General features: G+C 39.7%; 4 protein-coding genes across 5 annotated transcripts; 3 read left to right on the plus strand and 1 right to left on the minus strand.

Moving 5' to 3' along the window:
• Positions 1-12188: 12188 nt before the first annotated feature.
• LOC109049120 (lymphocyte antigen 86-like) lies at positions 12189-13993 on the minus strand. Of its 2 annotated transcripts, XM_019066812.2 has the most exons (5): positions 13776-13991; positions 13202-13288; positions 12980-13114; positions 12848-12900; positions 12189-12766 (listed from the first exon to the last, which is right to left on the minus strand). In XM_019066812.2, the coding sequence occupies exons 1-5, from the start codon at positions 13918-13920 to the stop codon at positions 12683-12685; spliced, it is 504 nt and encodes a 167-aa protein (XP_018922357.1). In that variant the 5' UTR covers positions 13921-13991; the 3' UTR covers positions 12189-12682. The 2 variants fall into 2 exon arrangements, with proteins under 2 accessions (XP_018922357.1, XP_042625612.1); XM_042769678.1 differs by lacking the exon at positions 12848-12900 and having other exon boundaries at positions 13776-13993.
• A 2016-nt stretch (positions 13994-16009) lies between these two features.
• LOC109049126 (coagulation factor XIII A chain-like) lies at positions 16010-23559 on the plus strand. The gene is made up of 15 exons (XM_019066819.2): positions 16010-16113; positions 16761-16918; positions 17035-17211; positions 17342-17593; positions 17755-17873; positions 18946-19053; positions 19134-19311; positions 19440-19578; positions 20413-20516; positions 20608-20696; positions 20811-20964; positions 21588-21866; positions 21992-22152; positions 22430-22566; positions 22846-23559. Exons 2-15 carry the CDS (start codon positions 16789-16791, stop codon positions 23027-23029), a joined length of 2211 nt encoding a protein of 736 aa, XP_018922364.2. The 5' UTR covers positions 16010-16113; positions 16761-16788; the 3' UTR covers positions 23030-23559.
• Positions 23560-32592: 9033 nt separating this feature from the next.
• Positions 32593-36477, plus strand: LOC109049392 (cell death activator CIDE-A-like). The gene is made up of 5 exons (XM_042770689.1): positions 32593-32882; positions 33774-33912; positions 34939-35094; positions 35621-35793; positions 36226-36477. Exons 1-5 carry the CDS (start codon positions 32842-32844, stop codon positions 36332-36334), a joined length of 618 nt encoding a protein of 205 aa, XP_042626623.1. The 5' UTR covers positions 32593-32841; the 3' UTR covers positions 36335-36477.
• Positions 36478-37300: 823 nt separating this feature from the next.
• Positions 37301-41755, plus strand: LOC109049127 (tubulin beta-5 chain). The gene is made up of 4 exons (XM_042769679.1): positions 37301-37441; positions 38195-38303; positions 38630-38740; positions 40584-41755. Exons 1-4 carry the CDS (start codon positions 37385-37387, stop codon positions 41645-41647), a joined length of 1341 nt encoding a protein of 446 aa, XP_042625613.1. The 5' UTR covers positions 37301-37384; the 3' UTR covers positions 41648-41755.
• The last annotated feature ends 30334 nt before the right edge of the window (positions 41756-72089 follow it).

Below are 72089 nucleotides of genomic sequence, written 5' to 3' on the forward strand. Positions count from 1 at the left end.
CTGTAACTTTTACATTACTGATTAGACCTCATGGTTTTCCACATGTGTTCTGGGTGGGTCACTCAGAAATATCCAAGTGTGTAGTCTTGCGGTGAAGTAGGTGTTGAAGGAGGGCAGCGTATCGGTCTGCTCATTGTGTACACAGCCCCTGATGGGGAAAGGCCAGGTTCAGGGAAAGAAAGAACCTTGCTCGTGTCTTTTGTGGCGTCTACTCAGGGGTGCGTCAGCAGAGCCTGGCCCCATTGACTCCTTGTTTCCCCAAGGGAGCTAGACGGTGTACCATTAACCCCAGACCAGTGAGACAGACACACCTTTACCTTTCACCTGACCCCATTCGAATTCGCAGCCCAAAAAATCGTGCTTGAACCGCCCACTTGGAGCCCCTAGACCTCTCTAACCCAACCCCCTCCCACATCATTTCAGCCGGCTCCATCACAAAGAGCGCATTTATTCTGGAAACAGCAGCCAGCATATCAGCATCTCCATATCTTTTTTAATGCTTGATATCCCTAAACAGACGGAGCGTGGCCTGGTGCTATTTTCATGTTGTCGAGGAGTGGTGATTCTTCTCCCCGTTGTTGACGACGCTGGGAGATTTTTCTGAGTGGACCGGGTGTGGCTTTCAGGAAGAGTTTTTCATCTTAGTAACACTGATACACATCTTAGTCAGACCGTCCTGACTGGAAAGCGTCTGGTGGAAATGTCAAATGTGACCAATCGTTTTGTCTGAACTTGCGGATGCAAGACCAGTTTTCTTAAACAAATTTGTGAACCAGAATGCTGGTGGCGTTTTAAAAGCCTTGAGTTCTTCCTCCCTTCCTTGACTTCATTCACTCCTTGTGTCTCCGCCTCCCATCCCAAGGCCAGTCCAGTAATCCCATCCTCCCTCCCCCCCTACACTCATAGCAGCTGTGCAATGGGATGCTCTCAGGTGGAGGCCCGTATGTTTGCACAAGAGGTTGCAAGGTGTGTGTGTCCTCACTTCTTTACGAGCCTGAGGTTCAGCAGGACTAGGGGCATGTTCTCCAGTCTCTCTGTGGATACGAGGTGTGTCCTGTGTTTGCAGAACAAACAACAATACCTTTTCAGCTCATGACATGACTGGACATTGTGTGTGTGTGTGTGGATGCGGATGGGTATGTGTATGGTTCGGTTTTGAAGAACTGGATGACTGACTCTGAAGGTTGTTATGCACTTGAATTATCTGCTTCTTATCCATCACTGCATAAACAGCTACAGGGAAGCTTGATAACTTAAGTTCAACATGGAGGGACTTCAAATAAGAACGAGGGATGGACTGAAAACAAAGCACAACTTGCAACACAACACACTTCTATGCTACGATGCCAGGGTATTGCTATGAGACTGCTAGTCGTGAGGCACTAAAACAAATGTTGTACTGAAACCAAAACTGAAGTTTTCATTTAGCCAAAAAAGAAAATAAAGTTGGGGTAATTTGATTAATAGGGTAATTGAATAATTGTAGCATGCACGAAATAGGCAATGACACGGTCAAAATGCATTCTTCAGAGAAGCGATAATTAAACCTCACTATTTAGAATGAAACCAAAAATTCCTTTTATTTTTTTGCTATTTCGGCCACAAAATTTAGATGCATCACTATATTACTGTCTGCCAGTAATTCCACATCTCAAGCCACATGATTTAAAAGAAAAGGGTTTTTAAACCAGGGCTAAATGAGGGTAAAAAACAAAAAGGGTGAATCAATGCGAGTACAACATTTTTTTAAGAATTTTTAAGTTATTGTTAACTTAAGATATTGATTTAATGTTTAATGAAAAAACCAATATGTTGAATTTTACACAATATTAAATTTTTTTCAAGATAATATTTTCATAATTTACTTTAGTACAGTGACAATATAAATTAACATTTAATTTTGGTAAAACAACATATTGACTTAATGATAATCACACTCAATATTTATCTTCCACAGTATAAAGGAGCAACCCAAAAATGACACAATAAAGAATTGATAATAAACAGATTCTGCTGCGGTCAAACATCTCATATTTACTGAGCTGCATCCCAGCCAGGATTACATCTTTTCCCAGCATGCACTGCAGCCGCCAGGTAGCATGTCATTAAGGCAGCTCATCCTCGCGGGCTATATTTGTTATCCGTCGAGTGGCAGACCAGCGGAGCAGACGGAAGCAAAAGGCCACCTCTCGGCTTTCGATTAGCGCCAGACATAAGACGACCAGATTTGTGCCGTTTACACGAAGGCCTGTCCTGCATGTCCCTCAAACGTGTCAGATGCAGAACATGCAACGACAAAATATACCCTTTCTGGTGTCCCAACTCCAGCTCAAGACGACGATTAGTGCAACTGTATCATTTGCATGCTCTCTCCAGTTCCAGCGTGCTCTCTCTCTAGTTGTGCGATGCTGTTGGCCTCTTTTTTTTTGCTTTCTGCAACCATTCGCGTCTTGTCTGTTTCCACCCTTTCTTCCCTCCCTCCCTCTTATTCTCTCTCGGCCCAGCTCCACTGAGCAACAAGTGCTGCCTGTGAGTACCACCCCTCCCCCTCGTCCCAGCCTCCCAGAAGCTATCGCAAATCCTGCGAGCAACTGCCAGCTGACAAAACTGTTTAGTCAGCAAGAGAGAGGCAGGGCAAGCAGGGAGGGAGAGATAGCGAGCTTCAGGCTTGAGAGAGCAAACGAGAGCCATGCATAGTGGGCCCACACTAAAAAAAAATAAAAAATAATAACGCTTTAGGTTCAGCCTTGACACTTATCTTGAGGAAACAAGAAGTGAGAGTTCTAAAAAAAAAAAAAGAAAAGAAAAAAGTAATAAAAAATGGGGCATGTGGTGTCAAAAGCACTAGTGGGTCTGTCTGTCGAGCTGTCTGAATCTCAGAGAGGGAAAACAGTCGTGCGACTAACTCGCTATTGTGTTCGAACACTTCCTTCCTCTCTTCCCCCTCCACCTCAGAGAAGAGGCAAGTTTCGCTTCCTGTATTTCCTCTCATCTCGGCTTGCTAGAGCTCCATTTTTTTCCTTCCCTGCCCTGCCTCCCTCCTGTCCTCTCCTCCTTTGTGGCATTCTTTCACATCGGTGACAGCCGTTGGGTTAGACTTTGAACTCTTAGCAAATACCAACATTATTTGCTGGTTGGAGCGGCTCGGGGGAGAAGCGGGGAAAGGTGATAAGACGGGCCGCGGTAACAGGGCTTCAGACGTGTTTGTTAGGCATCTTCAAAAGTCAAAATTAGCCATTATCCTGATCATCAGGGCAGATGATTGGGTCAGCACTCTGATGAAAGGTTCTCAACAATCCTATAGCTGCAGACTTTAAAAGCAAGACAATCCTTACAATGAAACGTTTAAAATAAAAGCTGTTCAACTATAAAACCAGATTCAGATTACACTTACAGAACACATTATTATGTGGTTGCCAAGTCCAGGGTTTTCACACAGAATTGGTCTCTAGACATGACTTGAGTCCATCCTTTAATGCAAGTCTATGGGATTTTTATTTCTTTATTTTATTGCGAGTTAGATAAACCCTTTGAAAAGTTAACTTCTCACCTCATCAGGCCATGATCTAATGCATCATACCAAGCACACAAGTTCAATAATTAAGGTTTTGAAAAGCCAAAACAGTTACATTTGTGAATTTATCGTACACTTTTATCCAAAGCAACCTGCAAATGATTCACGGATAGATCAGTAAAGCATCAGAATTGTTTTGAACTACATCTTTTTGCAACTGCTAGTTCTCCAGCAGCCTTCATGTTTCTGAACCAAACATGTTTTTTCGTGTTTTCACAGCCAAAGATAAGTGCTGCCTGTGTGGGCCATGCAATCACAGAGAGGACTGGCTGAATTTTTGAGGTTAAGCCTTCAATCCCCATATATGAATGACACATCTAGTCTGTTAAACAATAATAAGCCACGGAGGTAAAAGCAGCATTCATGAAACGTCTGCATTCTTCTTACTGCGTTAACAAACAGTAGGCAATGAGAGACTTCAACCAGGACAACCACAAATATAGCTGAGGCTAAAGTGTCAGCACCCAACACTATTCTAGTACAGACGTCCAGACAGAAGCATGCCTGTGTCACTGAAATATACCAATGGTTTAATAAAACACCAGATAATCTGTGCGCTAATAAAATTAACGAACCCCTACAACAATTAAACCCACAACTCTGCATCTCCAACTAACTGTTGCCATTCTTGAATGAGTTGGTCAGTTATTTGTGTGTACTTGTACAACATCATCTTAATATTTATGTATAAACGTCCAATTTGGGGAACCAACAAATACACCTTAGGCCTCATTTTCCTCCATCTCTCACTCAAAGCTGTTCCCCCGCTGTGTTCCTGTCTCCGCTATATGCCTTACGGAGGGATGGAATATAATCTTATCTAAAAAAGGCAGGATAAATATAGCCTGGGAGCCAAAGGGCCAACCCATCTTGCCCTAGGGCCAAAAGCAGGTCCCTCTCCATCAAGTTGCACATTTTCAAGGTCTCATTTAGACTTCAACTGCATTAGTAACCATTTAAGACCACTAAGCAAAACATCTGAATGAATGGATGAAGAAATGCATAAACCAGGTACAGCTGCCTAACATCAGTAGCTAAAAAAGGTATAACAAAATGCAGTATTTCAAATGCACCTCATGCAATTGAATCTGGGATCAATTATTTACAATGCATTTCAAGGAAGATGGTAATTCGAAGACAGAAAATCAAATAAAATTAAATGTAAATCTGAGAAGGTCACTGATGCAAAGCAGAAGTGTAAAAGTGTTTATCATTTGGCAAGCCACAACTGTGGCCTGCTGTGTAGGTATCTTGGGGAATTATTACTATAATGAATTTAGATAATGTCAATACCCCGAACACTCACTGAGACCCGAGGGAGGGTGATATACTTTTAATTAGCCCTGGAAAAAACCCCTAGAGGGACTGGACACCAGATTGGTACTGTATGCATGGGTTTCTATTCACTGAAAAACTTCCCTGACAGTTCAGCATCAATCTCCATTTCCTTTGGGATTTAATTCACTATATCTCACATGTGAAAACACTAGACTCTTCACAAACTCCATAAGCGAAGCTCAAAGATCAAAATATGTGCTTTGTGCATACTTTAGACTGCAGACTAGAACCGCCTTTAAAAATAAAAAAATAACAAACATGAGAGCATACTTTCCTATTAGCCTTAGCCAAAGAGGAAACAAACAAAACTACATGGAAACATCCTCCTTCTTTAGCCACAACACCATCAAGCTGATCCGTTAAGACTGGCCGCAAGGCCTGCGTATGGTCCTACTCATAACATGGCAGGTCTCTGCCAAACTTTGACATCGCTGATTTGAGGGAAAGGCACAGCAAATGTGTTTACTGTCATCATTATGGTCCAGCTAAATACATCAGGTTGGGCTTTTATTTTAAGAGATCACATAAGATCTTATATTTAGAGATGGAGAGAGGCATGATGTGCGTGTAGTGATAGTGCATTGCTGCAGCATGAGACTCTGCTCGTCTCCAGTGTTGAATTTCGTAATGGAATGTGAACTGCTCATCCGGATCCGTCCTCTCCTCCCTGCCTTTGAAAAAAAAAAAAAAAAAAAAAGGCAAGGGGAAACTTCTTTATCTGCCATGACCCTGTCATCTAGTGCAACTGGTCGAGCAGTACTGGGACTGGGTATTATTTGCACCAGTTCACTCCAAACCGGAGTATGTAAGCGGTGTGAAGTGGAAGCGGAGCGGAGCGTGGAATGGTGTTTTTGGGAAGTCAAAGATGTTTCACTGGAAGAGTGCACAATGGAAAACCCGGAGTGGAACTGGAGGCAAGAGATTAGAGAAATCTCTGTTGCTGTTCCAGACAGTCTTTTTGTTTGGGGTGTTTACTTTGGTGACACTCAAAACTTGATGCTTTGGCTTAATTTTGGCACTTGGGAAACTTGCTCCTCTGAATACTGTGCTTGTTACTAGGGCATGTCACAAATTCAAGATGGAAACATAACCTGGAAGTAGTCTAAACAAAAAAGGAATTATATTGTGAACAATAAACCCAAATAACTAGGATACATTAAAAAAAAATGATAAAAAAATTATTAATTTCTACCAACTTATTTAACCATGGTACCACAACTAAATGTGAAGAAACTGAAAGTTAAGCGATAAGCACCAATTCGCTTCAAACTTGCTCTCTGCTTACTGATACAGACACAGATATATTATATGATTAAAACTGACATCTTAAAGACGTCTATCAGATGTTTGTGCACAGCAGAGGCTTTCCAGATGAAGCGATCTTTAACAGAGTATCTGTGCTGTCTGGGTAAGTAACTTGATATTGATCGAGCAATATCACTCACAAATAATGCAGCTGCAGTATTTTATCAAAGGTTGCCAGAGGCCTACCCTTGCTTTAAAGTACTACTAAGATACACAACAAAGCCTTAAAACCATACAGACACCGGAGGATGCACAAAATGTGGCGAGTGAACTTGCCACGTTTACCTTCGTCTCTCCTGAAGTTTCTTCCTCGCCGAGGAGGGGCGGAAAAAAGACGGAACACAAGTGCCTAGCAACCATTATCTGAGCAGCTCTCGAGCTCTGCTGCGTCTCCCGAGAGACCGAGCGGACTCATCCATTCCTTCAGTTCACAACGACAAACTTCTTCAATACAACTTACACAAACACTTTAAAACAACATGTAAACACCTAACGCGTTTGATTTGATGATGCACATCTTAACCAATTCTCAACCAGCGACTAAAACTGTGACAGAATCACAACCGACCGGATTTTCTGTAACTTACTCAAACTACCTCGACAGCTACCTGAACGTGATCAAAAACAGGCCAACCTTAAAGAGATAAACAAACTTTGTGACGCAACAGGTTGTTGTCGAACTATACCAAACAAACAACAACAACAATAAAAAGTGCATGCAAAGCGATCGATGTATATATCAAAAACGACACTTTCGTTGATCGACACCGACCGAAGCGCGAGACGAGGCGATCAAAGTGCACGCGAGATGTGATGCTCCGCGCGACAGCGGCGCGTTAGCTTAACGCGCTAACAGCCACCGACTTTCAACCCCATCATCGCATGCAACAACTTCCATACAGCTCTAAAAAGTTAGTAAAGATGACCGCACAGTTGCGTGAACAGAAACACGCCGATGTCTCGAGAAACGCTGCTGTTTGGAGCAGGTTTGCGAGCATCAGGTCTGACCTCGCGCAACGAGGAAGCTGAAGTTGGGAAAAAAAAGTGACCTCTTACTCCGCGTTAACTTTCTTACTGACTCCAACTCCGAAGTAACGCTGGAAAGCATCAAAATAACACACCAAACCAAAGCAGCAGGCCCGCGGGAGAGTGTTCAGGAGGGCCGAGTAACTTACGCTTGACTTTGTTGGGGTTGGGTTGCTTTCGCCGAGACATGATGATGATGGTGATGATGAGCTGAGGAGAGAGAGAAAGAAAAAAAAGAACGAAAGAAGCTGCAAAAGTTGTTCCGGAGAGGAATCAAGATGGCGTTTGTAAAAGATGTGCAAAGTTCGTCAACTTTGCGTTTGAGTTCCCCACTCTCCCAGATTCCCCCCACGCCGAGATGCTTTAGGGAGGAGAGAGGAAAACGCTCATTTCGTTATCCTCCCACTGCGTCTCTCTCTCTCTCTCTCTCTCTCTCCTCTAAAGCTGATAAGTAAGGCGGAGTATCACGTGCTGCTCTGCTCCAGTCTCCAAGGGGACGCGCGTTACTGAAGCTGCAGACACACACAAGCATCCCGCACACAACTACTTCACAAACTCTTCTGAAACAACACCGAGAAGTGCATCTTATCTGTGCGCCATGTGGACACACAAAAGATCCATTTCAAAAAATAAAGACAAAACATTAACAAAGAAAGGCCATTGGATGTAAAATGAAGTTAGACATAAAGATAAAAAATCTTGATGAATCATTATCCCAGTAAAATATTTAAATAACACTAATAAAAACGTAAATAAAAATATAAGCAATACAAATTGTTATTATTGTTGTTTTTGTTTGTTTAAAAATTATTATTAAAAAAAATAACAAAAAAAATATATAAAAATGTCACTGTCCCAGCCAAAAATGTAAAATATAGACAACTAAATATATATATATATATATATATATATAAAACAAAACCACAGTAAATTTTTGCCAAATTATCTGTATTAACATTATACTATATGGTTAGGAAAACGCAAAATAACAAATAATTAATTAAAAAACGACATCAATAAAAAAGCCACATAAAATATATAGAATACAAATTGTTATTATTAATATAAAATGAAAAAAATAGTCACAAAAAATAATTCATTAAATAACAGCACAATTTAAAATACTGTAAATAAAAAAAATAAAAAAAAAATATGAATGATTATTATTAGTTACACTTGTATTAATTGATTTTATAATTCAGTGTTTTATTGGCATGGCAAATATTTGCAGATTCATATTGCTAAAGCGTCTTTGCTGCACACAAAGTAGTGCAAAACAACTTTAAAAAAGAGAAAATGTAGAGAGTAAATGACAACGAAAAATAAAAGCACCTTTAAAGGACTGAAGTTATGAATATGACATTAATAAAAGGGTTTGTTTTGGCGTGCAACAGGCTGCCCTGAGAAATAACAATGTCGGTTAAAAGTCGTAAATGTCAGGCGCGGCGAGAGCTGAATGATGGCTGAATTTGGCAGGGTTTTATCAGCTGTGAGGTTTTGACTGTTGTCAGTGGTTAAAGCTGCAAGCTCCTCGTGGTGCTGATAGCAGGATATTAGACCCTCCCCATCCAGCTCAGGCTGGTTAGACTGACCAAAGCGGCCCCCGCGACACCCGCTGCCTGTTTCCATCGTGATACGAGCCTGACCACTGAGAACTTTATCATTCTGTGATTCTGATCAATTACTACACAAAACCCCAGCTGTGTGTCCTGCTCATATCAAACAAAAAATACAGTGTGGCATTTCCATACTGACTCGTTTCCCTCTAGCTGAACGGTTTTAAGGAGCTTTGAGGAGTTCACTATTTGGTCAATGAATAACTTGGTAGAGCAGTTTATCATTTCAAAGTCTGCATGGCTGTTGGGCGTTCAAGTCCTGCATCTTTACAGAGTCATTTGCAAGTAACTTTATGAGTCAAATATGCTAATTAGCAAATTAAAGTGATGGTTTGTTTCTTTCATTATGATGTAAACTACACCTACACTGGATGACAGGTTGAAGCGCGTACTGAAAGGCCTACAAATCTACTCAACGTAAGACAAGATGCAGCGAGACCTCCATCTCCAAACTAGCCGAAACTTGAGAGTGATGTTATTTATTGACCGTTACCTAGGCTTCCAAATGCAACCCTGTTGCTAGGGAGCAACGCTTCACGGCAACAAAAGGTTTCCTTTATCCTCGGTGAACGAGCCTGAAAGAATACCTCTGCCATCCCACACTGCACTGCAGGCCGCTCCATCACAACACACCACGCTACACATTCAATTAGTTGTCAGTAAAAATTAATCATTGTAATCAGACTTTAATGGAAAGGGTTCTCATGATTCTCATGCTAGTGAATTAGAGAAAGATAACTGCATGCATGGATTTAGAGCAATAACTGTTTGAATGTGGCCAAAGCATGTTATAACCAGGCAGTTTTTAAATAAGCACATGCTAATGCATTTGTTGCTTCCAGCAGACTCGTTAGTTTCTTCAAAGATACGGCTGGTTGGAGAAGAAGTGAAAAAACAGGTTTCCCTTGGTGATGGATGATTCTTGGCTAACAGTCGTTTGTGCTGCTGCTCCCTTTATGTTGCTTTTGGGTTACTGTGTAGGCCTGAACAGTTGACACAGTTTTAATAAACAACATTAATAATTATCAGCCATTAAATCATCTGTGGTTCTTCCTCATTGTAATATAAGTAAAATAACATGCCTGCTAAGACCCTGTTGAACAGTTTTTAAGCTTTACAAAGTCATTTAACTTTAGCTTTAACTCGGTCTTAGCGGGCGTGTGTTGTTGATCCTGTTAATAAAGCAAACGTTGCTAAAAATGAGAGCTGTTCCCTTTCCTAAAGCTAATAAAAATGTATTCTGAGGACGTTTTGCGTATGTTCCTAGTTATGAAAACATTATTTCTGAGTGTTCTATACACTTTGAAAACAATCTGTTTTTATTTTATTGTTTTTTAATGTTTTTTTTTAAATAATGCCCTCAAAGTCTTTTTTTTCTTGAACGTTAATGAAAAATTCCATTTTAGAATTTTGCAAATATTATGAGAATGTTACTTTTGAATGTTCTCTGAACGTTCCGAAACAAGTCGTAACATTTAAAAAAAAAGAAAAACACTTGTTTCTAAAAGATTTCCATATTAGATGTCTTTAATGGGCTCAGAACTTATTTTTGATCTTTCTGATGTTGTCTGCTGATTCCAGTTTGACCACATACACTAAAAGCCTCACCTTGTGTTACGAATCAGAACAGCTGTGATGAAACTTTCAAGCACAGACCGAAATGAATTTCCCCAGCTGGACTACTTTCATTTTCTCAAAAAGTGAACAGTTTACTGATAAAACACTGATGTATATGCATGTGATGTATAGCTCAGAATGATTATGCAATGCTTTCGTGATGGAAGTTCTGGTCTGTATGAAGTGAAAATGAGTAAGCAAATGTATTTGAAATACGGAAGGAGGCAGATCTAATCTCTGAGGTCGTGAGAAGACACTTCGGACACTTCAACCAGATCTGCCTGTTGAATTTTTCATGTGTACATTAGGACTGTTTGTCTCTAGATCATCAGGCCTCATCACTGCTCGTGAATGGAAGGTAGGCTATGTGACAAATGTATGTGCTGTCATTATGAATGGGAAAGAACTTTGTACTTTGTGTTGTTTGCAATTTAATATGGTGTCTGATATTTTCTACAATTAAAAAAGTTTAACCTCTTCATTCAGTATACAATCAATTTTTTTTTGTTTGCATATGGTCTTACGGCAAAATCTAAAACGTCGAAAACAATAGAACTCAAAATGGATTTTTGTGTGTGTGTGTGTGTGTTTTTCTTAAAGGGAGCATCCAGTGCATCGTCTGAGTGTGAGAGGATGCGAGTGAAGCAGCGGACTGAGCAGAAGACTTGATGGCGCCATCTACTGCTGACAGACAGGATTGCGCTGTGTCACATTCATAGCCTATTTGTGTGTGAAGCAGTGATCATTTACATACTAATATACTTTTTATTATTATTCTGAATTTTTTTTTTTAATTTCGTTTTTCGTTTTTATTTTAATTTTAGCTAAAGTTAGTAAAGTTAATTTAAAGTTCGTAATTTGGTGATGTGTTTTTGCAATTTTTAGTAGTAGTAGTAGTAGTTTTGTCATTTTATACATTCTAGGTTTTATGAATTTTATTTTGGTTTTAATTGTATTTATATTTAGTTGTATTTTAGTACATCAAGTTAATCTGAACTAAAAACATAAATGTTGCCTTGGCAAATAGCGGGAATAAAACATTTTTATATTTAATTTTATATAAAGTTATATTTCATTCCAAAATGAATATATCATAATTTACTCACCCTCAGGTTGTTCCAATCCTGCATGAATTTCTTTATTCTGTTGAACACAAAAGAAGTTATGAAGAATGCTAGTAACCAAACAGTTGCTGGTAGCCATTGACTTTCATAGTATGAAGGAAAAAACTACTGTGGATGTCAATGGCTTCCAGCAACTGTTTGGTTACCAAGTATCTCATAAACTCATCCAGGTTTGGAACAATTTGAGGGTGAGTAAATTATGACAGGATTTTAATTTTTGGGTGAACTCTCCCTTTAATCTAACAATAATTTTATTTCAAGCAACATTTTTTTTTTTTTTTCATGGTTTTAGTTTTTGTCTCAGTATCAGTTAACTAAAACAAGCCAGTCCTGACAAAATGACCCTTAAACTGTTGATATTTGTAGACAATATGCATAAAAAATAAATAAATATAAAATAAAAAAATAAGGTAAAGTGCTTCTGATGGCAAAGTTTTTTAATATTTATTTAATATTGGCTCAAGTTAATCTGTTACTGTTACTTTTCTGTAAAGTCAGGAAAATTTCTAACACAGTGTCATTTCCACCATAACTCAAATTGTGCGTTGTGTTTAACAGCATTCTGTGATGAAAAACTTTTAACATTTGTGCAATGACTGATATAATTTAATAATATTTTTCACAATTTTTCCATCATTTGAGGAAATTACAGCTTGATTGAAAATAAAACATAATAAAGATATGGTATGGTATTCACAGATCACATGTAATATACTGTAAGGGATGTGGAGATGGACAATAAATTGTAATGGGAAAAATATATCAAAGTGCTGTTCTGTTCAGTTGCATGCTCCCTAACTTTGCGTTTACTGGCAAAAGCACTAAAATATAGTTTTTCAATGTAAAAATTCTTTCTTTTTTTCTTTTCTTTCTTTTTCATTGGATTTTTATCGTTTTAGAAAAGTTAACGATCTATAAAATCATCCACAAGCATCAAAAATCCTAAACACATGCTGACATTCACATTGAAGAAACACCAGTTAGTGTCCTCAGAACAACACCTGAGTTCAACACTATGTAATATAATGAACATAATGTAATGGATTTTACAGCCGCAGCACTGGTCCTCTGCTCTTAAAGGATCAATGAAAGCTGAGCGTTGCATTCACACAGGCAATCAGGAAGCCATCTTGATTTATTGCACGTAGTTTAAGATCAAAATTAGCCTGTTAAAAAAACACACGTCAGACATACGGATCAACAGTGAATCAAAGCCTAGATGTTTAAATGGAATAAACAAACCAAACCTTTAGAGGAATATTAGTTTTTGACTTAAATGATGATTCAACGGTGATGATTTCTGGAGAAATCAAAATTCGACTTGTTATTCCCAGTAATATTGCAATCTGTTTATTATAAAACTTTCTTTCGGTGCTCACCTCCTCTCCTGCTTCCACAAAACTTGAAACGTGGGAAATGAGGAAGACAGAGGGGCTCGTCCCGATTCAAGATAGGCTCGTTTTGCCCGTGTAGCCACAGCTCATATGATGAATAAAGCTCATCGATGGACTGCCCTGCGGAAAACACACATTTATTGCCTGACGGCTTCAGGTCATTTATCTGAAACGACGTAATATTAATGTGCAAAGATGAAAACTCACTCAGAATCAAGGCCAATCTGATTTTTATAAAATCAGTTAACCTCTCAGGACAAGGCAGGAGAGTGAAACCTATATCCTGTAAAGGGTCTGAGACGATGAAAATTGGGAAAATGAATGCAATTCACTATATATTTTAGGAGGAAGGGTAATAAAAGAAGGGTAAAATCGATTAAATGACTGAATTAAATTTACTGACAATTGGTCACAGTTCCTGTAAATGGTTGACATCTCTCAATCAAACAACACAAAAAAGCGGAAAACATAAAAAAACAAAATATTTATACACTATACTGTTTAAAAGCTTGGGGTCTGTAGAAAAAAGGAAGCCTCTTCTGCCCTTTCTCTGATCAAAAATACAGTAAACTGTGGAATATTATTACAATTTAATATCATTGATTTCTATGGTATTATATTGTAAAATGTAACTGATCAAATCTGAATTTTCAGCATCATAACTCCAGTCTTCATTGTCACATGATCCTTCAGAAATCATTCTAAGAATAAAAATTTCTTAAAATATATATCTTACTGACCCCAAACGGTTGAACAGAAGTGCATGTCACACAGATCTCACCGCAGCTCCTGTAGGTCACCGTGATTCTTTCAGAGTCGCAGACTGTGTGAAGCGGCCATTGAGGATCCTGAGAGTGAACTCGACTCATCTGAACCAGAATCAGAACCAGAACCAACAACATATTGTCACACGGTCGTGTCTTCATAGCATTCAGGTTGCTTTAGACCCAGAGTCTGACTAACTTCTCGTGAGTTTTAGGTGAAATACGTGGAACAGGGCAACTTCACTTCTCATTAAGGTCAAAACCATACAGTTTCACTTCCCTGAATCTTCATGTCAATACAACTTTATTGTCATGCCCTTGAGCCACTTCCTAATATCCAGCACAACAAGATGTATTTATGTAAAATACATTTGTAATAGTACCTCAATTATGTCACTCCTGTAAGAACAGCATCTCATCCACCCTGAACTCTATTTTGATGCCTCATGTATAGAGTTCATTTAAAAAGCATCACAATCAAATCATATATTCATTCACAGTTTTCCAACTTCTGTTTTCATGTCAGTACCTTCTATAAGGAAATAAAAATATTTGTAATATTTCAGAGTTCAGTTCAGTCATTTTTATTTGCTAGTCTGTTCGTTTTAACTCAGAATTTTATTTACAGGTAAAAACTTATTTATTTATTTATGAAATTAACTCAGTGTGGGGAATAGGAGGTAGAAAAGCACATTTTCTAGCCATTCTTTTTTTTTTAGATACAGCATTGTTTCGGACTGCTTATGCTGGTACTATCAGTATCAATTTATATATTATTCTTAGGGATCAAGAGAGTATGATGAGAAAAAGAGGAAACAGGTTTGAACTTTATATGGATAAAAATGTAACACCAACCCGCAATGCATCATCTCCCATAACAACTGAGGTTTTATCTGACCTAGAGTTCATTGAAGGTATAGTCCTACATTTGCTCAGTGACAAAAATTATATATATTTTTTTCCATTAAGGGGAATATTTGCCACTTTAAATTGATTTCTATGGTCATTTTTTAGAGCGTTTATAAGGGAATTTTTCTCTAACCATATCAGATATATGTGTTAACTTTTATTTGACATTTTCAATCTAATCAATCAATTAAATATGAATAATAAGACACTATACAGTTAAAAATCAAATCAGCATCAGTAAAATGCATCTCGGAACAGAAGCCGCATCTATACATTTACAATCAAATTACAATTGCATAAATACAATTATGAGATTAGCGTTATGAAACATTTTTAAGATTTGGGGGGCATTTTTGCTATTAAAAACCCCCAGTAATTTCTGACCCTGCATTTGATCCATCCTTGGGGATCAAACTAATGTCATTGGCTTTGCTTGCTATGGGAACAGGACAACATTTAGGAGGTACTCTGATATGAGTAGGATTTTTGTTGTTATTGCATTAAAAAATATGACACCCCCGCCCCCAGAAAAATACAAAAGTTAGGCTACAGTAAAAATCTGTTTGGCTGAACTGCAATTTAGCTCTCCATATACAATGGAGATTAAATTAGATTTAATAAGACAATACATGTAAAGCATGAGTATACTAAAAACTGGCTTTTGGAAGTATGATAAATAACAAATAAATTTTGAGAAACATCTGTTGATGTTTTAAAGAATGACTTTAGTAGTTCGAGTCAGTAGTGATCAGCATATGCATACACAGATCTATCCATCATATCCATAATGATGTGAAATAAACTCACATATTCCAGCATGTGTTGTTGTTCCAAAACACTTTCTTACGATCCTTCATGCTTTTGGACTGGCGCACTAAATCATAAACAATTCCTTCTGATGAAGAAAGAATATGTGATGCATAATTCTGGTTTAAAAATACAATGGCCACATGTATTCATCTGTATTTACATTTTATATGATGATGCTTGCTTTGAAATGTCACTATCATTTGTTTGATTGAGAGCTCAATCTATCATTTATGTGAACTGCTGATGATTGTTAATGATTTCTGCAAATCAGTTTAGAGTATTTTTCCTTTATTTTCAATTCATTTAATCTTGAAATGTATTGAGTGTAAATCTTACTTTAATGAATTAGTGGCCTTTAATTTAATACCATCATATATTATTATTATTATCATCTCATCTGTTGTCAGTGATGGTCTGAATATGCTGTTGTCATCAAGAATCAGAAGCAAGGTCACAGACTTGTGTGTCAGACTGACCTGACCTTGGGATGCTCTTGACTTTGGAGGCTCTGGTTGTTGGACGTGTTTTTCTCCAGCGGAAGAGGAAGTCATGAGCGTATATTAATCAGCATGGGGCTCCTCATTGGAACATCTGCCTGGAGCTTCTCAGCAGACCATCTACTCTTCTACACAGACCGTGAGTTCAACACTTTTAATGACAGTTTTCAACTGTATTTCTGAACACTTTAGCATTATATACAAGGCGGTTTAGTTTTGTGACATATAGTACACACAGTTTTTTTTTTTCAAAAGCCATGCCTTAGCTGATGCATTCTCAAAAGTGTAGGAATGTTTGTTTCAGAAATTTTTGGAAATGACTCCGATTTCTGGTTCTGGAATCAACTGTTCAAATGCCCTTTGTATTCACTGATTATTATCAGCATGATCTCTTTATGTAGTCCAAAGCGTCGCTCAAAACCTTCCATTGTGGACAGTTTCACCTTTTAAGCTAAATCATCACTAATTCACATTTGTGCACCAGTGTCTGAATTGTGTATTTTAGGTTCAAAACCTCAGTGTAGGAAACTTGTCCAAGTCGTAGGCAATTAAATACTTGTCAGTCGAATGCTGATCACAGAATTAAACAGTGACTACAAAACCTCATTAACTTAAGCAAGCTCTATTGAACCGAAAAAGGCAACTTTTCCCCAACTTTTGGAATCAATTTGATCAATTGATTCCTCGATTCCCAATGACTTGGAAGCAAGGAGTTGATGTCTAGTCCTACCTAAAGGACTGTGTGTATGGTGTATTTTTCTAACATTAAAATCATCTGTCATCCAGGTTAACGTCAAGACATTTTGTGCACATCATGTCACTTGCACAGAAAAGTAAACACCAACACGGCCGTATTTCCTTTGCCAACTCAAACTCAAATGAGTCTAACCCACCTGATTATGAGGCGGTTGATGTTCTGGGGCCAAGGGGACCCCAAGATGGAGGTAAAGTCTTACTCATGTTTGCATTTATGTTTGCCATTCTGCACATAAAATATTCAAACATTTGCCACAGTTTGTGAAAGTAAGTCTTCTTTAAAAAAAAACAAAAAAACCTGCAGGTCTCTCGGTGTTGAGCATTGACATGTGTGTGGCGGACAACAGAAAAGACCATTACACGGACAAGTACAAGAATTCCAGTCTCATTGTGCGCAGGAATAAAGAGTTCACCATCATCATCAAACTAAACCGGGCCTTCAATGCAGAGCAGGATAATGTGCAGCTGGAGTTCATGATTGGTGAGCTTCTGCATTTAGCATTACTTTTGAATACATGACAAACTACATAAAACATCTGTAATAAAGATGCAGTATATGAAATAACTCCATAGCCTAACACAGGTAAAATCTGCTGATTTGCTCATCACAGGCAATTCACCTTATGTAAACAAGGGCACCTACATCACCGTGTCCATTGGAAAAGAGAAACGTGACGGACGCTGGAATGGTCGCGTGATTGGCACGCAAGATACTGAAGTGACAGTGGGCATAACACCTGACGCCCGCTGCATCATTGGCCGCTTCCGTACCTTTGTAGCAGTAGTGACTGATTTGGGAAAACAGCGTACTCAGAGGAACCCAGACACTGATTTATATGTGCTGTTCAATCCTTGGGACCCTGGTGAGTACAACTGTAACACACTGGAAACAAACTTTAATATTTGTAGCATGAATTTATCAAACAACGAATCTTTGATAAGTCTGTACATTTGCTTGGACACTGGACCATTATTATCTTACTACACGTGATGACGCATGCATATTGTATGTGTTGCTACCCAGCGGATCAAGTGTACATGGACAAAGAGGAAGACATACAGGAGTATGTGATGAATGATGTGGGGAACATTTACGATGGAGATTTCAACAACATAACCTCCTTTTCATGGAACTTTGGGCAGGTTGGCAGTAATCTAGAGATGTTTCTTCTCATCAGGCATAAAAAAATTCCTCCCACTGTGCTCATGCCCATGTACTGTCTAACCTAGGGGTGTCCAATCTTGATCCTAGAGGGCCACCTTCCTACAGAGTATAGCTCCAGCCACCTCAAACACACCTCCCTGGAAATTTATAGGGGTGTTTCTGAATCAGAAAGCTGCATCTTAGTAAGGTTGCATACCTCTGCTGCCACATCATCAAGCACCGTCAAAGCCCATCTCAATTTGAATGATCCTTGTAAGATGCATCAAGTGTACCCTTTGTGTCTTCCAATTACCCACAATCCTTTGTACACATGCCAAACCACACACACACAAACAAAGATGGAAAATCATAGCATACTGAGTTTCATAATGAACCCATAACCATTAACCTTTACGACATTTCCATGGGGACTTACTAGACCATCTCATTCTAGTGTTCAGTGCTGAGGAGGACTCAAGCCTAGAAGCTGAGAAAGACTGGTCTATGAAGGACACAGCCTCACTAGGATGCAGCCTTCCAATTGAGAAACATCCTGGAGTGCGTTCCACTTCGCACTTAGACATACATGCGAACTTCCCGGAGCACTTCCCCTTTGGGGAATCCCTGCTAACATTTTGAGGTACTTTCCACTTCATCAAGAGGAGGGAAATTTATATGGATAGACCCTAAACACCTCGACTTTGACTGAGGGAGCGAGACTACTCATATGTACACTTCAGGAAACTCAATATACCACAATGCAACAGGATAGTGACACAGCAAATTGTGCTTAATTGACCCCCACCTCAATGTAAATAGTAACATGTAAATAGCAAATCATCACCATAGCATATTCCAAGTGAACAACCCTTTGCAAGGGTTCTGCCAGTAGCGGGCACTCATGCAACATAGGCCATGAGGTACACCCGAATCAACGAGAAGCAAGAAATACCTTTACTAGCTGTTCCAAGTGTGTTTAATTAGTGTTGAAGCTAAACTCTGCAGGAAGGTGAACCCCCAAAGAACAGGATTGGACACCCCTGAATTAACTTCCTATGTGGTTTACTACAGTTTGAAGAGGGGGTTCTGGATGCCTGTCTTATGATAATGGATGCTGGGAAAGTACCGCTAATGTACCGTGGGAATGCCACTCAAGTAGTTCGGCAAGCATCAGCTCTGGTATGATTTCATAAAAAGAATTAAAGTATGGACAATTCCATGAACAAGTAACCATTTTATATTTGGTGGTATATTTTCAGCTGAACTCCCAAGACGATAAAGGTGTCATGGTTGGCAACTGGAGTGGTGACTACTCCGGCGGCACAGCACCCACTGCCTGGACCGGGAGCCCTGAAATCCTGCTCAAATATGTCAATAAGGGTTATGAGCCTGTGCGCTTTGCGCAGTGCTGGGTGTTTGCCGGCGTGATGAACACTTGTGAGTATGGCGATGACACGTTCTGTGGGGCGTCCATTTAAAACATTTTTTCATGATAGTTTAAAACATTATGTGAACATAAAAAAACTACGTCATTTTTTGCAACAACTGTACAACGGCCCACCCAGTTATGCGTGGTCTCGGGATCCCTACACGGGCCATCACCACTTTCCGCTCTGCTGTTGACAACACGGGCAACTTGAAGACAGACATTGTGCTGGACGAAGATGGGAAATTAGACCGAAGCCGAACAAAGGATTCAGTCTGGTGAGATTCCCTAAACAAGGTTACATCCAAGAGGTCCACAATTCTGTATTGCAGAAAATCGGTGCCTTGGTTGAAATAACAAGCTGTGTTTACACTGCGAGGCTTAATGCACAGATCTGATCTTTTGACCATTTCTAATTTTTTGTCCCATCTGTTTACATTCACTTAAGACACGACTAGTACCTGATATCTGTGTTTACATGAATCCCTCCAAAACTAGACCAGTTCCATTGGTGATCACTTTCAGAGACTCAGTAGACCCTTGGGTTTTGAACAGTGGTAAATGAAAATATTAGTTCACATCAGGTGGTTCTTTGACTTTAATCAAATAGTCAAATACTCTCAAAACAAGTTTCTGCACTCCTGAATCCTTAATAAAAGAAGCTGAGTTTTTGTTCCAGTGCATACAGGCAACATCTGCTTCATAATTTGACAAAGTAAAGTTATATTTGTGGGCAAATGCGTCTCCCTCGCCTTGTGATGGCTTGGAATTTAAATGGGAATCGGATTTATGCGTTCAGACATAGGCCAGATGTCCAGATATTGGATATGTATCTGATTAAAGCGGCTCAGAGCGGGATGTAAAAAACCAGATCCTGTGCGGGTTTTTATGTACACGTGCAACAATATTTGATCCTTGTCACTTGTGAGTAAATACGTCAGATTTATTTATGCATTTATTTTTATTTTTGTGCCAGTGTAAATGCAGACTTAGACATTAGGCTTTTTCACTATTTAGTAAAAAAAAAAAAATTATGATATACTATGAAGCCAATATAATACCATTGTCAGGTTGGTTAGTAGTATGTTTAGATCCAATTCTGTATTTCACAGGAACTTCCACTGCTGGAATGAGGTGTACATGAAGAGGCCTGATCTGCCTGATAATTTCTCTGGCTGGCAGGTGATCGACTGCACCCCTCAGGAGACCAGTGATGGTATCATGACTTCTGCCACATCATGAAAGCACCATAAAAGTACCTTTTTGACTCAAGTTTATATATATGTTATTTTACATGTCCCATACAGGTCTTTATCGATGTGGCCCAACGTCTGTCAATGCAATCAAAGAGGGAGAGCTCAGCTATCCGTTCGATGCAAAGTTTGTCTTTGCAGAGGTAAAAAGCATGCCATGTTCTTGCTTTTACCCTGTAGATTTAATTGACAAGATATTAAAATCTTAGCTACATGCAAATGGACATGGAAAAAAAAAATATTTTTCCTGTCTTCAGATAAACAGTGATCTGATATACTATAAGGCTGATAAATATGGAAAACTGAAGATTATCAGTGTAAACACTGTGTATGTGGGAAAGCTCATTTTGACTAAAAAGAAGGACAGTAGCGAATATGAGGACATCACGTCTAACTATAAATACCCAGAAGGTACGTTTCATATCAATCTACAGAATTAAAAAGCAATGTGACATTAGATCAGGAGAGCTGCATTCGATGTAGCAATGTGATTCAAACGATCGGTCTCTGACATGATTGACACTCCTCTCATGAACTCAAGGGCTCTTCCTGAGAAAAATACAATCCTTTAAGTGTTTGAAACTAAATTTGGACACGAGTCTTGGCGAGACCAAATTATATTTGTGACTAGGAAGAGCCTTTTACCTTGCTTAGGTTGACATGCTCGACAGAATTTAAACAAGAGCCTTGGTTTACTAATTTGACTGGATTATAGAGCCTTTGTTCTCAACATCATTTGGTCCAAAAACATCTTAAAAGCCTTGAATGTTTATTTATACTGGGTAATTTGATATTATAGGGCAGTCGATATTTAATTGTGTTGTGTTCTAGATTCATGGAGGGACAGTTTAAAAACAGTTGGTTTCAATAACTCAAGAGCTCTCCATTGACACTTGCCAGACTCAGCAAAGCATTTCATTTATTTGATTATTACATGAGGAAGCCAAACATCCTATGGACATGTGCACCAAAAAATAGTGTTTTGATTGATGTGGAAAATGCCAATATTTTGCCTTCAACCTTCATGACTCTAGGAAGTCTCAAGGAGAGAGAGACCATGCAGATGGCAGTGCGTCGTGGAGTTACTTCCATGGATAACTTGACACTCCCTGAAGCAGGTGTGGACATCGAGCTCCAGGCTGACACCATCAAAATTGGTGACAACTTCAAGCTGACTCTGAACATTAAGAACCAGACCAGCCAAACCTGCACCATCAGCGTCGTCATCACTGGCTGTGCGGCGTTTTACACAGGCATCACTAGCACAACTTTTATGTTTGAAAACCAATCTGCAACTGTGGAAGCCTCAAAGAGTGAGTCCGACACGAGTGTTTCAGTAAAACTGTTCATTATCTTGAGATCAAGTTATAAAGCTCTAAGGAATTCTACAAAAATTGTTAACGGATTAGGTCATAGTGTGATCATAATATCTTTACAGCTGAGTCCCTGACAATAGATGTCACAGCTTTGGAGTACATGCCCTACCTTGTGGAACAGTCCAACCGGCTCTTCATGGTGTATGGGCGAGTTGAGGAAAGTGACACTTCCCTTTGCACAATGAAAGTTGTCAATCTTCAGCCTCCTGAACTCACAATGAAGGTAAACGTCTTCAATAACAATTCTTAGGGGAACCTGTCTTTAGGGCTGGGTATTCATTTTGAGTTCACACTTGATATTAATTTAGAAATATGTCAAAACTGAACATTCTGGATGGGATTTGCACTACAAGTAATATTTACAGTAGTTGAGTTTCATTTATTTTTAGTTCTTATCTTAGTTAGAATTGTCTAGACTTAGATTACCTTTATAATTGCACACAGAGCTTTGTTAAAACAGTAAATCTTTGTTGGTGCTCTACGTTATAAATGATCTACAGATGACTGGATCTCCCCGGGTTGGCAAGGAACTCATGGTCAGTGTGGAATTCCTGAATCCCTATAATTTCACCCTGAAAAAGGTTCAGCTCCGCATTGATGGACCTGGTCTGACACAGACCAAATTGAAACAGTACAGGTGAACTTTTTATTTCTATCACAACTGGGAGGTGAAATAAAGCAAATACACATAGATGTTGCAATAACTACTACACCACACACCAATAAACATGTCCAGACATTTACAAAGACATATATAGTATTTATTTTTGTGCATATACACTATCAATATACATTCAATTATTTATTTTGTGGTGACTCCTGTTGATGTTGCAGTCATGTTGCACACATAGAAAACCAAATACACCTTTGAGTTCTCAAAATATTTAGTCTCTTATGTATGTGTTTCCACTTGCAGCCAGATATTACCTGGTGCCTCGGTGATATATAAAGTGTTGCTGATCCCTCAATCTTTGGGGAAGAAGGTGCTGATGGCATGTCTAGACTGCCCTCTACTGAGACAGGTCACCAATCAGCTGGAATTTGAAGTAGTGCAAGACGAAAATATCAATGAACAAAGCGTGATACTGGGAACAAGATAGAGAAAAGACAGGGAAAGAGGAACGGAAGAGAAAACACAATTGCAGTACCATTGCTCTGTTTTGCTTTGATTCACCAAGCAAACATTTGTTTTTTTTAACCAAAAATGAAATAATTAAATGTTACATGTACTTTATATTACATCTACTGAAGTTAAAATAATAGCTCACTCAAAAATAATGTTTTTTTTTTTTTCAAACCTTTATGACTTTCATTGTTCTGTGGAACACAACCGATATTTTGAAAAGCAGAAGATAAATTTATGCAGGTTTGGACAACATGAGGGTGAGTAAATGACAACAGAATAACTATCCTTTTAAATCAGCAAGTGTGAGAACCATAATTAATAATGACATCCATTGAAATCCCTAGTGATCTGTAACGTGTTTTGTTTGGGGAAATGTTTTCTCTGGTTGGAAGGAATCTTAACTAACTTACTGTATTAATCACAATGTATTGTTGTTTTACTGTGCTCTAATGCCATGGACTATGTTGTACTAATGCAAATCAACAATAAATGTTTAGCATGAAAGTTTTTAATGGACGGAATGATTTATTGAAATTTTTATTTGGACACAAACACTCATATTTGCATATAAGATTATTTATAAGAACTATCATCATGTAGCCTACTCACGTCATGCCATTCCAAGCCTGTTTGATTAGATTTTTTAATGTGAAATAGACACACACACAAAAAAAGTTCTTTAAAAAAAAGGTGCATTGAATTATTGTACTGTTGACAAAAACTCCATAAAACAATTGTGAAAGTCGTAAAATTACATTGGGTGCACGCTGTGTGATATTCGTCTGATTTTGAGATCATGTCTGAGTTGTACAGTTCTTTTTTTAGATGGGAGGGATTTCAGCTTTGTTGTGCAGTGTACTGGGTGGTGAGAGGACAGTCGGTATAGTACAGCTGAAGCAGATACACAAACCGGCTGCGTCCGTTTTGTGTATAAGCTGAAAAATGCTGCTTTCGGAGGATGCATTCCAAGGCAGGAAGGCATCATGGCGTGTCCGGATCCAATGTCAGCTTCACTTCCTGTCTCCGGAGATGCATTCATCTGACTGATTTTTGGAAGGCTGCATAGAAATATTAAAGCCACTGGAAGGCAAGCCTGCAACGTTCAGCCAAAAAAGCGTAACAGCTAATGCTAATGCTGCGGATTTGAAGGTACACAGGGAAGGAGAGGCCATTGTATGATTGGCTGAGGTGCTTCATGTGATCCGAGTTAGCTGTTATGCTTTTTCCAATGGTAAGTACTACAGACCCTCCCATCTCTCAAAAATTAGACAATTTCTGGATGTATCCTTCTGTGCCTCTGATATCCCACAATCCTGTGCATTCCATTCTGTGATGGTTGAGCTAAAAAATAAAGATGGTGTCTGCCACGTTCTATCAGCCAAGCATGCGAGTTATATACAAGGAAGGGTTTACTTACAGTGATTTATTCCCGTTGATTTGTTTGTTTTGAAGCTGCTTGACGTTGTTGATAAGGATGGATTAACTCTTTACATCCGCTGATTTAACAAACTCATAATTATATGAAAAGTGATACCAAAATATAGAAAAAACTAAACAAAATAACAGCTATACCATGGTATTTCGAACATAAAGTAATAAAATGCGACACTAAGCAAACTTTCTTCCTGTAGAAAGCTGTATCTGCTTGGCGTCCTCAGGTAGCGTGCTCTAACACCGGCATGGCTAGTGACGCCATCAAACGGTGTCTCTAATATCTACTTCCTGCCAGGTTCCTTAAAGGGCTACACTCTTAATTTGACTCCTACACACCGGCCCCTATTGATTTATATAATAAACAATCAATCAAAAGTATGGAGCAAATTCAAATATGTAGTGTGAACCAGACAAATTAAAGATTCGATCGGGAGCCTGGTTGAAACATGAGCCGAATTCCACAGAAAGGCAGGATGTTGTAAATCAACTCCTAGCACCACAGTCTGATAACCAACCAACTCTTTCACAGAACAGCTTTCAACATTAACACCATTAGAACAATTATTGACAATTTAAATTCGAAGAAGAGATTGTCTAATTTGGGGCAAGTAATCGAAGAGATGGACAGTCTGACCCTCACATGTAAAGCCATGAGAGTAAACAAGATCGTTGGATTGACTTCCCCCCACCTAGCAGAACCAGACTGAAATTCCTAAGGAGACCTGTTAACCCCTCTGGTCTTCACAGGACATATCCTTACTCCCCAGAATGGCACAGCGAATGCCTTCCAATGCATATATGCACCAAAATGAACTCAAAAAAGACTTCTAAATGGATATCAGTCGATTGCTCAACTCCATATCATACATGAACCCACCACATTTGATTATAATGTTTCTAATCACTTATTGTGTATGTCTTTTTAAAAAACTCTTGAATAGCTTAAGGGATCATATTCATGTTTAGTATGTGTGTGTTCGAATCTTCTTGCTTGAAACGTTTCTGACCATCAGTTATTTGTCAAATGTATCATATTCTTGTTATAGGAATCATGTCCAAATTATACCCTGCAAGAGCGGGAAAATTCGGACCACGTGCTTGATAAGATAACATATGATTTATGAATGGGTGGGACAAACAATGCAACACACCCCGAGAAAAGACAATATCTAATTGGTCAAGACAACATTTGAGGTGTGGCCAAAATGCCAGTTTAAATACTCAGGACACCATCAAATCTTTGCTTTTAGCTTTGCTTGTAGTTTAAGCTTTTAGTCAAACTTTGTCATCACTTTTAGCGTTCTTCGAGCGCCGTTCCAGCGTGCTTCGGCCTGCACGCCTGCTGCTACTTAGCCACGATGAGAAGAAACACCACCTAGTCTCGTCAAACTTTACTTCTATTCTTTTACTTTAGTTTTTTTCTTTTCCGTTTGAGAGTTTCGTGTTCTGAGTTAAGTTTTGTAACGCCGTGTCTCCCCGAGTCTGACCTCGCGCGCCTGTCTGAAACTACAACCAGCCCACAACTCTGCATCTTCAGCCAACGCCCAACCATGGGCTTCCCAAGACGTCACTTCAACGACTACTGAACTTCCAGCCATCAGCAACTTCGGGAAACCCCCTTTTCAGCGACAACAAAGGGAACCCCGTTAAACAGGCAACGCAAGTAACCTTCAGACTCACATCTGTACTGGTGTTTTCTAATATAATTTCAACCTCATTGAGAAACTCAGTGCGAGGGTTAATTAAGTGATTAATGGTTGTTCATGTCTATGCAATTTCACGTATTGCTGTAAACTTGAGATTTCACATTTTCATCCTCTTAAAACTCATTCTTTCCTACCTTTCTATCTTCCTGCAACTTGTGTGAATGTGTGAGTGCGTGTGCTTATGTGTTAGATTAGTTTATATGTCTTAGATTTATCTAATAAAGCCTTATTCATATTGAAAAGAGAAGTATCTTGTGTTTTTGTGCTTACAAGTTAATGTCTTAAACTGTCGATCTTGTTACTGTGCTAATTAATAGTGTTTTCACTATACTTTGGATATCAATATCCAGCGCAGATTTGATGTTAAACGGCTCGTTCAGTGAATCGCTGGCCATTTCATTGATCAGCCGTGAAACAGTGATTCTGTTCAAATTCCCTTTAAAATCTTAAATGATTCCCTTTGAGCTAAATTGACCTGTTTCCCTTACAAATATTAATATTTTCTAATATTAATTATACTTCCAGTACTTCTCATTGTGCTTCTTCAGATGCTTCAACTAATAAGGAGATCTTGCTGATTGGTCTTTCAATCTTATTAGATTTTGTTTGTAGTAGCAGACTTCTAATGTATCCTTTGGAATCTGCTCTTACTTCAAAGATTCTGCCCATGATCCACAGTCCTCGTGGTGCATTTGGGTCTGCTACCAGCACAGTGTTCCCTACTTTGAAGTTTCTTCTTACACGGTTCCACTTTTGTCTTGTTTGCATCATAGGAAGATATTCCTTTGCCCATCTGGTCCAAAAGAGGTTTGCAATGTACTGAACTTGCATTCATCTTCGCCTTGAATAAAGATCATCCTTGTTAAATATTCCTGGTGGAAGATTAGGTTGTACTTTCAGCTGCAATAAGTGATTGGGCGTAAGTGGTTCCAAGTCATTTGGGTCACCAGAAGATGCTGTTAAAGGGCGATTGTTTAATATAGCTTCCACTCCGCACATAACTGTTTCTAAACTCTCATCATTAAGAGTCTGTTGCTTTGTGATGACAGAAGAATCCTTTTTATTAGGCGAATTAATCTTTCCCACACCCCTCCATGGTGTGAACCAGCGGGTGGGTTGAATATCCATTTTATTCCTCTTTGGGATAAAGAATTCTCAATCTTGTCTAGATTCCATTCTTTCAGAGCCTGCTTTAGTTCCTTTTCTATACCAACAAAATTTGTGCCATTGTCAGATTTAATTTCTTTAACTTGGCCTCTTCTACAAATGAATCTTCTGAGTGTGTTCAAACATGAATCCATGTCAAGAGAATGAGCCACTTCCAAGTGCACAGCTCAACTTACAAGACAGGTAAAGATGACTCCATATCGCTTAACCATACCACGTCCCCTTTTGACTTCAATCGGCCCAAAGTAGTCAACGCCAGCATACGTGAATGGTGGTAGATCAGGCGTTATGCAATCTTTAGGCAAATCTGCCATCTTCTGCTCTCCCATGGCTGCGCTATGTCGTCTGCAGGTTACACACTCAGAAATGATCTTTCTTGCCAAAGAGTTTGCACAAGGAATCAAATATTTTTGTCTCAATAATGACAACATATAATTTCTTCCACTGTGTCCTGTTCGCTGGTGAATATGCTTGAGCAACAGCTTGGAGATATTGTGGGTTTTTGGTAAAATTATTGGATTCTTTGTTACGAATGGCTTTGCAGATTTTCTCAATCGTCCACCCACTCTCAGCAAACCATCTTGTATCTTGGGGTCCAATCTAAAAATGGAGCTGTTCTTCCTGAAATTAAGGCCTTTTTTAAAGACTTGACAGCTCTTCAGTGAAGTCTTGACCTTGACAATAGCAAATAATTGCAGATTCATCTTCCTTTAAGTCATCATTAGAAATATTGGATGCTTTGAGTGATGCCTTGTATTTGTTAATTTCTTTGATTATTAGACTCTGCTTGTCATATTCAGATACCTGGGCTATGACTGTGTTAAGTACTTCTTTCCTTTTTAAGCACAAGGTTTTTAGTAGCTGTTTAAATTTGAGAAGCCATACAACAGCTCTTAAGACATGGTTCCAAGATGAATAATGGTGCATCAGGGAGTTGAGACCATTGATGTTTGATACTTCCCTGATGGCATTGACTTGATTGGCAACAAAGGTCTGGAGTTTCGTTTTTTAATGTACTTCAAGACTGAAGTGTTATCAGTCCAGAACACTGAACTCTCCAACTCTAATTGCAACTCTGTGGCTATCAAACTTTCCATTTGTACTTCAAGCACTGCCACAGTTAATTCCATTCTTGGTATGGTGCCACTCTATAGTGTCTGAAAGTTGTAAGTCCCTGCTGAAAAAAAAAACACTCTACTGTTTTTGGTTGTCTTTTATTGGTGGCTTGTTAAAACCACTTAATCCTAATGGATTATGTCCCAAAACACACTACAGGAAACCATTTTTTTCACAGTATTTGTAGGGGAAACCTTCTGTGATCTTCTACTTCCTTTTATTGTATTAGGCTATCTCTATTTTCTTATCTCAAAACAGTTTTCTTAAGTTGATTAAGTTGATCCAAAACCAAACCCATCATTTATCACTGAGATGTCGAATCTCCTCACAACTTTCTGCACATCCTCCCCCGATGTTTTAATTTTAGGTGATATGAACATCCATGTTGACACCCCCTCCTGCTGTTTTGCAGCTGAATTTCTTCAATTACTGGACTGCTTTAACTTAAACACCCCCTCCTGCTGTTTTGCAGCTGAATTTCTTCAATTACTGGACTGCTTTAACTGGTGTGTGTGTCCCCACACACACCAAGGGGCATACCTTGGACCTGGTCATTGCTAACTCTGCCCATCTCACCAACCTGCAGGTGTATGACCTAGGTGTGTCTGATCACAAGGTCATTTCTATGGATTTGCCATCCCCATCCAGCCTCTCCAAGTCTAAGCGGAATATCTGTTTCAGAAACCTAAAAAACATAAACCCAGAACTCTTGGCAGCAGACTTTCAGCATCTTTCCACACATTTTTCATCAGCCGACAAAGCAGTGGACTACTACAACAGCCATCTGAGCAGCCTCCTGGACCTTCATGCCCCTGTTAAAACAAGAACAGTCACCTTCACCCGCTCAGCACCCTGGTTCACAGATGGGCTTCGTAAGATGAAGGCAGCAGGGCGGGTCCTTGAGCGGTGTTTCAGAGCCTCACGGTCCACAAACAAATCTACTGGGAGCAACAACAAAAATATGCACAGTCGCTCAAAGAGGCTAGATCACAGTTTTACTCTGATGCCATCAGAAACAGCCCTGGAAATTCCAAGCAGCTTTTTACCACTATAAATCACCTTCTCAAACCACAATCTCCCCCACTTACTGCCACTACAGAAGAGCAGTGCAATAAATTCATGGATTTCTTCACGCCAAAAATTGCACATATTCCCTCTGTCCTTTCTGGTCCTCCCACCCAAACTGTCCCCCCAACATATACCGTCTCCAAACCCCTAAACTGCTTTCCTGAGGTTTCATCAGAGGAGGTGTATAACATCATCAGGAAGATTGGACCCTCTCCCAACCTCACTCATAAAAACTCATATCACTGTCCTAAGTCCCCTGATCACTGCTGTTATAAATCATTCCCTCAAAACTGGTCACGTTCCCCCTGTCTTAAAAAACGCCATTATTACACCACTGCTCAAAAAACCCACTCTTGATCCGGAACTCCTATCCAACTATAGGCCCATCTCCAGTCTCCCCTTCATATCAAAAGTACTTGAGAAAGCAGTTGCCATCCATCTTCAGGACCACCTCAAACATAATAACCTCTTTGAAAAATTCCAGTCAGGTTTCTGTTCTGCTCACAGCACAGAGACTGCCCTCGTTAGAGTCACAATTGACCTCGTTATATCATCTGATGCTGGCTCTCCCTCCCTCCTCATCCTCCTGGACCTTTCTGCTGCATTTGATACTGTCGACCATGCAATTCTTTTAAACCGGCTCCATCTCACTACTGGACTAAATGACATTGCCCTCAGTTGGTTCAGATCATACCTCAAAAACCGGACAGAATACATCTCCCTGGGCCACTACAAATCAAATCCACACACAGTTACTTGTGGTGTCCCCCAGGGGTCAGTCCTTGGCCCCATCCTCTTCATTCTCTACCTCACTCCCCTTGGCCAAATCATCAGCCACCATAAAATTTTATTTCATTGCTATGCCGATGACATACAGCTCTATGTACATGCCACAGCTGAAACCACACCCTCACAGTCATCCCCATCAAAACTCAGCACCTGTCTGGAGGAGATAAAGGTATGGATTGAGCACAACTTCCTTCAACTCAATAGCTCCAAAACCGAAGCCATCCTGGTTGGCACTTCTCACCAGATCAAATCATCATTCATAACCAGCATCACCTTCTCTGGCACCGACATTCCCCTCTCATCAACAGTCACTAATCTTGGTGTAAAAATGGACTCCCAACTCACTTTTGAAGCTCATATAAATCACCTATGCAAGACCTCTTTCTACAACCTCCGTAACATCTCCAAACTCCGCCCCATTCTCACACTCTCAGATGCCGAAAAGCTGGTTCATGCCTTTGTCTCCTCCAGAATGGACTACTGCAATGCACTTCTCATTGGGATCCCTAGAAAGAGTCTGCAGAGGCTTCAGTACATCCAAAACTCTGCAGCTAGGATCCTGATGAGAGTGCGGAAACATTACCCCCATTCTTCACTCACTCCACTGGCTTCCTATCTCCACCAGGATTGAGAACAAGGTTTCTCTCCTAACACATCAATGCATCCATGGACACGCCCCCCCCCCACCTCAAAGAACTTATCAACCCACAAACACAACCCGTTCCCTCCGTTCCACTAACTCAAACCTCCTCCACATACCCAGAACCAGACTCAGGACAATGGGAGATAGGGCCTTTTGTGCTGCTGCCCCACATTTGTGGAATGCCCTCCCTGACTCCTTGAGGGCACCTCAATCCACTCACTGTTTTAAAAAAGGCCTTAAGACATTTCTTTTTAGCAAAGCTTTTCTTTAACCTGTAGCACTTTGAGATCTCTGATGAAAAGTGCGTTATAAATAAAATGTATTATTATTATTGTTATTATTATTATTATTATGTATGATGTAGATTGTTTTGTTATCATGCTGTAGGAGTGGGGCACTGGTTGAGCATGTCTTTTGCTTTTGTATATTTGTGTGTACATGTTTTGTATGGTTGTTAAATTTATGTTTTAATATTTAGTTTTTTTGTGTTTATAGGACCCCCTTGAAAATGAGATGTTACATCTCAAGGGGCTATCCTTTCAATAAATTCAATTCTATTCAATTCTATAGTAGTCTAATTTATTATTCACACATTATTAACCGTTATGCTGCCTCAGAAAAAAGTCATTGCCTGATAAGGCAGCGAGGCAACAAATAAGCAGCTTTGCAGCCACTGACTGCCCTTTGCTTCCGTACATTCACGCAGGCACAGAGAGGGAAAAAACATTAAGGTTAAGGCATTTGGTTCATAGCTCTGCTTCAACAGTGTGATTCCCTCACATGGGGCGACCAAAATTTCTGACATGTCAGACATCCATCTGACCATCCGATTGCTGGTCAGGAAAGTCTAATCAACTTTTGTTACCCCCTGTTCACTGCACGTCAACAGATGCATGACAAACCTGAAATTTGTCCCCACTCGACAACAACAAAAAAGAGTCCTTCTGGATGTTGCATGCTTCTATAGCCGAATCGTGGCTGCCACAATTTGAGAGTACTGAGAAAGAACATCATCCATATAATTTTTTTTTCTATTTTGTTTTTTACTGTACAACAGAATGTGTGCCAGGAGAGCCAGCTGACAATGTTGATTGTCCTCCATGTGTTTTCTTCTCAAGTCATGCTTGTGTGACTGTAAAATCATTCCTCCAATCATCAAGTATGTGGTCTCATTCAGAGGATCATAAGGCTAAAAATAAGTTGAAACTGTCTTCATGTGTGTGGTCTCCCATGGTTTTAAAATCAGTTATGATTTGAGAATCGTCTAGTGTGTCTCAGGCCTAAGTTGCCAAATGTTTATCACATATACAAAAGTCATATTCCACTGAATTCCCAGTGTTTTGCGCCCTCTTGTGGGCTTTTTTTTTATCTACTGCATCCACTGATGCGTGATTGTGTTCGCTGTCAATTTGAGCACGCATACAGACCTTTGAACAAAGTTATTTCTTTATTAACACAGTTTTGTTTTAGGGTGCTTTGGAACCAGATCCTTTCTGACTTTAATAGAAAGAAATAGATAGACATAGAACAAGGTAGCTTAACTTTCCCATTATTTTCTGCTGTAATAATGCCTATAATTTTTGTTATACTTTACTAAGGACAGCATCTCACACACACTGACTTCTGAAAACTAGTTTAAAGTCTCAGATGTAGCAACAGTTCACAGTAATCTATTTTAATGTGAACACAGTAGCAGAAAACAGCCAGTATATCGTTGTGCTAGGAAAAGACTTGAATTTATTCACTAGTAGGGCATTAGTAGTACAAACTCCTCCTGCGGGTCCTCGTTCTGCTCAGAGCATTAGAGTTTTCAGTTACAGCTCAGTGAATGTGTTTTTAACATCTCCAGCAGTTCTGTGAAGTATGGAGTACGCAAAAACCTTAGTTTCAACATCTCTAATGAGGTAAGACACTGTGTAATATTTTAGGCTTCAGTGTTAGAGGTCAACAGGGTTTTTAGGGAGTCTTTTGGTTATTTGTGTAAATACAAGCTTGAAATTCTCTGCATTATTTTAAATTTGATTAAATCTCTTAATAGTAGCACTTTACAGTTTGCTAATATTACAGTTATGACAGCATATATTATTCCATTATTTTAACTCATAAAACTAATTTAAACAATTTCAACTTGATTTTTTAAGTTATACAAGATTTTTTTTTAAAGTCAGCTTTAATATAATTTAAGTTGAAATGACTTAATTAAAAATTTAAGGAAATGTTTTACAGTATAACATGAACTATAACTATTAACAATACAGCATACATTAATCTACATCTGCTAATACATTTTTAACATTTCAAATGGTATACATTAACAATTTATTAAGAACAAACATTATCAACAAAGAACATTAATGTATTTCTAAATTTGCAGTAAGCTAATTTAGTTTGCAATATCTAATGCAACAAATTGACCCTTATTTTAAAGTATTACCTATTTAATTTAAAATTCCTCATGCTCAAATCAAATAAATAAACCCCTGTAAGTGAAATACAGTAAAACTACTGTGCAAGTGATCTGTACTGTGTTTGATCAAGCATTGCATTATTGCTGCAATAACAGATGCAGTAAACAGATCTCTTCCTGTTTATATAACCATAACTAAATCTTAACAAACAAAATTGTTCGGTCAATGGCAAATTGCCATTAAATCCTTTCATAAAGCTGTTAATTTCTATAATTCAACAACCTGTAGCTTTAGATTTGATTGGTACGTTCCCAGAATGGTACATATTACATTAAATATACCATATTAAAGTGTCAGCTCTGATTGTGTGTTGATGTGGTGCTGTAGGTCTGTGTCGTCGGTTCAGACGTCTCTTGCCCAGCAAATGCTGCCCCCTCCTCAGCCCCGTCCGTACAAGGTCTGCACGCAGAACCGCCGCAGGAGGAAAGGCTTCACCGCCACTTCTCTAGCAGACCTCATGGAGCAGGTCAGATCTCTGGAGCTTAGTAAAGCATGACGCTTCATACTTTAGCTTACAGGGTTTTTTAGGAGTTACACTAACGTTCAGCACTTTGAGGCCCGTAAGATTTTTTATTTTATTAAAAGAGTCCCTTATGCTCATCAAGGCTGTGAAAGAGTATTTAAAATTTTAAATAAGTGTTTTCTATCACAATATATTTTAAAATGTAATTTATTGGCAAAGCTGAATTTTCAGCATTCATAATTTTTTTTTGTACAAAAGTCTGCAAAATTTAATGCAACCTTGGTAAATCAATCAATCAGTCTTATTGACGCCAAACTTTGGAATGAAAGTATGTTTAGGATTTTTTTATTATTATTATTTCAGTTCCAAAAATCCAAAAAAGGTACACTGAAAATGGCTTTGAAACAATTAGCACTAAGAAATTGCTCATAAATTTCACAAATATTTACAAAGAAATGGCAAGTAACTGTGAACTAGATTAACATATTTTTTCTTTTTTTGTAAAACTATACTCCAATAATCTTTTAATCTTTTATGTACAACTTTGAAAAATATATTTTTTATAGTGTATGCTTGCTGTTCCAGGAAATCTGACTCTCACTTATTTTGCAGTCTGAATAAATAAGATTTCCATGGTTTGTTAGGAGGACAATATTTGGCTGAGATGCAACTTTTTGAAAATCTGTAATCTTTGAATGCAAAAAAATCTAAATACTGAGAAAATCGCCTTTAAAATTGTCCAAATGAATTCTTAGCAATGCATATTACTAATCAAAAATTATTTTAATATATTTACAGTAGGAAATGTACAAAATATCTTCATTGAACATGATCTTTACTTAATTGATAATTTTGACCCATACAATGTTTTTTTTTTTGGCTATTGCTACAAATATACCCCAGCGACTTAAGACTGCTTTTGTGCTCCAGGGTCACATATTTGAAGTTAATCGTTTGCGCCAATTGCAAGGTTTGGAACCTGAAGTAAATACAAATACAAAAGTGGAGTCCTAATATTTCCCACTACAGGTGGCCAGTTCTTTCTTGATAACGTGTCAGTTCCTCACACTGGTGCTGGAGGATGATGGGACAGTGGTGGACTCAGAGTCTTTTTTTCAGTCTCTGCCTATTAATACTCCATTCATGGTCCTGGAAAAACAGGAAGCTTGGACCCCCGTTAAACTGGTACGACAGCTGACAGTAAACATAATAATATTATTATTTTTTTTAACAGTATACTATTTATCAACTCTGTAAAACTGCATAAGCTGCAAAACATTTACACACACTTTTTTTTATAGTCAAAGTTTATTACTGCTGTCATATTTATGATCTGGTAGTTATGGTTTAAATAACTGTATTTTTATGTTTCATAAACTGTGCTTCTCAAGCAAGCAGTGAAAACAGATTTGTAGGTCTAATCAGGATTGTTTTTCCTAGAGCTGATTAACCAGATCCCAAGTGTTGCTTCATTTGCAGCTGTTTATTTTTCAAGTTTTGTTTTCTTAACAACAAGATTTGAAACTTTCATCAGCATTTGTTATTTAAAAGCTTATTATTTCATCATTACAAAAGTTATCTTTGATGAAACAATCTTGTGTTTTTGCTCCACTAGAGTGCAGGCTTGAATTTACCCTGAACTCTCATGACATTATCGCTCATTTCAATCAGTGATTTGTCTCACAATTTGCCCTCAATGCATATTTGTCAGGTTCTGCCAAGTTTCAGACAGCCAAGAAGAAGCGGAATTGCCAAACTGAGCTTTGACCTGTACAGAATGAACCCAAAGGATTTTCTGGGCTGCCTCACCGTTAAAGCCACGCTCTATGAAACATACACACTCTCATATGACATCAAGTGCACCAGAGCCAAGTACTTTCTCAAGTAAGAGATTCACGATAAAAAGTGCATTTCCCAATGTCAGACTTACAATTATAATTTTAGAAATGTTTGTCTGGACAATCATATAAACATATACAGCTGAATCCAAAAGTCTGACTACTAGTGAAAATACAGATGTTTTCCCATTAACAGTGATGTACTTCAAAGGATTACTATGTTGCAAAAATATTGTACACACTCAGAAAAAAAGATACAATCTGTCACTGGGGCTAAAAGGTACATCTTTTTACCATGTTTACCCTTAAATGGTAAATATTAGTACCCTTAAAAGTACATAAGAGTATAAGTACCCTCTTAAAAGGTACAGCCCCAGTGACAGCTTTATACCTTGTTTGTTACTGTACTAAAAGGTCTGTCTGAAAGTGACCGTTCAGAAATGTTGACCTGATATTACTCTCTTTTTTCCTTCTTCAGGTCTTTATTGTGGTGTTTCATGTACATGGCCAAACTGGCGGGTCAGGTTCTCCTGTGTGGCTCTGCGTATGTGTTGCGGTATATTAGGGATGAGGAATCCTCCGGCTAAACGTCATGTCAGCTGGTGACAGATCAAAATAGTGGGAAGAAATCAATACTGCACTCATGTTTAGTTTTTGCTTACATGTTTAGACAAATATCAACGTATTTTGTCCTTGGTACATTATGTTTTATGTGGCAGAACTGCTTATTTCTAAAATGAAACATATGCAAATGTGTACTGTAAATAAAAAATATATATATATAAAAAATAGTGCACTAAAGATGAACTGAATACTTTGCATGTCATCTTTTATCAGGCTTGTGCTAAAAAGATCTCCAGTTGAGTGACTGCATTTTTAAGACTTTATCTGATTTACTTATCCATCAGAATGAAACTCCCAAAAATCACAATTCTGACTTCTCTCACACTTGTGTGTTTCACAATTCTAAATTTCCTTCTCAGAATTGTGAGATAAAAAGTTTAGCACTTGTTTTTTTGTACAATTACCCTATTTTTATTTTATTTATTTTTTTTTTACAGCGGTGGAAACAGGCTTCCATACAAAATAATTAATACAGATCAGGTTTTTGATTTTGCCAGAGTTAGAGATCATGTGTGCCACATACTGTATGTCTCAAATGTATTCTGTCTTCTCTGAGGACAAATTTATATATCAAGTGTAGCTATAAGAAGATAATATAATGAAAAAGACAAAATTCAGTGCAAAATTGACAGGAGAGCGTCATCATGATTCAGTTAAAGTTGAGATAAAAATCAAGCTCTTATCTTCAAGACAGAAACTGCTCAAAAAATAGCTTACAAGTAGCCTACCTAAGTATGAATGTCTACAACAACGAATTTAGGTTAACACAGCTTACTCTAGAGAGCAGCAGAACCTACATTATTAATATCAGAATATATATTATTTTACAAAGTAATGCAGAATCTGTTCCTAGAAGAGAGAAATGACAGCACACGTGTGATTGTGCAGCTGACATGTCATTCAAATTCCCACCAATCGTGGCAGAGGCAGAGTGAAAGCTGAAGCTCATCAGCGTGTGTCAGACTGAGCAAAGCTCATTCAGAGGAGCATCTTCACACACCTACTGTACAGCAATGAGGGAGATCGTTCACATTCAAGCCGGACAGTGCGGCAATCAGATCGGAACAAAGGTTAGTTCAATGTATTTTCTTTTAATTTCACACTATGTGTCGTTTTAAAACTTTACATTTTGCATTTACAAAAACTATTTAGCATGCTGATGAATACAGCCCTTATACAGTAGGCTATGTAGAGAGAGAAATTAAACTTTGGGAAATTTTGGGGAAAAAAGTACCTGGAAGCCCATAGTGATTTTCAGTCATTTTCAGTTCTCCAACTGATTCTACAGTAAACGCATCGTTTTTAGTGAATGCGCGAAACATAGAGTGCGACGAGCGCAGTTTGATTCTTTTCGTAGAATCCAAATGTACTGCGCGACCAGTGTGGTTCGATTCTCAAGCAAATGATTCATATGATCCGGTTCTTCACAGTGAATCAAAACTTTACTAAACTACTTTTTAGAAATTGAAAAACAGTCCCATTTCCGACTCTTAAGAGTTCTCCTCTGTGAATTTATTTTTCAAGTGTAAAAAGTTATCGCAATGTGGACTCGCAACCAAAAATAACAAACAAACGGGTCCCTAGAGTTGAGTAAAGCTGCATGTACCTAGTGTAATTAAATTTGATCAACGCTTTGGTCATGAGAGAACACAAACCGCTACATTTTAAGGGCACACCCGCTGCATCTGGGTGTGTCGAGATGCGTCCTGCTGTGCGCGAGTATGCGCAGAATCTGAACCATCGCTTTATATCACAGCTCGGTTTGTGAAACTGTCTGAAATGATATCTCCTGAACTAACGCTGAACACCTTTGGCACATCTAGTTCTGGGAAGTCATCAGCGACGAGCACGGCATCGATGCAGCCGGGAACTATGTGGGTGACTCAGCGCTGCAGCTTGACAGAATTAATGTGTACTACAACGAGGCGTCCTGTAAGTATGTGTGTGTCAGTGTGTGTGAGTATGAATCAGTGTGCTGGTCTCCCCCTCACAAACTCACAATGACCTGCAACTTCTGAACGGTGCAGTCAGCTCAGAGGAATTTCCTGCGCTGCTCTGACCTCACCAGCATGTTTTATTAAACGATTTACCTTAATAAAAAGAAATATGAATTCATTTATAAATTCTATGTTGATTATTTTATTATCTATTTGTAAATATATTACATTTCAATAATTAATTTATAAATTATTTAATTCATGTGTCATCTGTTTTACAAGATACAAATTTGATATATATTTGTGTGTGTGTGTGTTTAGCTCACAAGTATGTTCCCAGAGCCATACTGGTGGACCTGGAGCCGGGAACTATGGACAGTGTTCGTTCTGGGGCATTTGGACAGCTGTATCGACCAGACAACTTCATCTTTGGTACTGTGTCAACATGTCAAGCTGTAATTTTTTTTTTTTTTTCAACTAGCTGACTTCTTAGTTGTGGGACCATTAGCTTCAAGCCAAAGAATGTATTAAAAACACATATACTTTTTTTTTTTTTGGAAGTAGTTTTCTTATAACCCATACTTTTATTCCTTCAAAAACATTTGTGTTAAATTAATTTAAATTAATATTCCTTCCATAAAAACCCCAGATAACATCAAAAAATAATCATAAATGACACTGCTCAAATCTGGCTTATTCAAAACTTGTATTGAAAGTTCATTTTGAAGTCAGATCCCAGTCGAAGCTTCATTTCATGCAAACATAATACTGACAGCACTACAGTTCATAAGTTGTTTCTTTTTGTCTGTAGACATCAGCCTAATTTTCCACAGTGCTGCTTAATGGAAAAACAGACAATAGTTATACATAGTATGAAGAGTAATATTTAGCAAGATTTTAGTTTGAAAGAAACATCTACACATTTTTAATGGTTACTATTTTTCATATTTCCTATAATAGTAAATAGTAAATTATTTAAATTATAAATTACCACAAATGGCATGGGTAAGCACAGCGTGCTGATATACAGCCATATCACACGGCTACAAGTGTGATATTACATTTATACAACAGTTCAATGGCACAAGTGGGTAAATACATAAGAAACAACAACAGAGTGTCTTTATAAACCCTCTTTTTGTGCAGAACTACTTCCTTTCGGCATGACTGAAATCTCAGTTTGTTAGTTTAACAACTCAGCTCAAGCCTCCATTACTATTTTGAAAACGTTGATTAAATGGCCGCTGATGCCCTGGAGTTCACATCTCCGAAAACGTCGAGGCACATTTTCAAATAGATGTTATCTATATAAACAAACCGCATATTTGCAGTCTAAACAACTACATTCTCGCCTTTTAACTTTTATTCTCGCTGTTGTTTGTCACTTCTCCGATCACAAATGCAGTTATGGTTTTATGATTACGTGGCGTGCTACACAACGCAACATGTTAAAAGACAGTAAAGTCATTATAATAATTAATTATGTCCCCACTGGATGCAACAAATGCCTCATTTGTAATGGGTCTTGTTGGTTTTGTGACGTCGCGCCAGGACACAGCATCACAGTATGTTAAGGGGCATAACATTTCTGTCACACGCTTAAGGTATTCGGCCAATCACAACGCACTGAATAGCTGGCCAATCAGAGCACACCTCGCTTTTCAGAAAGATGAGCTTTGTAAAAATCAACGCATTTCAGAAAGGCGGGGCATAGAGGAGAAACAATAATGTACAGTATGTGTAAAAGAATGTGTTTTTTGAACCTTAAACTGCATAAACACATTTCATTACACCAAATACACAAAATAATGTTATTTTAAGCAACATCATATGACCCCTTTTAAAGAAATGTAAAAAAAAATTATAATAACTGATAATAATTGAGATAAGAATTCTTTCAAAAACATGAGAAAATCTTAATTATTCCAAGCTTTTTACTGGTCATGTAGATCATGAGGAACTATTAATATAGTGTCCAAAATATATAGCTGGTAGTTTAAATAAAACAGGCATAATTTTCTCTCATTAATATCACTTCCAAAACTAGCATGGACAGCTTTTATTTTGAAATGAAGAAATAGATGACTATACAGTTTTTAATGACATTCCACAGACATAATGCATCTAGAATGCATCCCAGGAACGAACATAAACATCACATAGGCAATTATGAATGATGCACAATTGCTACACGGTTCCCAATAGCCAGTCACTATAACAACTATATTTTGTTTTCATTGCAAACCAGTCTTTTCTTATTGCATTGCTTTTGCAGGACAGACAGGTGCAGGAAACAACTGGGCCAAGGGCCACTACACGGAAGGAGCCGAGCTGGTGGACTCAGTCCTGGATGTAGTAAGGAAGGAGTGTGAGCACTGCGATTGCCTGCAGGGCTTCCAGCTCACGCACTCCCTCGGCGGAGGAACCGGATCGGGAATGGGGACTCTTCTGATCAGTAAGATCCGAGAGGAGTATCCAGACCGCATCATGAACACCTTCAGCGTCATGCCTTCACCCAAAGTTTCCGATACAGTGGTGGAGCCCTACAACGCCACGCTGTCAGTGCATCAACTGGTGGAAAACACAGATGAAACGTACTGCATCGATAACGAAGCGCTGTACGATATCTGCTTCCGCACACTCAAGCTCACCACACCCACGTATGGCGATCTCAATCACTTAGTGTCGGCGACTATGAGCGGCGTCACCACTTCGTTACGGTTCCCCGGACAGCTGAATGCAGATCTGCGCAAGCTAGCGGTCAACATGGTGCCTTTCCCTCGCCTTCACTTCTTCATACCTGGCTTCGCGCCATTGACAGCAAGAGGAAGTCAACAGTATCGCGCGCTCACCGTGCCTGAACTCACGCAGCAGATGTTTGATGCCAAGAACATGATGGCCGCTTGCGACCCAAGACATGGGCGATACCTCACGGTGGCCACTGTTTTCCGTGGCCCCATGTCTATGAAGGAAGTCGACGAGCAGATGTTGGCCATTCAGAACAAGAACAGCAGCTATTTTGTAGAGTGGATCCCCAACAACGTTAAAGTCGCGGTGTGCGACATCCCACCCAGGGGACTTAAGATGGCCTCCACTTTTATCGGCAACAGCACCGCCATCCAGGAGCTCTTCAAACGCATTTCCGAGCAGTTCTCGGCAATGTTTAAACGCAAGGCCTTCCTGCATTGGTTCACCGGAGAGGGAATGGATGAGATGGAGTTCACCGAGGCCGAGAGCAATATGAATGACCTGGTGTCAGAGTATCAGCAGTACCAGGAGGCTACGGCCAACGATGGCGAGGAAGCATTTGAGGATGATGAGGAAGAGGTGAACGAATGAACGACAGATTCATAGTTTTTTAAGCTGTGATTTTAACGTTTTGTATGTGGATGACTGAAGTCCTAGTAAACAAAGCGTGCTTGCAATAAATGCATTTTGAGGACCACATACACATCTACTGTCTTAGTGAATATTTTTGGTTTTTGTAATTTGCTACACTTGGACTTGAAATACACTTGGAATTTATTAATGTGGCTATTAATGATGAATATTGAACTGTTTAAATCAAATTATTCATTTAAGACCACTTAAAAATGTTTTCTGAAATGTAAAAATCTAGTTAAGAATTTAATATTTCCTTTGTGAAAAAGAAGTGTGCTTAATTGTATTGAATGTTCACTAAAGTGTACTTCAAATCTTAAAACAAATTTTCCAGTAAAAGCAGTTTTTACAATAAATGCTGTATTTGCAAAAAATGATAAAATGAATGAAATAAAAGACCGCTTAAAGAGAGACACTTCCATGACTGTTTCTTGACACACTTAAGTACACTTTTATTTCATTATGTTTTAATAATCTTTATTTTGATGTGTTGACTAACATTCTAAAGCACATGTAATTATATATATATTTTACTATAGTGTTATTTGATACTACAGTTAAAGTTAATATATTTTAAATGTATTAAATTGCAGCTTTATCATTACAAATGTGCAATTATGAATATATTCAAATACAGTACAAGTTTCAATAGAAATGACATTAAAGTATATTTTAGTTGATCATAAATGCTTGTCAGTATATTTGACAGTACTTGGCAGTAACCATATTTCAAAGGCAATAGAATAATGAAATTACATGTACAGTAAAGAGTTCTTAAGTCCTACTTAAGTGGGTTAAAAAAGTGCTGTAAAGTTAGCTTAATTGTGATTAATATCAATTTAAACTATGATACATTTTCATTCAATTGCAATTAACATGCAATTTTTCGCATTTAAATATATTGTTTCAAATTATATTATTTCCATAACAATGTATGATAAAGTGTATTTTCTTCTCTTAAGAGTTGGAGCAAATAATATTATATAGGCCTGGTTTCACAGACAGGGCTCAGATTTAGCCAGGATTAGGCCATAGTTCAGTTAGGACATTTAAGTAATTTTTATTAACATGCCTTAGAAAAAACATTACCTGTGTGCATCTTGAGACAAAAACAAAGGCACATATATATTTCAAGATCAGTCAGTGCAAGTTTCTTTCAGTTAAAACAGCTCAGATTTACACTTTAGTCTGGGACTATAGGCTTAAGCCTTGTCTGTGAAACCAGGGGGATAATGTTGCACATGAATAAATGTTCAATAAAAAGATACACAAGCTGTCACTGGGGCAGTACATTTTCAAAAGGTAAACCTTTATACTATAATTACCACTAAAGGGTGAATTTTGGTACATATCACTACCTTTTGAAAGGATACCATCCCAGCAACAGCTTTTGTACCTTTTTGTCTGAGCGTGTAGTCAGAGAGATTTGACTTGCCTCGAGTTCAAGTTGAGCTAAAATCCTATGGAGGATAGGTGAAGGTAGAGCCAGGCATTCTGAATAACACAAGCTTTGTTCATATCCGCTTGTGTCTCGTAACACACAGGCTCTTGTTCCAGCCTCAGACGCAAATCCTGCTCACTCACCCTTCTATTATTCTCAACAGCTGCTGAGCAAGCGCTCTACACTTAGCAGCATGTAACTAACAATAGAGGAAGTCCAGTCTCGACACAACTATTTAGAGCACAGTATTAACAAACACAAAGGGCTTTCAGCTGGATATTGTGTACCATCAGACATAACTTCTGTAATAGAAAATTTTAATTTTAATCTTGATCTCTGGACTCTGAGCATGTATAGAATTCGAAGTCGAGAATCCATATGGGAAAAAAGGAAATTGTTAAGAAAGTCCTCCATAAAATTAAAAGAAAATTAAATAAATTAAATTTAAATAAAATAAAGGAAATGGGAAAAGGTCAAATAAAACAAATGTAATAATTTCAAAAGTTAATATTAACTATATAATTAATAATTATATTAAAGTACTAAAATACAGTTGCTGTAAATAATGCAATAAAATACTATTTTAAAAATAAAACGTTTGTATATTTAATCAGGTTGCAAATTGATTGATTTATTTTTTATTTTCAAATTATTTATTCATATCTTCACATTTTTGTGATCAATATTTGCTAAACAGTTTTATAAAGAAAACATTATTGTGTGCCATTAAACCGTGTTAAATGTTTTAAATTCATTTTGAAGTACATGAAAACATTTTATGGTTATTTTAATATATATTATTATTTAATTATTTAATAAGCACAATTTGCATTTTTTATTTAAAAAATAAAGTTTGTATATATGTATTTTATTGTCAGTTTACAAAGTGATTTATTTATATTTTTATTTTCTAATTATTCATTCACATCTTTACATTTTGGTGATTTCTAGTTGCTAAATAATTGAATAAAGTTAACATATTTTTTACATAACATTAAGTGCTATATAATATTAAAATAAAATAATAATATACTATAATTAATTATATTTCATTTATAAAATAAAATAATGTTTGCATATATTTATTTTATTATCAGTGATTTATATTTTAAATATTTGCATCATATTTTTGCAGTATGTGTCTCTGTTATTCCCCATAAAGCTCAAAGATTGATACAGTGCTTTCACAAAAAACACGAAAGGTCCATGTGCGTGATATTTTGAAATATGAAATGGTTATTCGCAGGATCATGAAAGGCCGGTGCAGCTGGACGCAGGGCTTTAGAGGTCTTACTTTGGTATGTTTAACAGCTGCAGTCGACTCAGCTGAGAGGAAAGTGGGTCAGAGTGTCTCGCTCACATTCCTGTAAGAACCAAAACGCTAAAGCCTCCACAGTCCCAAGATAGGATATTAATGTCTAGGAATGACTTTTATTTTATTTTTTTTGGCAGTCATAAATATATAACCCAGTTAATGTGTTCTGTATTCCATATTCATGCTGGAAGTTCCAACAGTTTTTAGCCGCAGTATTACTAGCTCACTGTCAAAGCATGCGGGAGTGTGTCACAGCATGCCCAATAAGGCTTTGAAAATGTATCTGGAATCTACTGGAGTCTCATTTGTTTAAACCAACTAGACATCCTCAGATATATTCGATGTTGATGCTTAGCTTAGAGATGGATGCAAAGTAACACTAACTATGCAAAGTGTCTGCTTAAAATGCATTGTTAGAAAATATATATAGCTCATGTGCCTAAACATTTATATAACATGAGGTAGCATCATGAACATGGTGCCGGACTGCAGGCTTATTTCATTTCAGGTCATATTTATGGCTCTTTTCAAAATGTTTATACTAAAGCAAACTGTATTCAGTTAGATCATTCCTTATAGTAACAACACGGCAAACAGGACAGCAAACTAAACACACTCCAGACCTTTCTACTCATCCCATTTATCCAAGTCCCTTATATATTAGTATACCACAGATTAGAGTGTGTTTTGTCATTCAGAGAGCCATGAGGTGTAGATCAAACTTTTGCATCCCGTTATGAGAATGTGTCTCATCTGCATCGGATTTCTGAGCTCCATATCATTCTACCAGCATGCTTAATTCACATGTCATATCACTGTGGATTATTTTAAATAAAAATATTTTATAGTGGATGTTACAATAAAAAAAAAAAAAAGTGAAATATGAGAATAGTAAAAAATCTAATTAAAATCGAATTACTGTTTTTTTTTAATATAAAGAATACATGGATGGATCTATGTAAAACATAACATTAGGACTCAACTTGAGAGCTGCTTAATCAGCTTCTCAAAAACTAGGGTTGATTCATTTTAAATTAATCTCAAAAATACATTACACAACACTGACATCATCTGGACAGCACAAGAAAAACGCAAATGTCAACTTGACTATGCTTTTAAATTTTGGCTGGTTGCTAGGCTGTTTGAAGCCTCTCCATCTTTTTTCGTAAGTAAACTATATGGCGTACATCATTTGAATGTGTGCGATTTACCTCAATGCAAATGAACATAATTTTAGATTCAGTAAGCACTGTTCATATTTACCCTTAACTTTGCAATAAGATTCAAATATTGGTTTACGTGGGCATTACATTTATTCATAACAAACTGCCTTTTTAATAAATGGTTTGAAAATATTCAGTTTTTTTCTAGATCAGTTCTTCCCATGTCATGTTTAAGACATCAGCCATAAATAACCATATGTTCTACGGTAATGATATGGTACTAGCTTTCTTTTTTCAAACATGTTTCAAACCATAGATTATTTCCCTGCTGATGAAATCAATAGAAATCCTCATAGAATGTGTAACCGTTTTAATGGATATAATAGGAATTATATTGGAAACTGTAATGGTCCCTGTGGGTCTCTACCAGCTCTAATTTGTTGTCTTCTGTTGGTGGCATGTTAAATCCAATAAATCCTAAAGGAATATAGCTTAAAACAAACTACTGGTTGCCAGGTCTGCATAACAAAACCAGCCTGAAGACTAATCCAAAATAGCCTAAAACATACCTAGTGACCCTATTTAAATATCAAAACATATGCCACTCCCATACCTAAAATATGTTTTACAGTCACTGTTATGCATTCTACACAATTTCAACTTAAAAAAATCACTAGTAGTAATCATGCACAGTCTGCACAGTTTTATCATCAGTAGAATGTATAACATTTCAATGCACACATTTCAGTCAATGACAATTTATGCAATATGTCAAGTCTTTAAAAAAAATCGACCCTAGCCAACAGTTTGAGTAGCTTAATTCCATGAGAAAACCACAAACTTGGCAACACTGCTACTGGAAACCATTAAGTAATGGTTTTAATGTTTAACAGCTGATGGTTTGTAATATTTGAAATGGTATTTATACTTCTCGATGGTTTCTATTGTGTTTTCAGCAGGGTCATTTTGGCAGAAAACTGCATGGAGACCTTAAATCTACTATTTTGTGTTACATATGTTTACATAAAGGTACATAAAGGTTACCACCCCACTGAGAGCTTTTGTACCTTTTTTGGAGAAACCACCCTAAACAGACAGACTTGTTGACAATATAAAAAAAAAAAAAAAAAAACATTTTTCTTATCCTATAAACGTGATTTTATGTTATTACACTAAGTATCATTATTCAAATGACACTTGTTTCATCATAAATTAGATCTTATTATTATCTAAATTCCATATTCACAAATGCAAAGTTACAAATGGCAAGCCTCTTTTTACATTGTGAGAGAAGATTAATGTTCAGTTAGATTTTATGTCAAAAGCTAAAAACAGTAAAGCAGCTAAAAACAGATGAAATATGCCCTTTAATATTTCTGTTTAAAAATGTACATTTTCTATATCGTTATTTTTATTATTATACATTAGTGTCTTATGTAAATTTAAAATGTATATTTTTTCGATAACTGATGCTTATGCATCCTCTCTCCTTTTTTCTTTCTCTGTTTTACTGTTGTTGTTATGTTATAATGCATTTTAAAAGTGTTCCCGTTGTAGCCTATTATGAGATGTTGCTGTAGCTACATGCTATTTGTTGTTAATAAAGCATTAAAACAGACATGTGTGCCACATTAGCAAGACATTGTGAGTCTTACTCTTGTTCTTCTTGAACACAGGTCATGATGTGGATGGCAATGAATGTAAGGCTCTAATGATGAGGGCCCCCAATGGCATTATAAAGTTAAATCTGCCGCCATCTAATGGACTTATTTTGTTTTGCTAAAAACCAACCCTTAATAAAGTGCTGTGGTGTTTTTTTTTTTTTTTTTTTTTTTGCGCCATCTAGTGGTTCAGAGGAGATCCTGGTGAAACTTTATCCCCGTCTTACCCTTACTTTCACTGTTAAAGGGATAGTTCACCCAGAAATACACATTCTGTGAGATGGTCCTCACTGCAGAACACAAGATCCAGGGGATGTGGTTGATCCAGATCCATTTCCTCATACCTAAACCGTCTCCACCCCCTGATCCCTAAACCCACCCATCTCCACCCTCTAGATCTCGAACCCTGGATCTTGTGTTCTGCAGTGAGGGGCTACTGCATTCTATTCATTTACTCATGTCATTCATAAACATACAAATTCCAAAAAACAAAACAAAACCAAAAACTTGAGCTAGGACCCACCAGTTAAGAAGCGTTCCCGTATCGATATACCCTTATTATTTTGTCAATAATCATGTACTCACACAAGAAAAGAACATGTTGTCCATGTTAATCATGTACTCACACAAGAAAACCGATAACCTTGTATGTGGTTTTTCAAAGGAAACTAAGATGTGTGATAGAAGGATCAAAACCATTCTCATGCCGCTTGTGTTCAGCTGGCAAAAACCAGTCAGACTATAGAAGGAAGAAGAAAAAGTCCATGTAGTTGTCTGTGTTTACCGCATTACTCACCAGTGTCATTTCAGCAGCTTCACTATGGCACATGCTGCGCTGCTGCCTGCTGATCAGCTCGACCGTTTTTGTGGGGCCAGCTGTAAGTTTCTACGGGGCGTCGATTGACCTTCACGCCTGGAACACAGATATCCAGATGGAACAGTGGAGGTACGACCAGGTTAATACATTAGAACTAAGTGAATATCCTTTCATTGAATGACAATTTCTCATTTGCTCTGATTACTCTAAATGAAACATAACTTAGAACTGTCATCGTATGACTTACTTTCTCCTGTGAAACACAAAAGAAGTTTATTTAGAAAAATGTCTCAGTGAAAGTAGTTGCTTTTGTTGAATGCATTCTTTTTATAACATCATGGATGGCTTATTGCAAATTGTGCAGAAAAAGAAAGGTCTGTTGTGTGTGTTCCTGGCAGATGCACTTTTACTACAGAGAGGTTCTGGTAAACATGCCCTGTGATCCTCAAGCCTCATGGGTCTGTGATAGTGGTGACTGCGGTGTTCTCACATACGCAGAGCCTGGCATAACGGATCCGGACCGCTCGGGTCAGATCCCTGATGGGCCAGTCTGAGCGTCACATGACCACCAATGTCAGTGGTGAAGAGCCCTTCACTCTGAGGTAAGAGCAATCAAGTCGTACATATAAAAAGAAAGTACACTTAGTATATATATATATAATAATATATAGATATATATATATCTATATATTTAAAAAAAATTTCCGGAGAAATTGCAGTACAGTACAAGTAATTTACATGAAATTCTACAGAACACTTTTAACCATATAAAAAACACAATAGAAAATATTTATTAAATTAATTATAAATATCAACCACACTGAGCTGCCCTTCAATAAACTATCATCGGGCCTACTTTATATGAGGCCATTCTTGAATGGCTCGTGTATGTTCATAAGGTTACGCACAAATGCATTCATTCCCTAACTATGTGGTGGAACGCTGGCTTTGACCTAGGGTCCCACTCTTGAGGTTTGTGATGCCCCTAGATGTTTATAGTTCCCTGACTATGTGCTCATCAGGACCTGGCTTCGACCTAGGGTCACACACTTGAGCACCTGCTATTGTCACTATCACGATGGACAGCTCCTTTGTCGGCTTCCAGTCAGTGGCTTCTGGGAAGGGTGATTCTAAAAAGAAACTTTCTCCCATATTTGAAATATTGTCAGCATTAAGTCCTGGATTGTGTGGACAGAACTCGATTTTTGACGATTGTACGAGTGAGCGTCTTCTGTTAGGATGTATTTCTAATGCATATCGGTATGATATCAGTAGATGTCAGAGTGAGGTGTACTCAATCGTCTTTAGTCGCCCCACTGTCTGCCCTCATATTCCTAGCCACAGTCAAGGCTGTGGATCGTGTCAAAGTGCAGTTGTGGCCAAGACCCTCTGCCAGCTTCCTCTATTGGCTGCTTCTAGAAGCTTCCGCCATTTTAAGTGGAGGGCCTCTGTTGAGCCTGCCCTCCATGAAGCAGAGGCCCTTTTATGGTCTCTGACGACGTGCCCACACTTCATCATGTACTACTGTCAGCTCCAATAAAATCGGTGTTGTATTCCCCCTGTGTTTCATACATGGGTCACACTGAAGGCCGGTTCCATATAGAATCAATGCCTGTGGTCGTGTCATCTCGAGGGAACCGGTTTTCACATAACTGTACGCCAACATGCGTATCCAGTTAATGGAACTGTAGTTTGATTCAGGTTAATTCTTATTTTATCTTTGAAAACACCCAGCTTGATTTCGATGTGAATCTATTTTTTAGGTTAGCTTTGTTGATAATACTGCCTCTACCACTTAAAATATGCTCGCTGATGTATGTTCAAGCCCCCTACGCACCCTCACACCCCCTGCTACATAATTGCAGATTCACATTTATTTCAATAATACCCTGATTAAGTATTTTAGCATTTAAACTTCTTTTTCAGCGGCTTCTGCGTTGCTGTTGGGCAAACAATGGTTAATGTATGGTCCATGCCTGCTGGCTTCGCAGTCTTGTTCGACCCAGGACCGCGACGTTCAGGAACACTCGGCACTACCATAACAGGTGTGCCTTTTCAGAGTAAGGAGCAACAAATGTACCAACATACAGGTGCGTGCTTTTGCTACTGACCATTTTATCCCTCGACGCTATAGACTTCCTCAGCGCTTTCTGGAGACTGCTGTGATTGGTCTACTCCGTCCCCATCTGTTTGGGGCCCCCCAAAGTATGCCGTATTTCATCGTCTGCCGCACACATTGTGTCTGTCTATCGGTTGTCTCCGCTTCAGCCACTAATGTCTTTGCTCCCGTCCTTCCCGGGTTCTCCAGAACTGTTTCGAGTCTTTCACCTGCTGGTCCTGCTCCAGATGGAGCTGATGTGAGATGCCCGTGCAATCTTGCCATCGCCCCCCCACCATACTCTTGAGATGGGACATCACTCCCATGAAAATATTCAGATATAGATTACACAGGCAAATGAACTTTTTACCTTGGCAGTTTACATAGCCTGCTTTAATAGTTGTGGATCACAGAAATGTTGAATATAAAAAATATTACTATTTCAGTCAATAGAGATGAAAATATATCCCTTCAGCCAATAACTCTTTTTAACCAGTATTTGTGTGCTGCGCATTTTATTGTGCTTATTGGAGTATCACAGTTACACATATTAATGGCAAAACAAAAAATGCTATCACATCAAACCAGTGACCCATTTTGATTCATTTTTTCATGACCAACCAGTTTGAGAAGCACTGATTTAATTACTTTAAACTTACTGAATGTTTAATTTCTTAACAGGGATGAAAAACTTGTTTTTCATGAATAATCTTAATCTTTATCATTACCTACATCAGGAAATAACATTAAAACTGATACTGTTCAATCTGGGGTGTGGGTGTGTGACTTTTTATTTTCCATAAATGGTACATTTTTTCAAAGCCCTAAGCACTACGCGTGATCTTTTTTTTCGGGGGTTCTGCTGCATCTAGGACTCATGCACTCTGAGTAGTAATGGCACACTGGACCTGGGACTGCATGTTTTTTGAGTTCACGCTGTAGGATTATCCTGCATCAAACATCACTTTGATGAATGGTGATGGGATCTCATCCCCCCCCTTTCCAGAAATCCTTATAATCAGACTGCCAGCGCTACCCCCGCTCCACTCAGTCACAGTGCCTCTGCAGTTTGGCGGAGAACAGTGCGTGCGAATCCTGTCGAATCCATTGGTTCTCCAACCTTTTTTAACTCCTGTCCCCCCTGTCCACCCCCCACTGGAAGGGCTGACCCCCCGTGATTAATGTACATTATCTAACGTCTTAGGATTCCCGAAGTTGCGCCGACTCTAGTTTCAAGTTTTTCCATTCTTTTTCAACCCCCTGTACCCCTTCCGTCATTTGTGCTTTCGCGACCCTAAAACACTCACATCTTTCGAGGTGGCTTTTCTTAAAACAAAAGAACACTCACCCCCTTTCTTCCCGTTTCCCCTGTTTTGCCGTCCAACCACCAGTCCCACCGTTGTGACCCCGGGGTGATCATGCCTAATTTTTCTGACCACACACTCCCTATCCTTGTGCGCTGGTCAACATGCAGCTGTGGGGCTGTGTTCACTCACACCATCACTTATCCCGGGCCCAGAGTTTTTGGGCCACAGGTCTGAATATGCAACGGTCCTACACTAAACTAACACAAATTCCCGGCCCCACTACTCACCAGATGGCACGTCTATAGTGTACACAATGCAAAACCCTGCATTTTTTTTCAGAACCGGTGGCCTTTTGTATAAATTGCGAAGGTCTATCAGAATCAGATCCACTTCTTGTGGGTTTTCCCGCAAACCGCAACTCCGCTGGATCGTCTCATGTCTGGGCCCCCCCCCCCCCCCCCGGGCTGTGGTGCCCCCCTGCCCGTGCATATTTGTGTTTGCACGCTAGAAGTAAAAGGTTTCTATTTACAGCAGGGTTTGGCAGTGAGAGACATTCTGTTGATATCTTGAAAGCACTTGCCACGCAGAGGTGTTTTTTAAATTTCAGAATCCCTTAATAACACTCCAAAATACCAAGAACAGAGCTCAGAGAGCTCACCAGAGCTTGTTCGTGCTGATTGCATGCTCACAAATCCTCCTATAACAAAAAACCAAAACCAAACAAAAAACAAACTGATATAGCTGAATAATCATTCATTATGCTGCGAAAATAATGGTCTGTACATACTGCAAAGTTTCAGAAATGAACCTCCACATTTTAATGACAGATTTACACGTGAAATGACGACCATAGCAAATGGACAGCACAAAAATTAGTTGTGATTTTAAAAATAGATTTACATTAAGGAATGTAAATGCTGGTGCAATTAAAGGGGTCATATGAATGCGATTTCAAGTTTACCTTTCTCTTTTGGAGTGTACAAAAGCTGTTGTGCATAGATAAGAATGGGCCCTAAAGAGTTGCAAAAGACGGTTAAGTCTCACACCCAAAGAGATATTCTTGATAAAAGTTAAGAACTTGTCCACCCATTTCCAAATGTTCCTTTCATTGTGAACACACTCCCCACATGTCTCCAGCACTGTGTGGGAAGATTTGCACAACAATCACCAAATGTTTACTCAAGGAAAGAAGGTGTAACTTTATTCTAGCCTGTAGTAATTGTTTCTGTTGCCAGCTTAAGTGTCCGTAAAGACGCTGTGTGTTTCGTTGTGAAGTGAAAACTACTTTGTTTTGGCCTTCCAAAAAAGAAAACACAACTAGAAATCAGTGGTTAAGTTGTATTTTACAACACTGTTCCAGAACAACAGTGTAAACCAAATATTCAGATTTGGTGCAACGCAGTTCTGCAGACTGCACTTGTGGGTCTGCAAGGTGGGGCCGTGGGGAGGAGAGTGGTCGGGGGCTCGCAGAGGTGTGCGGGTGTTGAGGTCCAACCACAAGAGCGTGTGTGTTTCTGCGGTGATAATTAGGGGGTGCAGATTCCAGGAGCTTTGGCAGGTGATGAAGGCTGAAGCGTTCTGTCGGCGGATCACAGCGGGCCGTATGTAATGCGTTTTTCATATGGAAAGAATTTGCCACTGATTAATTCCAAACCAAGTTTTGAGCAGTTTAGAACAGTGCTAGTTGTTTGTTGTTTCTCTGATCACAAATGCAGACACGGTTTTGTTTAAGTGCTGCGATACGCAACACAATGCTATAAAAGAGAGGATAAGTCGTTATCTGTATTTTTGATATCGTAACTCTGTTTTGTGGACAGGACTTGACCCGCTGTCGGTTTGGTTCAACGCAACCTTCTCTGTCCTGGGGGCCATGTCTGTGGTGGCGATGAGGCTTGAAGCTTGGGTCATTGGCAATGCGAGCCTGCTGCCTGACAAAATCCAACAAAGAACGCGAAAAGGGAGGATAGTTCACCGGTTTTGATGCTTATTAGGCGAGCCGCTATCACCCACTTTTCTGAAGATGGAGACGGGAGTTTCGTAACAATCGGGTTTACGCCTTCGCCGTGTCAAAGAAGCCAGCGCGGTAAAGTCTCCTTCAGCCTTAGCGGCCGCAGTTTCATTAGCTAGACACCCAGCGTTGTTCAGCTTAGGTTCCATCCTCGGTAAGATTTTCGGAAAGCTATCAATGCGTTGAACAGGGCATTTCTACTGGCTCAGCGGAGCCATAGTAGCCTCTAGTACTTTCCATGCCATGGCCAGCCCCTGCTCTGGCCGATGGATGGTGTATGGCTCTTATCGTTTCAAATGCTCTGCTGATTCCTTCCGAGCCCACTTAGCAGAAGATCATCTCCTCACTGGTTCCAGGTTTAGGCCTCTGATGGCAGTTTAAAAAGGGAATGCTTCCATGCTCTGTAGTTGAGGTTTGTCATTGAATTGAAGCAGGCCTGTAGCCACAAGCTCACGGCGGGCTAGATACCTGCACCAATCATTTATGTGTGAGCCGCATCATGTCTATATGAGCTGCAGTCATCAGAGCCTGGCCGTATGGCATGGTGTGCGGGAGGGCGGCTGTGTGGCGTTAGTTGTGTTCTAAAGTGGTGTTGTAGGAGAAGCATGTTCACCGGTGACTTGAGTGATGTAGACGAATGTGTCTAGTTCCTGTGAATGGCTCGTGGCTGTCTCGTATGTGTGATGTAAGGCTTGCTGGTGAGATAAGATGATGTGGAGAGTATTTTTCTGAGCGCGGGGATAGAAGGGGACTGGCCTTCAGGATTAGTTGGTGAAGGTGACACGTTGTGGTTAGGGACGGTCTGTCTTGCGTGTGTCACCGTTTCACATGACTTAAGATCTGAATCCTTTTCTTTTAGTTTGATCAGCACATATTGCTTTGTGCGCTGGGGAGTTCAAAAGAACAGAGTCTGTTCATGTCACAACTAGGCTTGTCACTCTTTACATCAGCAGCAGCTTCAAGTGTTCTCTGCTTCAGCAATGGCTGCTGCAGCCTCCTTTTTATATTTTAGCATTTCTATGGACATTCCAATTTAGCTGTTGTAGCTAGATTGCTTCATCTTCGCATAGGCATAGGCGTGGCTTTGCTGCTTCAGCTCCGCTCTGGCTCTGACTGCTGCAGACCCCTGCTGATTGTGAAATGGAACTCATGAACAACATACTTGCAGAGGCGTGTCCTAACGATCGCACTGTATAGGTCTCATGTCTGCTGTATCCATGCAAACTCTCTTCGTAGCCTGTAGCGCGGTGGCCGTGCGCGCTCCAGTAGCATTGATTGGGTAGGTATGAACCGCTGATAGTCCACTGGAGGCTGTTTGTGACGCGACATGATGGCTAGCTTACCACAACAATGCTCAGCTTTATCTCGCTTGCTGATAAGTCGATGTTCACTGTGCATCCCGAATGTTCACTTAATATCTGACGGCCAGCTAAACTTTTCACAACACAACAACTCTGAAGATTATTCTTAGTTTCACAGGTTTATTGGAGATGCAGAAAAAAGTGAAAACTGCACACATAAAAAACAAGACAATCAGAGTACAGCAACTCATCAACTTAAAGGGATAGTTCTACCCAAAAAATAACATTATGTCATTAATGACTCACCTCATGTGTTCAAACCCGTGAGACCTCCTTTTCATCTTCGGAACACAGTTATCGCTCTTTTAGATTTAGTCCGAGAGCTTCTGGCCCTCCATTGAGAATGTATGTACGGTAACTGTCACGACCGAAAGGTAATAAAAACATCTTCAAAGTGTCCATGTGACATCAGAGGGTCCGTTAGAATTTGTGAAGCACCTGAAAATTACATTTTGGTCCAACAATATCAAAAACTACGACTTTATTCAGCTGACTTCTCGCCCGGTTCTGTTTGTAGGAGTGCAGTTAAACAACCCGCAGTTTAGTGATATCAGGTTCGCAGAACGAATCACTCGATTGTAACCGGATCTTCTTGAAACCAGTTCACCAAACGAACTGAATCGTTTTTGAAATGGTCTCGCGTGCAACAATAAGACTTAATCCACAAATGTACTTAAGCTGTAACTTTTTTCCATGGCTGACACTCCCTCTCGGAGTTCAAATAACCCCAATATTACCGGCGTAATTCATTAAGTCAAAACAGTAACAGACACGGACCGAGCAAGATAACGAATTGAAACATTGACTCGTTCTCGAGTCTAAGAACCGTTTCTGTGGACACGTCCGGTTCGAGAAACCGAGGAGTGATGAATACTGCGCCATGCGTGATCAGGACGGACACACAGCGACGTCTGAACCGAACTGGTTCTTTGGTGATGGTTTGAACCGATTTGGGCTAATTGTATGAGACGCGGGTAAACGAAGGCTTGAATCAAGGGCAATCAATCGCCAATGCGTCCATTACGTCGGAGAGCCAAAAAAAAGACGGTGAACAGTTTTCGGAACGGTTAGTGAATCAACTGTCGAAAGCAACCGGTTCGCGGAGAAGAACAGACTTCCAACACTACCGGTGATCCGAAAAAAACCGATGCAAAGGTTCTTGAATCGAGAACGAGTCCATATGGTTCGTTCGTTTCTGCTCGGTTTTCAGTCAGTGTCAACGGTTTGAGAAATGAATTTACTCGGGAATTGGTTTAATTTGAACATCAGAGGGAGGTGTCAGCCATGTTAAAAAAAGTGGAACAAGCTTAAGTGATAGTTCACAAAATCAAAAATTAGTCATAAGACTCACCCTCATGTCGTTTCCAAACCCGTGAGACCTCCGTTCATCTCGGAACACCGTATAAGATATTTAGATTTAGTCCGAGAGCTTCCTGTCCCTCGTTGAGGAATGTATGTACGGTCTACTGTCCACGTCCAGAAAGGTAATAAAAACATCTTCAAAGTAGTCATGTGACAACAGAGGGTCCGTTAGAATTTTTTGACGACATCGACAATCCATTTTGGTCCAAAAAATATCAAAAACTACGACTTGAGTCAGCATTGACTTCTCGCCGGGTAGTTCGGAGCGCGTTCACAACACTGCAGTTTAGTGATATACGGTGCGCGAATCGAAACACTCGCTGTAACGGATCTTCTTGAACCAGTTCACAATCGAACTGGAATCGTTTGAAAAATGGTCGGTCAACAATAAGCATTAATCCACAAAATGGACTTAAGCTGTTAACTTTTTAACCTGGCGACACGCCCTCTGAGTTCAAAGAAAAAACCAAATATCCCGGCGTAATCATTTACTCAAACAGTACACTGACTGCACCGAGCCAGATAACGAAGGAAACATTGACCGCTTCCAGTTCACCAAATTGAATGAATGGATTTTGGTGAACTGGTTCACGCAGATCGGTCCATCGAGTTGATTCGGTCGCGAACCGGATTACACTAAATGCAGGGTGTGAACGCGCTTAACCAGACCCGGGAGAGAAAAAGTCAATGCTGAATAAAGTCGTAGGTTTTTGATATTTTTGGACCAACAATGTATTTTCGGATGTCAAAAACTTCTAACGGACCCTCTGATGTCACATGGGAGCTACTTTGAAGAGTTTTTATTTTACCTTTCTGACGTGGACGTATACCGAAATACATTCTCAATGGAGGGACCGAAAAGCTTCGGAATAAATCTAAAATATCTATACTGTGTCCGAAATGACGGAGTCTCCCGGGTTGGAACGACTGAGGTGTGAGTCATTAAGACATAAATTTTGTTTTTGGTGTGAACTATCCCTTTAACTCAACTTGAATAAAGCCTAATTTGCACTATTACAGCTGGCATTTTGTTGTATCCTTTCAGAGAGGAGAAGAATAAATTGAATAACATTTCAGGTCATGAGACAACGCCGCAACTCTTCGCAAACGGACACCACGTGAGCTATACATTTGCATAGCGTAGTCAATTCCAACCGGTTATTGGTGAACTAACGTTCACTGAACCAGTGATTAGCTGGTTCAGGTGGTTGATTGAGCTGGGAAGCTGGAAATCTGCGGACGGTAAGCTCTCTAGGAGCAGGCGTTGGCGACCCCTGATCTAAACTTGCGGGCTGTGGCCCTCCAGAGGATTTACATTCCTGCTTTACCCAACGTGTGGTTAAATCTGTTCCACCATCAATTATTATGTGGAAAAAAATATATTTGATTTCAAAAGTTTACTGTTTTCAAAAACATTAAATAATCTTTAAAGGTTTTTAAATGGTAGTTGTATTATATATTAAACATCGGTGATTAATTGCATTACTGGAAACTTCTGAACAGCCTGCCTAGGACACTGTTAGACTTATTATACTGTTTTCCATTACATATATGCATACATATCCTAATCATTGCTCCCTTATTAATTTCTATAAACCTAGTAAATAATTTGATAATAAAGGACAACTTGTTCACCCTTCTTGTCAATGACTTTGTTTGAAAGACAAAGGAATCTGTCCCATGTTGTGGAGTTTTCAGGACAGTCACGTTTCTCAGCTAACTTACTGTAATTACAGGAAAGTTGAAGATCTGCCACTGAGATTTTCAAGCACAGATTTTGCATACATTACACAGAATACATTCATGATAAGAATATAAATAAACGTGAGTGAAGGTAACCTTGTGAAACCTTTTGTTGTTGAATATTTTGAATTAATAAATGTTTTCATTTCCACAAAACTAGTTTGGGAATCAATTGGGTGGGGTAAAAAAAAAACACGAAAAACTGGAGGTCATGTGTTCAGTGTGTACTTACAGGTGTATTATGGTGACACAGTTGAGGTTTATCAAGTGATCCAAGAACGTATGGACTTTGGGATCCCCGCTTTCAAAGTCACAGGCGTACAATGAGGTAGTCGAGAATAATATACTAATGGTGGTGAATTCTGTAATGCTGGAAATTTGCAAATTCTTGTTGAGGCAGGAACAAGTTAACCGCAATCAAAACTGTTTTGACCAGGTGTTACATTACCTGTTCTGTGCTCTGTGTGCGGAAAGGAAATTCAAACTCAAGATGTGCCCAAGGCTGCCTTAGAGGAACCCTCACACAAACGACAGACGAGACGTAAGCAAAGAAACCGCCAGGCATTTACTAAAGGCAGGGTCCCTTCCGTGTGGTGAGAGGAATCAGCATTCAGCAGCAGGTAGTGTAGTTAGTAAAATCTTAAAATAATAATGACTTCAAATGTTTCTGCATCATGCTTGTTAATATAACTGCATGTTTCTTTCTTCAGCTTCAGAAAAAGTGGGTCGCTAATCGTCCAGTGGAAGGCACTGGGTCTTCGCAGACTCTTCATAATCTCCATTGCGGTGCTGGTGGGGTTGTTGGATCTATAAATCAAAAAAACAAGAGACCTGACCGAATGTATTGAGTCAACTTCTGAAATAATTTTTCATTCCAGATCATTAATGAATTTTCAGTTTTCTTTTATGAATTTCTTAATGCAATAAATAATTTAGATTGATTTTGTGGAAAATCTGCATTACATTGTGACAGACATTGTATGTTTCTTAAAGTTGCACATACACAAAGTGCTTATGTTTTTGAAACTGTTATTGATTTTGTGTGTATCAGATTCTGTTGAAAGGTAAAGACTTGTACAGCTGCCTTACATGAGTGAATTATTATCTTAGAACATTAAATAGCAGATTAGCAGCATATTTAAAGTTGAATATTATCCTAATATTTTAAGTTATTGCCCTTATATTTTTTCCCTGTTTATTTCTTCACTTATGCAAGGTTAACATTGATGAGGAATCTCTAGTAATTTAGTTTTTACTGTATCTCAGTGAAAATAGTTTACGTAGCAAAAGTAGAAGCATGAAGTAAAATGAAACATAGGTAAGTGAAGTAAAGGACTCACTTATCATTAGAAATCTATGATAATTAGGAGGACATTTACTCATACTGGATTGGAATATTTACTACAATATAACATGATTCAATTGATTTCTTTCTCTAAAGGTTCTGATGAACTATTATCAAAATAATATATGATGCCTACATTTCCTGGATTCAAGGAAAACTCTTGTTACAAATCAACTTATATCAGCAACACTTTTCATGGAGTAAGATAACGCTTTCTGTAACTTGATGTAACCTCAGTTTCCTGAGATAACGGGAGACGAGATTAATGTGTATAGGGAAAATGTCCTTTTTTCATTATGCTGAAGCCTGATTTGTCACGTTTGTGTAGCGTACAAACAAATGGCCTGCTTCAACCAGCAGAAGGGGTGTGGCTGACTGTATATATGTCGGCCTGTAAGCGCATTCATCGGATCAATCGAATGAAGCGACAAAGTCAGCGGTTCGCGCAGCTTGTAGTGTGCAGTGGTAGAAATACACAAATCAAAGTATTTGAGTAAAAGTACAGATAAGTATTATAAAATATTTCTCCAGTAAAAGTACTCCTTTTTCAATTTTTTTTCTCAAGTAAAAGTACAAAAGTAGTCGATTTTTTTATGTACTTAAGTTAAAAATTACCAATATATAGATTTATTTTGCAGTTTTACAATAGGCACTTGATTAATTTTATATAAGCACATATTATATATAATCCTTATGCTCAAAATTACCTGGGATTTCCCAAAAAATCACATGAGGTCAAGATATATTTTTGTTGTTGATATGGGACTACATTGATGAGAGTGAAGTAGTAATGTTCAAATGTGAAGCTTACACTGCGATGTACAGGTACCTGAGAGAAACACGATATGACAATTCTGATTTTCACCAGTATAAGAAAAATTGTTTTAAGTTGTTGTTGCAGAATCACAGTTATACATGACATGGGAATAGGCATGAAGTTAGGAAAGAAAACATTTGTAAAGAAAATGGCTAATTAGTTTTAATAATGATTTTTTTCTTCTCAAACCTTTTCTGGGGTGTAAAAACACACCTGGCCAAATGCACCCAGAGGGCCTCACATCCCACGTTGAAATTACTGTAGTTACCATGTTCTGAATCACAATCCTTTCTTTTTCCCCCAGATGTTAATCTGTCTAGGTGGTTGAATAAAAAACTATGTTGGACTTTATATCTAAAATTACCTCAACTTAGGCACAGCAAGTTTGTGAGCTAGACGTTAGCATCAGCTAACCCAATATTACGTATTTTCCGTAAGGTTAGAAATAACATTCATATCTGTCACTAGGGCTGTAATCCAAACACTTATAAAAATTTATACTGTGATAAACACTATAAAACCAGTCGTCACAAAGAGCATGCGTGGCATTTTAATAACCTGTTAACATTACGGCAGTTGGGAATTTGAACATGCATGAGTTTATTTTATTGAATCTGTGTTCTTTAATGTTTTTGTTTGTTTTTTTTTACCGCAACATAGACCACTGTGATGTTGAGTGTCTGTATTGTAAGCATTTCCGTGGCTTAAATAGCTCACTCTTTAAAGCGATTTAGTTCACAACAACTGACAGTTTTTTTGCCTATAGGATTTCCGTTACAATAATTACTCCTCAAATTCCAAATTCTAAACTTACTTTTAGGCAGCATCAGTTGCCTGCCACACTCACAGGTTCGCGCCGGTTCTTACTTGTGCATTCAGTCACTGGAGCCCCGCCCAACCTCCGGTTATTTGAAGCCGTGCGTTTTCGACTCGCCCCCCGTGCCCCCCTAGACACCTCTTACACAATTCGTGCCTGCCACCCTCTTGGATGCGATTTGCCCACAGAGAGCCACTTTAAATGGAATAACATTGACCCCTGCCCTCCGTTCCTTCATGCTCCGAACACCGCTTCTGAACCACAAGCACACAGATTGGAACCAAACACAAACCACACACAAACAATAATCAACCCCAATTGATATATTATAAGGAGTAATGGTTGTTACCTATGACACCCCCATTGTTTAAGTGCAAAGAAAAAGTCACGATCAAAACAGACACGTTGGAATGTAATGAAGTACAAGTAAAAGTTACTGCAAAAAATAAAACTAATCCAGTAAAGTACAATTCTTGAAAAAATTACTTAAGTACAGCCAACAAAGTAAAGCTACTCGTTACTCTCCCCCCACTGTAGTGTGGCAAAGTACATAATGCTCAGTCCCTTATATCAGGGTAACCGAGGGACGTCGAGTAACGAAGACGTCCCTTTCGAAAGTTTCACTCTGCGTTAGGTGTATGGGAATGAATCCAATCACGCTTGCACGATGAGCAACAATCACATGCTGCTTGCGAGTCCAGTGTTAGAGCACTACTAAGGGCCCTACGAGACTGGACATCATCTTCGACGGGCTAGCTGAGGACGTGAGAAAAACTACTACCACAAGGGAGGTTGAAGGATGGCGCATAAGCTAGCTGTTTCGACAGATGTCTGAGAAATCTAGAATCGGTCTGAGACAGCCGTCTCCTTGGGACGAGGAAATAGCGACTGAAAAAGCCTGACTCGCTGTCGCCTGTTCACTGTTTCACAGCAGCTTTGCAAGCAGTGTGTGCCCTCTGCCGGGAGAACTATCTCTTCGTTGTCTGGAACAGAAGTTTGAATAACGCCTCTGAAGCAGGGCAAGTCTGCGAGCGAACTGCAATGGGTCCGCAACATCACAAAATTTTTTATAAAAACCCTACCCACTCGATATATCCCAGACGGCCCTGCCAGGCCGGTTACGGGAGGTGAGAGGCGTATTTTCTCAAACAAAAAAGCTCGCCTTGAAAAATGCGGGAGTCTGTGTTTTTGTGTAAAGTGTTGGGGTTTGTAGAGGATTAGGAAATTTGCTCTTTACACCTCTGAGGTCTAGGGGTTTTGGGGGCTGGAGAAGTTTGACACCCTGACTTTTGTGCTTTTTTAGTGGCTTATAAATAGATACATGGCTAAAGTCTAATAACACTCGTATGCAGTACAAACCTGGGCTTAATTATAATATATAAATAGCATGTATGTAAAGATTGTGTTTTTGAAAAAAACTTTTATGCATGGTTAGTAAAAAAATCTACAATTAAAGTCACTGACAATAAGGTATAAAACACTAGTAAGAACATTTGTGCACAAGCCTGTCAAGGCCTGGAGCTTGTTAGTCTAAATTTTGACTCAAAATGATTTTAAAAAAATCATCTGTTTACTCACTCACAGAAAAACTAGATTAATTAAAATTTTCTAGACACTTTTGTTTCAAAAGGGCATATGCGGGAGGTAGGCGTCAACTATCATGAATATTTGTGTGATTCCACCTGAGAAGACAAAGACCCCCATAATGAGCTGATAAATGAGACTTTCAGGTCGGAATGTGACATACAACTTTCATATATAGTTATTCCGAAAATCAGAGGGAAATGATAGTGAATAACAAAGGGCGTAGAAGCATCTAACCTGATTGTAAGCCTAAAAATGGCATTTCTTGAAAAAACTTATCCCTCAAATCGATGGTTGATTGGAATGTGTTCCAGGATCAACAAGGTTGTTCATCCAGAACATCTTGTATTTGTTGAAAATCACGTTCACTGAAAACATGAGGCTGCGTCTCAGGTGTGTTTGATTGAGATTGGAGCTGAAATCTGAGCGGTAGCTCCTAGGAGCAGGGTGGAGCCCCTGATCTAAACTCTGCAGGCGTGGCTCCAGGAGTTTGACACTCCTGCTTTACACTTAAAGTTGTGGGTTAAAAATCGTTCCAACTCAATCTTGTATGTGGAAAAAACTCTATGATTTCAAAGTTAATGTTTCAAAAACATTAAATAATCTAACTTGTAGTTGTATTTATAGAGTAAAAATCTGTGCTTATCTTGCATTTACTGGAAACTTAGCAACATGCCTGCCTAGGACACTGATCTGGACTTATGTATACTGTTTTCCAATTACATACATGCATACATATCCTAATCATTCTCTCCCTTATTACTTTCTCATAACCTATTAAATAATTTGATAATAAAGGACACTGTTCACTCCTGCTTTCACTGACTTTGGTGTTGAAAAGACAAAAGATCTGTCCCAAGATTGTGAGAGTTTCGGACAGCAAGTTTACTAGAAACTAATGTAATCTACAGGAAAGTTGCCGATCGGCCACTTAGAGTTTTCAAGCAAGATTTTGCATACATTATACAGAATATACATTCATGATTAAAGAATAGAAATAACTGTTAATTGTTTATCTCTTTGTGACCCTTTTTTGTGTGTTGAATATTTTGAATTATAAATAGTTTTCATGTACAACAAAATAGTTTGGAATAATTGTGGGTAAATGAAAACGGAGTCCATGTGTTCCGTGTGTGACTTACAGGTGTATTATGGGAGGACAAAGTTGAGGTGGATCCAAAGTGACCAAGAACGTATGCCTTTGGATCCACGCGTTCAAGTTCACCAGGGGGCTACAATGAGGTATTAGAGAATCAATACCTAATGGTGTGTAATTATTGTAATGCATCTAATCTGTATTCGTGAGCAGGAACATTTAACTGCAAATTCAAACGTTTGACAGTGTACATGAACTGTTCTGTTGACTTGTGTGCGGAAGGAAATTTAAACTCAAGATGTGCCCATGCTGCATTAGAGACCCTCCACAAACGCAGAGAGACGTAAGGCAAAGAAACCCCCCATGAGGAATTACATACAAGCAGGGTCCCTTCCGTTCGTGGTGAGACGAAACTCAGCATTCAGCAGCAGGATTGTATTTTAGTAAAATGTAAAATAATAAATGACTTCAAATGTTTTCTGCCATCATGATTGGTAATATAACTGCCTGTTTCGTTCTTCAGCTTCAGAAAATCGGTGGTTCTATTCATGCAGGCAGGCACCGGGTCTTCGCAGGATTTCATTTTAATCTCCCATTGCGGTGCTGGTGGGGTTGTTGTCTATAAAGCCCAAAAAAACAAGAGACCTGACGCAGTATCTGATGTCCAACTTGTGAAATAATTTTTCATTCAGAGATTAAATGAATTTCAGTTTTCTTTTATGAATTTTCTTAATGCAATAAATAATTTGATTGATTTACTCAGTAAAGTACAGATTCTTGAAAATGACTTAAGTACAGCAACAAGTAAAGTCCTCTGGTTTACTCTTCCACCACTGGTCGTGGGGCAAGTGAAATAACGCTCATTCCCTTGTGCCATCTCGATATGTCACTTACTCTGGACGGCCAGCTAAACTTTTCACACACCAAAAACTCTGAAGATTAATCCGTCCCAAGGTTTATTGGAAGCAGAGAAAGAAAGTGAAACTGCAACAATTATAAAAAAAAAAAAAAAACCCCCAATGACAAATCAGAGTAATGCCAACTTCATCAACACATTAATCAACTTGCATAAAGGGTAATTTGCACGATTACAGCGGCATGTCTTTGTACTATTTCACGAGAGGAGAAGAAATACAGTTGAATAACATCAGGTCAATGAGACAACGCGCAACTCATCGCAAACGACACCAGTGAGCTCACATTTGCATAGCTGTAGTAAAATTCAAACCGCCTCAGAGTATACTGTACAACGTATGACCGAACAAATAAACTAGAATTCCTTCAAAATTCACAAAGACAAATAAACCATCGATGCCATGCCAGACACAAGGAGAAGACAGATGATGGAGAACGCGAGCATATAAAAAAAAAGCATCTAAAAACAATGCGCTGGGAATGCGTGGAATGGATTAACTTCCGACTAGGGGGGGGGGTAACGTACTAGGACAATTAGAACAGCGCGATTTTAAAATGACCATGGACCTAATAAGAACGCATAGGCATCTGAATAACCGGTTTAAAGCATGTTATTTTCTGAAAACATCGACTTCAATGCTTATCTAAAGTTACCATTAAGAACAGAACAATCCCCGTCTGACAGGAAAATCACACGTCACCACAGGTCCATTGCACAGGTTTTTTTTTTTTTTTTTGGTACCGTCCATTTAAGTGCCTCTGGAGGTAAGAAGGAGAACCAATTTCATTGACTGGCCTGAGAAAGAGGCTCGACCCGCCGGTTGAAGATTTTGACTTCAATACCGTCCTCAACCTGGCGACTTTCCCATTCTTGCTAGGGAAGGACTGTGTATATCAGTCCGCCGAGCCATTCCATTCCTAGGTTGTTGGCTGTCCTTAGGCGAACAACGCGTCCAGGCTGAATGTAGGCGAGTGGACTGCCATTCTTGCGGGCCTGCAATGTGGAGGGAATTGTTTTTTCTCCAGCGGTCCACAGAAGGGTTGGACAGGTGCTGAACCTGCCGCAACTGGGACTTGTAGAGGTCGCGACTCCAAACTCACCAGAGGAGCAGGACCACTGCTTGTTTTGTGTGAGAAGAGCAGATGGCGTGAGTAATAACGAAGTTCAGGGTCATTGTCACTGGACCAAGTGGTTTGGGCGTTGATGATCGCAGAGACTTCTGCCATGAAAAGGCACCAGCACTTGTGGGTGAGCTTGTATTTCAGCGGAAGGAACATTGCATCCAGAACATCCTTGCCAGCCCTAGCATTCTCCTCCCATGAACCCACGCAATGGGATGGCATGGGGGGGGGTTAAAAGACCAGATGAAGACTTCGTCTGAGAGGTAAGGTCTTTACGGCTGTGCTGTCATGTTGAGGCTATCTTGAGTTACTTAAAGGCATATGAAGTATGTGCTGCGGTTGAAGGGCATGTATTTGACCGGCCCACGGCATGAATAGAAAGCGCCGTAGCGCGGTGATGACGCTAGAGGTGTCAAGCGATGGACTTCAATACGTCCAATGTGCACCAGTCTTATGCTCATGCACGGTAAAAATTCATGCCCACCTTTTACTTTGGCGAAGCGCCCCTGGTTCACGTGAGGAGACGTTCCATGGGATGAACACGTCAAGACCCAAATAGAGAATGGAGGGACGGTTGAAAGACGATCAGATGGCGAATCAGCCATTTCTGGATACTGAGTGGCGCTCTGAGCTTTGCACGTGATGCATTGTGAATGATGCTGATTACTCTTTTCTTCCCTCGACTATCCAAAGGCCAGCTGAACGGAACGCCCCTCGTAAAATGACTGCCTTGATGATGGATTTGCTGTGGTGGTGTTTGATAAAGCAAATGGGCAATGTGATGTGGCAAGGAAATCAGGGAGTCTTTTCTCTCTGATCGACAATTGAATGATGAAGACGGCCTCCAACTCTGAGAAGAGACGGTTGTGTCGATGAAGGGTCCGATTTTGGAGGCTTGTTTGGCATCCTCTGTTTGATATGCACTTTATATCCTATGGCTTGTAGACTTCTTGTTGAACTTGATGGATGATCCACAGCGTGAGATTTCTCTGATTCCTCAACTGTGAATTACAGCTTTGCAGTAATGCAGCCCTTGTCATGCATTCTCTTGTGAAAACTGTCTGAAAAATGACAGGGCATGGGAATGAAAAGGCGCGTGACTTGGCTGGTTGAGGCGCAGTGCTTAGGCAGACACCAAGGACGAATATCTGGATCTGAGCGTCGGGTCAAACAAGGTCATAAGTATTCTCCAGAAATGGCTAGGCCCCGGCCTTGGAGAGAAATTGGGCCACTCAACCAGTTGGGTGTTTTCAGTTGTCAGCAGGAACAGAACGTGTTGTGCGTGATCTGCAGTGGTTTTCTGGTTACTCTGTTGGCACGTAACGCCACTGGTCTGGTCGGCAGCAGGATCTCTCGGATGCGTACACACGGTGTCTGACATAAACATAAAAGCGCTGCGTCTCAGTCAATTTACCCCGGAACTACTTTACTGTCTGAGTAGTAGGTTACGGCATTCAATCTGTCGGTCTAAATTCTGCTAAGGACAAGGTCTGCTAACTCAACAGCAAGCAATGCTGCGCACAGAGTTCAAGGTCTCGTCACTGTGTTTACGGGCGTGGGCCAGCTTTGCTTTGCCCATACAAGTCAACTGGTTGTCTGCCATTACTGTCTGTCAATTTCAGGAGCTGACAACTGATAGCTTTGACTGACGCATCCAGAAACACCCAGTTCTCTTCTTACCGATGCTGATGGTGAGGCTTCTGTGGGTAACGCCTGGGATGGAAAGCTCAGCGAGCTCAGACAGAGAGGCTTTCCATGACGTTCAGGCATCGTCCATGGCAGGAGGTAAGGGCACGTCCAGTCACCTTTCTCCGCCGTAAGCTCCGCAGGAAGTCTTGCCTTGTGGACTATGACGGGGTGTGCAAAGAATCCCGTGGGTCATAGAGGCTGTTGCTGTGGACAAGACACCCCCGCCGTGTGGAGGGCTTGGTGCTCAATGGGGACATAAAAAGAAACAGGTCGGTCTTGAGATTCCAGGTCAGCCCGAGGCTGCGTTGCACCCGGCAGCGCGTCTGCCATCAGTCAAGGGTCGTGAGGGTCAATGCATTGGTCATGGATGGAAAGGATCATGACATCCTGGTTGTTTGCCGCAAACTCTTGTGACAGTCTCAGATTTGACTGGAGAGCCACATCCTGGGTCCTTTTTAACGGGAATAGCAGCTTCAACTTTGGGAGGAGACTTCCAGCCATCATCGACTATAGAAGTAGTACAACAAAGAGTGCCTGCCCATCTGGGTCGACGTGGAATCGGTTTGCCTTGTACAGATTTGGGTAAAACTCAGAATAGCCACTGAGGTGAGGGCTGTTGCACAAAGAAGTGGACGTTCATGCGGTAATCCCGATGGCTTTGAAGGTCATTATTCTGCGAACCAGAGGGAAAACGTAACCAGAGTCACGATCCTTTTGCCGTACCGGCAAGCATTAGAACATCTGTTCTAGTCGCTGTTGACGGCTGATGGCCTTCTTCGCTGAACCCGAAACACTCCCAGTAGTGTGTTCTTAAGGGTCAGGTTTTTTTCCTGTAAACAGCACGGTATGAGGGATAACGCCGTTGTATGGCACTGGAGTCGATACCCCACAAAATTTTTTGGCTTTCTTCGGATATTCACGCCGAACATGGTAGTACCAACTTTCTTCATCTGGGCTGAGAGGGGGGCCAATCTGCATGGACAGTTCGAAACATGTTCCAGCAGGAGGAGAAAGTTGCGTCTCTTAATCTCAGGCTTTTCCAAAGTACGCTTGAGAGACTGAAACGTTTCAAGCGCCTGAGCCTGGTTGCTGGCAAGCAGTGGAGTCGTGGGATTATTAAAGGGTAGGTGCACCCACCGCTTATTTGAGTCTGTTTTGCAGGCCCTCATCGCATTATCTATATGAACTTTGCATTTGAATGGAGGAAGCCAACTGGTGGTAATCCCGGTACCGCCTGAATACGGTGCCTCCAAGGGGTCGCTTCACAGATAGGGTGTTCTTCAGATACGCTGTCGTTGCACTGGGACATGAGTGTCGCTAAACCTCTCCATCACATGAAACACATTGGGGAACGCTTCAAAGAGGAGTGGGCCGTTGCAGCTCTGTGGTCTTTGTGTCTGGAAAGTGCTAATTGTCAGCGGCCTCGTTGAACATTACCTTAGGACAACATTTCCAAACAAATGACCCCCCCAGGTCTAACCTATGTGCGTAAGGCAGGTTGTGAGGGCCATTCAACCTGTTTGCAGACTTTTATGCACTCTGATAATGTCCCGACTCCTAGAGGTGGCATATAGGGGTTGCGGATCAATGTCCTGGGATGGAGGGTGTGCTACTGACCTTAGATGAGCATGATGCAGAGCTACTTCGGGGGTCGGAATCTCTCTCTGTTTGTCGGTTGTCGTACATTTCTATGAGGCCTTGGCATGAGATGCGGAATAGATCCATCCAGAGACACACTTCATAGCCCTGGGCCCTTTGCCTGCTGATTGCTTCACTCTAGCAGATGTTCTCAGGTGAAGAGCACTTGACTTTGGTCGTTGAACATGTCGAAAAACTGTGAGCGACCAGGCCCTATTGCTCTGCGGCGTCCATAAATGAATACAGTTTCACGGCCGTTTCCTCTGGGGCAGCTGGAACACTTTAACGAGGCATATTGAACCAGGAGCGGTCTGTGAGTCCCTCGCAGACTTTCGTTGCATTTTATTGGTGAACTTGAGACTGCGTGCAGATTCATACCAATCCCCCGTGCCCAGGAAGCAGGGCAGCCTCTGCTGCCAGGGTTGCGGGTCAGGTTAAGCGTGGTGTTGTGCCTGTCGCTCTTACATTCAAACCACCGAACATTGACCGTTTGGCAATTCTTTGTATGTGAGACAAGGAGGACAGCATTAAGCACACATTGTTTTCTTTGAGGAGTTTTTTTCGCTCGTCAAATGGCTTCTCTCTGAACGCCCGGCACTACGGAGAGGTGTGGCTTTTTAGCAAAAAAAACACAGTTTTTCACTGAAGTCAGATTTTGTGAAGGTCACCTGTGTAGATGTGGCTTCTGGGTGATAACTCTGTTTTGTGGACAGGACTTGACCCGCTGTCGGTTTGGTTCAACGCAACCTTCTCTGTCCTGGGGGCCATGTCTGTGGTGGCGATGAGGCTTGAAGCTTGGGTCATTGGCAATGCGAGCCTGCTGCCTGACAAAATCCAACAAAGAACGCGAAAAGGGAGGATAGTTCACCGGTTTTGATGCTTATTAGGCGAGCCGCTATCACCCACTTTTCTGAAGATGGAGACGGGAGTTTCGTAACAATCGGGTTTACGCCTTCGCCGTGTCAAAGAAGCCAGCGCGGTAAAGTCTCCTTCAGCCTTAGCGGCCGCAGTTTCATTAGCTAGACACCCAGCGTTGTTCAGCTTAGGTTCCATCCTCGGTAAGATTTTCGGAAAGCTATCAATGCGTTGAACAGGGCATTTCTACTGGCTCAGCGGAGCCATAGTAGCCTCTAGTACTTTCCATGCCATGGCCAGCCCCTGCTCTGGCCGATGGATGGTGTATGGCTCTTATCGTTTCAAATGCTCTGCTGATTCCTTCCGAGCCCACTTAGCAGAAGATCATCTCCTCACTGGTTCCAGGTTTAGGCCTCTGATGGCAGTTTAAAAAGGGAATGCTTCCATGCTCTGTAGTTGAGGTTTGTCATTGAATTGAAGCAGGCCTGTAGCCACAAGCTCACGGCGGGCTAGATACCTGCACCAATCATTTATGTGTGAGCCGCATCATGTCTATATGAGCTGCAGTCATCAGAGCCTGGCCGTATGGCATGGTGTGCGGGAGGGCGGCTGTGTGGCGTTAGTTGTGTTCTAAAGTGGTGTTGTAGGAGAAGCATGTTCACCGGTGACTTGAGTGATGTAGACGAATGTGTCTAGTTCCTGTGAATGGCTCGTGGCTGTCTCGTATGTGTGATGTAAGGCTTGCTGGTGAGATAAGATGATGTGGAGAGTATTTTTCTGAGCGCGGGGATAGAAGGGGACTGGCCTTCAGGATTAGTTGGTGAAGGTGACACGTTGTGGTTAGGGACGGTCTGTCTTGCGTGTGTCACCGTTTCACATGACTTAAGATCTGAATCCTTTTCTTTTAGTTTGATCAGCACATATTGCTTTGTGCGCTGGGGAGTTCAAAAGAACAGAGTCTGTTCATGTCACAACTAGGCTTGTCACTCTTTACATCAGCAGCAGCTTCAAGTGTTCTCTGCTTCAGCAATGGCTGCTGCAGCCTCCTTTTTATATTTTAGCATTTCTATGGACATTCCAATTTAGCTGTTGTAGCTAGATTGCTTCATCTTCGCATAGGCATAGGCGTGGCTTTGCTGCTTCAGCTCCGCTCTGGCTCTGACTGCTGCAGACCCCTGCTGATTGTGAAATGGAACTCATGAACAACATACTTGCAGAGGCGTGTCCTAACGATCGCACTGTATAGGTCTCATGTCTGCTGTATCCATGCAAACTCTCTTCGTAGCCTGTAGCGCGGTGGCCGTGCGCGCTCCAGTAGCATTGATTGGGTAGGTATGAACCGCTGATAGTCCACTGGAGGCTGTTTGTGACGCGACATGATGGCTAGCTTACCACAACAATGCTCAGCTTTATCTCGCTTGCTGATAAGTCGATGTTCACTGTGCATCCCGAATGTTCACTTAATATCTGACGGCCAGCTAAACTTTTCACAACACAACAACTCTGAAGATTATTCTTAGTTTCACAGGTTTATTGGAGATGCAGAAAAAAGTGAAAACTGCACACATAAAAAACAAGACAATCAGAGTACAGCAACTCATCAACTTAAAGGGATAGTTCTACCCAAAAAATAACATTATGTCATTAATGACTCACCTCATGTGTTCAAACCCGTGAGACCTCCTTTTCATCTTCGGAACACAGTTATCGCTCTTTTAGATTTAGTCCGAGAGCTTCTGGCCCTCCATTGAGAATGTATGTACGGTAACTGTCACGACCGAAAGGTAATAAAAACATCTTCAAAGTGTCCATGTGACATCAGAGGGTCCGTTAGAATTTGTGAAGCACCTGAAAATTACATTTTGGTCCAACAATATCAAAAACTACGACTTTATTCAGCTGACTTCTCGCCCGGTTCTGTTTGTAGGAGTGCAGTTAAACAACCCGCAGTTTAGTGATATCAGGTTCGCAGAACGAATCACTCGATTGTAACCGGATCTTCTTGAAACCAGTTCACCAAACGAACTGAATCGTTTTTGAAATGGTCTCGCGTGCAACAATAAGACTTAATCCACAAATGTACTTAAGCTGTAACTTTTTTCCATGGCTGACACTCCCTCTCGGAGTTCAAATAACCCCAATATTACCGGCGTAATTCATTAAGTCAAAACAGTAACAGACACGGACCGAGCAAGATAACGAATTGAAACATTGACTCGTTCTCGAGTCTAGAACCGTTTCTGTCG

This window comes from Cyprinus carpio, chromosome A14 (genome assembly GCF_018340385.1).
Source record: "Cyprinus carpio isolate SPL01 chromosome A14, ASM1834038v1, whole genome shotgun sequence".
Classification (NCBI taxonomy): Eukaryota; Metazoa; Chordata; class Actinopteri; order Cypriniformes; family Cyprinidae; genus Cyprinus; species Cyprinus carpio.

Excerpts from the sequence above, each read along its gene's own strand:
- LOC109049120 (XM_019066812.2), bottom strand. The coding sequence starts at position 13,920 with ATGAAGACACGACCGTGTGACAATATGTTGTTGGTTCTGGTTCTGATT. Across the intron at positions 13,115-13,201 it reads CAGATTGGCCTTGATTCTGA|GGCAGTCCATCGATGAGCTT; the intron begins GTGAGTTTTCAT and ends TGTTTTCCGCAG. Across the intron at positions 12,901-12,979 it reads TTGTGGAAGCAGGAGAGGAG|AAATCATCACCGTTGAATCA; the intron begins GTGAGCACCGAA and ends TGATTTCTCCAG.
- LOC109049126 (XM_019066819.2), top strand. The coding sequence starts at position 16,789 with ATGTCACTTGCACAGAAAAGTAAACACCAACACGGCCGTATTTCCTTT. Across the intron at positions 19,579-20,412 it reads CGAACAAAGGATTCAGTCTG|GAACTTCCACTGCTGGAATG; the intron begins GTGAGATTCCCT and ends TGTATTTCACAG. Across the intron at positions 22,567-22,845 it reads ACCAAATTGAAACAGTACAG|CCAGATATTACCTGGTGCCT; the intron begins GTGAACTTTTTA and ends TTCCACTTGCAG.
- LOC109049392 (XM_042770689.1), top strand. The coding sequence starts at position 32,842 with ATGGAGTACGCAAAAACCTTAGTTTCAACATCTCTAATGAG. Across the intron at positions 35,095-35,620 it reads CTTGGACCCCCGTTAAACTG|GTTCTGCCAAGTTTCAGACA; the intron begins GTACGACAGCTG and ends CATATTTGTCAG. Across the intron at positions 35,794-36,225 it reads AGAGCCAAGTACTTTCTCAA|GTCTTTATTGTGGTGTTTCA; the intron begins GTAAGAGATTCA and ends TTCCTTCTTCAG.
- LOC109049127 (XM_042769679.1), top strand. The coding sequence starts at position 37,385 with ATGAGGGAGATCGTTCACATTCAAGCCGGACAGTGCGGCAATCAGATC. Across the intron at positions 37,442-38,194 it reads GCAATCAGATCGGAACAAAG|TTCTGGGAAGTCATCAGCGA; the intron begins GTTAGTTCAATG and ends TGGCACATCTAG. Across the intron at positions 38,741-40,583 it reads ACCAGACAACTTCATCTTTG|GACAGACAGGTGCAGGAAAC; the intron begins GTACTGTGTCAA and ends TTGCTTTTGCAG.